This window comes from Athene noctua, chromosome 1, assembly GCF_965140245.1.
Source record: "Athene noctua chromosome 1, bAthNoc1.hap1.1, whole genome shotgun sequence".
Lineage (NCBI taxonomy): Eukaryota > Metazoa > Chordata > Aves > Strigiformes > Strigidae > Athene > Athene noctua.
Window position 1 is genome coordinate 16,076,468 of NC_134037.1, and position 72,089 is coordinate 16,148,556.

The window sequence follows — 72,089 nt, forward strand, 5'->3', positions numbered from 1 at the left end:
AGAGGTAGGAGTATTCTACATTAACAAAAGGTAAGAATAGAAATGTGAGTTGTTTTAATGGGTTGACACTCCCAGAACAAAGGTTTTATGCTCCTAAGACTCTATTGCCAGTTGTGGAAATAGTAGTTGAAAGCACTTCAAAAGTAAATTAATTTTATCAACGGGTGTGAAAAACATTTCATTCCTCCATCGTTAATAGTGAATAAATGTTCCTCTAATGGGTGACTGGTAACATAAATGGTGTAGTAATGACCCCTGAGTTTAGTCTTGGCTTGTTTTTTGGTTTTTTGGGGGTTTTTTCTTCCCAGATTTTATCCTAAATCAGTCTCTAGGAATCTTTTCTTGTAACACAGAAAAAGAAACAGCATTTTCATTTGACTCTTATGTAGATTCAAATATAATTAGACAAAGTAAAAAGACAAGGCTTATTTTGAAAAGCTGTATTTATACTTAGTTTCATAACATAAATAGTAAAGTATAAATGAAGTGTCTCTATAATATTGCATAGGGAAAGGTTGACATGAAGGAAAAATTGACTCAAAATGAAAATAATTTAAAAACTAAAAAACTGGATATAAAGAGAGTGATATCAACAACCTGTAGAGAACAAAGAAACAAAGCCAAGTTCATATTTTAGAAGAAAAGCAATCAGTTTCAAGTGAGTACTGAAAATCCTTTTAACTTGGCCAGAAAGTAAGAAGCCTTTAGGACTTTTAAGTTGGCTTCTTGCATACTGATGTATCTTAACAATATTTTATTTGCCAGAACTGATGCGCAGCTGCTATCCCACAATAACAAGATACATCATATAACCTTTGAAAGTAAGCCCATTTTTTTATAAATGAATTTCAGTAAAAGCTATGATTTTTGCCGTTAGACAATCGAATTTGAAAGTTTGGGCACATGCAAAGGTTTTTTTGCATGTGCGCAAACATGCAAACAATTCTTGCAATTCTAAAGATTTATGGAAGTAGGTAAATTCATTCATAAAGCCAAACCTTGAAGCACTGAGAAACTATCTGCATATATTCACAAAATATGCATGTTATTGTCTGAAGCCAGAACAACAAGATCCTTGGCAGTGCCTGCCAAGCTGTGCTTGTGTGCAAGCCAAGTGGAGACCACTGTGAACACCTGGGCATGTGCACATGGAAGATCACGGGGCGGCACGTATGACAATGAGCTCCATGGAAATGGGTGGATTCTTTGAAGGAATTGTGGGGACTGGGACAATAAAAGGACTGTGTATGCTTCTCTCAGGGCTCAGGGCTGGGATTTTGACATCATCTCTCTCTTGGGGGAGCTTGGAGCTTGTAGCAACCTTATCACCTGCACCAAGACTGAGACAACGGGATGTCACTGGATTCGTGGTGGGAGTAAGTGATCTTGATGCATCTCTTCCATTTGTTTGCTTAGGTAGTCTGACTTTTTCTTCTTCTCTCTGTCCTATTGCTATTATTGCTTGTTACGGGAAATAGAGCTTACAAGGTTGTATGGCATCTAAGATCATTTGTGTCTTAAGTTCACTCCTAGGATCATTTAAGAACCCTCTCTGATATTGGATCAGGACATGCCTGATGAGACATCATCAACTGATAAACGAAAACTGATGTCACTAACCATAGAAATGGTTTGAGAGTCATGATTCACCTATAGGTCAAAGGACCGAACAAAGTGCTAAGGCTTGGACAACCGGCCCAAGCCAGAGCTGACCTATAGATGAATCCTGTATATTTTATAACTGAAACCATTGTGCTAGTAGGTATAGTACTAAGTTATAACAACGCAATTATGCTGATGTAAAAAGTGCTAAAATGTTGAAGTACTGAAGCCTGAACCACAGGCCCCAAGCCGAAGCTGCTAACTTAGTCTGTAATCATTAACAAATTATGTAAACTCGCTAGTGAAAGATGCAGCTTAGACAGAATATAATCAGTAGTGAGGAGAGAATGTATCCAACTCCCCTTGTTTAGCTTTGTTCAAGGCTGAGAACTCAAGTACCTGGCCTTGTTAGAAACTCCCTTGGTTTTCCCCCCTGAGCCCTGGCCAGGCTTTGGGTGGAATCCAACAGGAGAATGAAACCAGAAATTTTTCACTCAAAACAAAGGTGCCAGCTATTCTGGCTTGTCGATCTCTGGTATATAAGGCTGGACCTGCTCACAGCAACTTTGGCAGCCTCACCTACAGGTGGACGCACCGCGTAGGATTTCCCCCTTGCCGGGACAGGCTCTGCAAACCCTCGCTGTAACTGGGGCTGCCCAGCCACTGCGGGGCTGGGTGATGGTAACGTGTGCAAGTGGTGATGTATTTCTCTTGATCCCTGTTTTCTCTCTCTTGTGTAGTAACGATTTGATGCATTACCCGGCATTTTCCTGTTTCTTGCTTTAAGTGCACTATTCTGCTTTTTCTTACTGCATGTTTTCTGTATTACACTGTTACATTGGTTATCACCAGTAAAATACACCTACTCTTTTCACTCTGGTGTCTGAGTTTATTTGGTATCCTTAATCAGCAAAACAGTTGAACACCATGAAGTTACCTTTACGTAAACAACAAAGAGTATATTTTAATCTCTTTAACCACATTGACTATGCTAATACAGTTTTGAATGCTCACATTTGGAAGAAGTGATACCGTTCAGATGGATACAATAGGGTTCTGTTTTGTGAAGTGACTGAGACAGACGTGTCTGCAAATTAAGGACTGAAGTTCTCACCATAATTATCAGAGGTATTTTGAAGTCTCCTATTTTGCAAGCTGAAAGCTTCACCTTTGTTTTCAACTTAAACTGAATACAAGAAGTTATGTTAAAAATTAAAATTTCTCCTATGTAGGTCTCATTGCTTAGATTGAAATAATAACATAATTATTTAGACTGTGGCCAAACTGTCTACAGTTTCAGAGTTGCTCCACCCAGTCATGATGAAACCATAATTATGACAGAACACAAAACTTTAGAGACAGGAGTAATGACATTCTAATTGACACAAAAAAGAGAAACACACAGGTTCAAAGTAAGAGCAGTAACTGAGAATTGGTTTTGTTATGTCTCTTCTCTGGTGGAACTTGAAAATATCGTGAACGTCAGATGTTCTCCTTTGGTAAAGAAACAGACATACATTTGCTTCCACATACTTACAGACTAATTTAAAACTCCTGGGGTCATTTAGGGGAAGCATTCATAAAACTTAGTTCAAACCTAGCCCAAGCTTCCTCCATAATCAATTTAAATCGGTGGAGAGGAGTCTAATTTAAAATAACTTTATTTCTGTCTAACTTTTAGATATGTAAAATATTTGATGGTGCATTTAATAGAGCTGTTAATAAAGACAGGTGTCTTCATAGGTTTACAAGACACATTATAAGCAAGCTGTCTAAAATGGGTGAGTTGGATTGCCCCAAGGCTATAATGAATGAGTGAATTGCTGTCCCAAAATACAATAAGCCTGTGGAAATCCTTGTCTTGCCCGAGACATTGGGGACAGCGAGCGTATTCTGGCTGCCCAACTCTTAAGTGCCTAAATTGAGCTGCTTTCACAGCCATCCATAACCATTCCAGTTGTTTCTGGAAGAAAATGTCTCTAATGAGCATAATGGGAAACCAGTCTCAATAGGCTGAATATATAAACATCTGTCAGAGACTCTTTCTACTAGCACCAATAGCTTTACCAGAGGGGTTCCATTAGTTTCTCTCTCTCTTTGCCTCGCTCCTCTTTTTATGCATAAAAAAGATATTACTAAGAAGGTAGTTTTCAAAAATTATCTGGAGCCCTGTGCAAACAGCTAAAACTGCAGAGAGACCTGGACAGGCTGGAGCCATGGGCTGAGGCCAACTGGAGGAGTTTCAATGAGGCCAAATACCGGGGGCTGCCCTTGGGCCACAACAACCCCCAGCAGCGCTACAGGCTTGGGGAGGAGTGGCTGGAGAGCTGCCAGTCAGAGAGGGACCTGAGGGGTGATTGACAGCCGGCTGAACAGGAGCCAGCAGTGTGCCCAGGGGGCCAAGAAGGCCAATGGCATCCTGGCTTGTGTCAGCAATAGCGTGGCCAGCAGGGACAGGGAAGGGATCTGACCCCTGTGCTTGGCACTGGTGAGGCCACCCCTCGATTCCTGTGTTCAGTTTTGGGCCCCTCACTCCAAAAAGGACATTGAATGACTCGAGCGTGTCCAGAGAAGGGCAACAGAGCTGGTGCAGGGTCTGGAGCACAGGTCGTACGGGGAGCGGCTGAGGGAACTGGGGGTGTTTAGTCTGGAGAAGAGGAGGCTGAGGGGAGACCTCATCGCCCTCTACAGCTCCCTGAAAGGAGGGTGCAGAGAGCTGGGGGTGAGTCTCTTTAACCAAGTAATAAGCAATAGGACAGAGGGAATGGCCTCAAGTTGCACCAGAGAAGGTTTAGACTGGATATTAGGAAGTATTTCTTTACAGAAGGGGTTGTTAGGTGTTGGAATGGGCTGCCCAGGGAGGTGGTGGAGTCCCCATCCCTGGAGGTGCTTAAGAGTTGGGTTGACATAGTGCTGAGGGATCTGGTGTAGTTGGGAACTGTCAGTGTTAGGTTAATGGTTGTACTGGATGATCTTCAAGGTCTTTCCCAACCTAGACGATTCTGTGATTCTGTAATAAGTGACAGTAAAAGTAAAAAACATAACAAGACAAATTTGGTATTATAACAGGTAATTTCAGGAAGGTTAAACTATTTCACAAGTTGACCTCTGCATACTAGTATAGTGCATCAGACATAAAGCTCATCCTACAATAGGGCAAAAATAATTACCTGTAAAACTGAGTAAATAGAGGAAAAAATCATTATTTCCTTATATATTTACTTGATGTTTATTAGTGAAGGTAAATAAATTTGATATATTATTATAAAAATGCATGATCATGGTTAATAGAAGTTGAACAATTATGAATCATAATTAGATGTCTTGGGGAGGCGAAGAAGCACAAATAAAGGCTGGAAGGGACACTGCCATCTAGTGATGTGATAAATAGTTAACCAGATAATACATCCAAAAATTTTTTGGTGATGTTATAGAGCAATAAACACAATTCTCAGAGAAGAGCTAATGCATTAAAGCTCAACAGCCCCTTAAATCGTGAGACTAATTTTCTGATCCATTTAAAAAATAATCCTCTCAATAATATTGTACTTCAGTATGAGATTGTTCTGCTTATAGAGAGACAGATATATATCTCTAAGACAGTGAAATATTCTCTTAGAAAAAGTGTAATACTGAGCATAATTATACTTACGTTTTCTATAATAAAATCTGGGAAATATAAAAGAAAATTTATCAGGCTAAACTAATATCAATTAAATGTAATTGCTTCACTGCTGGCTCTGAACTCCAGTATCTGCAGTGCTGTGCTTTGTTGTTATTACATTATTCTACAGAAACAATGCTGAAATTTTCATCAGGATGTACTGCATAATCTGAATCCACTTCAGGGTAATTTTTTTCTGCTATGCTGCAAAAAGAAAATAGGAATGAATTGTTAATTACAGTTCTCTTACTTTTCACAAAAATAAAATTTCAGGAATCTCAGGTTATGCTATATCTGGTGCTGACAAGTACTGCCTGTTTAAAAGCAAGCCCCGTACATCAGCTGATCTAGTACAACATTTCTAATGAGTTCTGTATCTAAATAATAATTATATTTTTTGAGTTTTAATTGCTTTACTAATGGCGAATACATATCTATTGTCTATAACCATTCTATTCACCATATATATCCATTGTATGTATCCATGATACTGACTCTTAGTGAAACAATTAAAATGTTATAGTTCTGACATCACTCTTTGATGTATTAAGATACAGAACTCATTAGAAAAGTTAGATCAATTGTGAACTATTATATGAAAGTAATTGCACTACTGAAAGGGTTAAATACAATTCACCTGAGAAGGGAAAGGATTTAAGATGAAAATTAATGGGGAAAAAGCAAGAATGTCTAAAGCAAAATGAAATATGCTGCAACAAGATAGTTTTTAGATATTATTCTACATGTAATAGAAAAAGAGGAACAAAAATAAAACGACACAAGGAGCAAGGGAATAAATATTGATATTGCAGGAGCAATTGACTTGACATCATAATCTCTTGTCAAGCTGTAGAGCATCTCTTACTCTTGCATTGACATACAGCAGCTCCAAATGTCATCCTAATTATACCAGTGGAGCAAAGTGTCCTTAGGGAAATACAAAGTGGAAACAAACAAACACAGTCTTCCCATGCTGCGGGAATGGCACTTACACTTCCATTTTAGTGTTGAGGAATACCATGTTTGATTTGGATCTAAAACATTAGCCATCATTTATTTATTTGGCTGCATTTGTCTTTATTGTATGTTATAGCTATTTACATCTGTAATGATGGTGTTTCTCAGCAAAAAAGCTTTGCTATTTTTTCAAATCTATGTTCTAAGTAAAATATATGTCCTATTAAGGGCCATTTGAATTACTAAAAATACAATTACACTTCATTGTAATTCTCACATTTTTATTTTCTTATTCTTTTTCTCTATATTTCCCAAGCCCAATTTTTAAATATATTTTTCTCACAAAATGCTTGTGAAGCAGCAACATATGATCAATCCCTTTAAACAGATGAAGAATAGAGGCACAGAAAGAAAAAGGCCAGATCTTCTGAAAACATAGTCATTGTAATTCTTAAAAACAGGAGAAAAATGCAACCCAATTCTTTGTTTTCTGCTTTGAATGAGGATATACAGAGATACATTTCCTTGCAGAAGTCTAAAAGAACACCTTTCCAGATGGGGCAATGCTACATTTCACCTTTAGAGAAAAGAAAATGCAGCAGCCAGATAAATAGAAACACAGTGGAGGAGGAGGAGGAGGAGGAGGAGGAGGAGGAGGAGGAGGAGGAGGAGGAGGAGGAGGAGGAGGAGGAGGAGGAGGAGGAGGTGGAGGAGGAGGAGGAGGAGGAGGAGGTGGTGGTAGTAGTAGTAGTAGTAGTAGTAACATCAACAGTAATAGTAGACACTTGTGACTTCAGGTGTCTCCTGGAGTGGCTCTTCCTTGGTTGGAAAAAGTTGCAGTGCTATAGCACAGCCCACAAATCAGAAATTTGTTGGAATGGACAGCAGTTCATGGCATTGACCAGCTTGCAGAGCAGATCTACACATTTCTTTTCCTAAATTCTTTCAGAGGCAGTTTCTACACCCGGGACTCGCAGATGTTCTTTTTTATATGTTCAGTCACCACAGAATTTTTTTGACTTTATTCTAGCAAAGCGTATATTTTTGATTGTGGGCAAAGTTTTCCACAGAAAATTAGTCTCTTCTCCATAATATGTACAACCTATCACAATTTATAGAGTAGTTCACATTCACTTTCATCATAAAGCTTTCAAAGGGCCACAATACATAGAAAGGAAGATTCTTCTCAGAAGTGAAACAAGATGGTTACCTCAAAAAGTACTATCTTTGTCAAAATTATTTCCTTAGTGGAAAAAGTTGAGAATGAATGGAAGTTTGGGCTGTAGGCAGGGATGCACATCATCCTCCTCACAGAAATTACATAGGATGGCTTGGATCAGCAATATATCTTCTACATAGTCTCCTCAATAAGAAATATTTATACATGGTTGCAGTAACTCCACAGATATGCAGACCTGGCTTTTTTGAATTTATTGTGTTGGTGGGATCTATTTCTCCCATATGAGTTACACCCTCACTCTCCTCTGAGGATTTATCAGAATAAGGGCATCATGCAAAGAATTTTCATTTTGCTTTAACTTCTCTGACATAGCCTCAAACCAAAGTTTGTGGTTTTTAGTTCTGCTGTTTACTTCCACAATTGTGCTTGTCTTAATACAATAACCTGAACCAGGAGAAACACTGTAGAATTAGGAGAGGTTGATGATTGCTGAACTGATCTATAACTTGTGTGTTGAAAGATATAAACCATATATGAACCTTAAAACCATTAGCATGTATCAAAGATTATTAGTTTAGAAGCCATTAAATAATTAACATAACTGTGATTTTACCCCAGTTAAAGTTTTAAACGAAATTTAAAAAAAAAAAAAAAAAAAAAAGTACAATATTATATTAGAAGAATAATATTGAAGGTAACAGATAACTTCTAATATTGCCTGGCATTCACTGCTAATAAACTACGACAGTGGTATATAGTGAATCGATTACATTACATGTTATTGTATATATACTGTCACATATACACATTATCATATGTATTTCATTATTCCAGAACTTGTAAGTCACAACATGTATTTTTCAGTATAAACTTATCGGCTTCTATAAAGTTTTTCTTTCATTCTGAACTCTATTTCCTTAATATAACTATAAATTAAAAGAAGAAAAATATAAATGCATCAAACATACCACAAACGGCAAAATATTTAGACACCACGTCTAATTAATATAAAGTGTCATTTAATAGGTAATATTTTTGTTTAAAATTTAGATTAAAAAAGAAAACACCTTTCTATCACAGTTTTTCTGGAAAAATAATTTTGTTGCTTCTTAGGCAGCTCTAAAACTCTGAACTTTTATGTGTCCTGTTTACAATCCTTGCCATTTCTTCTTTTATCTTTTTTTTTTTTTAATAAATCCCCACTGTAGTGTTAGAAAAGTAGAAGCACTGCTCCTCCAGCTCTGGCATGGCAAGTGAAAGTCACTTGGACACAGCAACTTTTCATGCAGTTTTAATTGCATCCCTGTCTTGGACAGCCATCTTCATTAGAATATAAGACTGAAAGATAAGACTGAATCTTTGATCATTTGATTTGCAGAGGGAAAAAAAAAAAAAAAAAAAGAAGAGTTAATATAAGAAAGAGACAGGGAGATCATAGGAAATTGTCTAGCAGGCCACACTCAGAGTGGTGATCAATTGTTATTACTCAGACTGGCAGCCTGACACAAGTTAGAATCCCCAGTGATTGATACTAGTCCCCTAGTCCCCACACTGTTCAACTTCTTCATAAATGATGTGGATCATGGGCCTGAAAGCACCCTCATCAAGTTTACTGATGACACCAGTCTGGGTGGTGAGGTGGGCATGTCAAAAGGGAGAGACATCTTACACAGAGACATGGACATGCTGGAAAAGTGAGCTAGGAAGAACAGCATGAAATTTAACAAAGATAAGTGCAAAGTCCTGCACCTGAGGCAACACTTTAGCACTTTTTACATCAGCATAAGTGAGTTGTTATAACTTAGTATAACACCTACTAGCACAATGGTTTTCAGTTATAAAATATACAGGATTCATCTGTAGGTCAACTCTGGCTTGGGCCAGTTGTCCGTCCAAGTTACTTCAACTTCCAACTGAGGCTGTTCTATAATTCTATGAAAAGGCAAGAACCCTAACTGGAATGATCAGATAGGTGATTTGCAGAGATTCCAGACAATGTTAATGAAGAGGACAGCACTACTGTGAAGCAGTGGTTTTATGGCTTCCTCGTGTAGTGGTGGTGGAATGTGAAAACATTTCAACTGAAAATTAAACTTGCAAAATTTAAATACCTTCTAAATATTACCTCCTATCACTCTAAGCAGTCGTTTGTAAGTCAGCCCTCATTTCTTGCTCCTCATTCCAGCTGGAACGTTTAATTTTTAATGGAAACCCTATCTCTACCATGGAAATCAAAAGTCTGAGAGGTCAGATTTTGCTGGGGAGAGCACAGCTGCTCAGCTACCCTGAGTCAAGACAGCTACTGGAAGAGAGAAAGCCACCAGGACACCATCTCAATAAGGCTGCTAAATGCTTCTTATGGCCTTATTGCTTCTTTAATGTCTCATTGAAAGGGACTCTCTTACAGAATGTACATAAGTAGGATAATCTGCATATTTAATATTGACAAAATTATGCCCCTCTAGAACTAATGATTTAAAATAATGATCACATTTATGACAGAGAAAAGGTATTCAAATAAAATACAGTAATCATTTATTTCACAGTTGATTTGAAACACATTGTTGAAATGAATGCTTTGGGCTTCCTGGAAAAGAACATTAAATGAATGAAAAATCAAACAAAACTCTTAACCTTTATAATGGTGTGTATTTGAGACAAAGGAAAGAGAGAGGTCCTGATTGAAATCTGTATTACCACAGTGATATCATGTTTTCCACTCTCATGTCTACCACACTACTGGAAACTCTTTAAAGAGTATAATGAAAATAATATTCCTTTAGGTAATTACAGCAGGAAATACTGCAGTCAACTGACTACACCTCATGTCATGTGGCAAAGAGGTAATCTTTCATCCTGCTTTCCTGTCAGATAACTGAGAACAAAAATAAGGAGCAGTTTTTGTCAGCATGCCTGTATGTCACAGTAACTGTTGCTCCCAGTAGAGCAGCTAAAGTCAGCAAATTGACATTAATTTTAAAACATTTTCAACAGTTACCTCTAAGTCCTGTACGTATATGTCTTATTTGAGTGGATCCCTTGAAGTCAGCTGGATTACTTGCAGAGTCAGCTAAAATCAATGGGAACAAAAGTAAAACTGAGCAAGATTTATTCTTATATTTGAAAATGTGAGACCACCTCTGTTGAATAAACAGCCCTGAAGTAATTTTATATGGGTTTTTTTTAAATAACTTTACCTGGAGAGTCATCACCTTCCTTTCATTGTAACCCTTATAACTTCATACACTTTGAACCTGGCACAAAATGGACTCTTTCAGAGAACCTGTGGGTTGCCAAGATTACAGATATTATATGCTTCTTAATCAAGGACATTATGATTCTTACAGGCATACACACTTTGAGAAAGAATAACTTTTCAAAAATCAGACTGGCTTGTATATATTCTTCGTAAACAGAAAACACGTAAGAAATATTTTCCAAGACAGAATTATAGAGAAATCTGTATTGCTTTAGCCTGAAAGCTTGGAGTGGAAAAGATTTGATTAAAAACAAAAACAAAAACAAAAACAAAAAACAAACAAACTTTTCTTGGAAAGTATAATGAATTTCTGCTTCTTGTGCTTGTGATTTCTGAAAACTCAGAAAATACCTGAGAAAGTCAGGGTGAAATGACAAGAGATATAAGGGGCTGAAATGGAGTCAAGAGTACCATAGATGAAAGACAACTGTTAAAATATCTTGAGAGATTAATTTTAGATAAGACAAGTTAGAGAGTCTTATGCTAAAGTATCTGATATACATAAATTATATATTCTAGCATTTGTCCTTTTGAAATTGCTTTTAAACTTGTAACTTGTTGCAGAAAAAGGAATGATTTTGAACACCCCATTGCTTCATGCACATACACAAAAAAAACAGGAAGAAAGAAAGAGTGAGAGAGAAAGTCAGCACTGACCAATAGAGAGCATGTTTCTGGACTGAATTCTTTTACTATGAACAAAATTGAAAAGCAGTCTTTCTGATGTCATCATATGCTGCCTTCTGATGAATAATCATTTTGAAATGCCTTTTCACTACCATCTTTAACAAATGTGTTCCCTGTACAAATTCAGATATATTACTTCCTTGGTAAAAAAACACATACTGGGAGGGAAGAAACATGGAATAACGCTATGTGGGTAACTCTGTTGAGTTTTAAATTATGTCTTACTCAAAGCAAGAGTGGCCCTGAACATGTTACTAAAAGATTGCCATAGTCCCTCTTCCAAAGCATTACGTAGCATTTGTTCTTTTCTTTTTGGTTATAACCTAAACACTGAGATGTTGCAAGCTCGTAAAAATATCCTGCTACTCAGAGTAGAGATACTAGCACTTTTTTCTTCTTTGTAATGTAAGATCAGGGCACTTGGACTGAGAAAGTTATTTTTACTTGTTTTGAACACTTCTCCCACTTGTTCAAAGAGATCCCTAGTGCCAAAACCAATTTAGGTACGGAGAAATAAAAGGTCAACATCTCCAATGCCACCATTAAGTTTCTGTTCACTAGTGGTTCAGGTCCTTTTAACCCCTTCTAAAAAGTGATATAGTTTTGACAGATTCCTTGCAGTCCTTTACTTTTCACAGCTAGCTGCCGTGAATATCCTTACAGCATTTCCATGTGGAAAATGGAATTGAATACCCTTAGGCAGAGAATAGTCATGAAAGTAAGTGAGTATTGTTGTTACATGACCACCATCAGCTTTAAAAAACCCTAAATTTTGTGATTATAATTTGCTCTTTAATGTCTGAAAACCTGTAGGTGAAAAGAATGAGGAAGCTGACTTATGTTAGGAGCAGGCAAGGCACACACTGCTTAGCCTGGCAAGGGCTGAAGCTCTGAATGAACTCAGAGGCAAAACTCTGTATCCCTTCACACTGGTAGTTTAAAAATACAATGCACATAGAGAGTTAGATGACAGATGGGTGTGTGTTTTAACAGTAATAGTTTTGGACCTACATTTTTTTAATTTCACTTAAATCCCATTTTTAAGAGCCTTCACAGCATGCTGTCCATCATAAGTGACATATAACTAGGACTAATGAGGTTAAAATGAGAAAAAGAAATGTCTTTTCCACAGTATAGTCCAAATAAATATTCTTTTCCACCACCCTACTAACAGTTGTCAAGGGATGACAACAAGTATTCCAGTGAAAACTATAGTTGGTTCTTGTTTTTTTAGGTATTCAATTATCCTTTCTCAGAAATAAAATGTTAACTATTAACAAAGTCATAGAAACAAAGCAACACAAAGAAAACAAAGCCCAAAATAACCATCAACTCAACAAAGGGAGCAAAGGAATTCAGGGTCAACTGAAAGATGAAAGTGATATGAAGTTAGAAGCAGAAAAATATTTTTTCAAACATAAAATCTGTGTCAGTTCTCTCACCTGTTTACTAGGACTCGTTATTCATGCATATTCACGTTAAAAAAGTTTATGGTAAGTCTTCTGTGATAAATCTCATCTGTTAAAAATGGTCATTATTTTCTCTTCACTACCTGAATGCAGAAAATTATGGAGGCATTTTACTCTGTTGGATTTCCTCTTGCACATGAGGCAGCTATTTGCCCTTGCAGCAAAGAAGGGTAATGGTGTCCCGGGCTGAATTAGGCATTGATGGCAGGTCAAGGGAGGTGATCCTTCATTTTGACTCAGCACTGGTGAGGCCACACCTGGAGCACTGCTTCCAGTTCTGAAAACATGTACAAGAGAGATATGGACATACTGGAAAGTCCAGCAAAGGGTGACAAAGAGAAGGCTCAGGGGGTTCTTATTCATATGTATAAATGCTTGAAGTGAGAGTGCAAAGACAGGGCCAGGCTCTTTTCAGTGGTGCCCAGAGGCAATAGGCACAAACTGAAACATGGGAAGTTCTGTCTGAACATGAGGAAACTCTTTTGCACTGTGAGGGTGAGGGAGCACTGGTACAGGTTGCACAGAGAAGTGGTGATATCTCCAGCCTTGACTGGAGATTGGAACTTTGAAGCCACTGGACACAGTCCTGGGCTACCAGGTCAGGGTTGCCCTGCTTAAGCAGGGGAGTTTGACTAGATAACCTCCAGGTATCCCTTCCAAGCTCAATCATTCTGTGATTCTCTGATTTTGGCTAGAAGTCCTAAAAATAACACTAAATCTATAGGTTTTATCCCATTAATTCTTAAGTTAAAATTTTGATCTATGGCCTAAACTTCATTGGATTTACAGATATAAATCTAGTCTATAAAGCCAGAATTATATCTCCAGACAATGGATTAAATATGATAAATTAGCTGCTTAGGGAAAGAAACATATCTTTTCTGTTCTTGTAACTTATTATAAGACAATTCTGTTCTACTTGATTTTTTTAGACACTACACTATATGCAACATTTTGGAAAATATGAAATATATATATGTGTATATATGTATATGTGTATGTGTTTGAACATTTACACAATACATGCATATCATCCATCAATGGGCCAGTTAATTCAAATAGCACATTTTATTGTACATTACTAGTATGCAGGTCTATAATGAGAAAAACATGGCATTTCAATTTCTTTTCTATACTTGTTCAGAAATTAAGTTCTGTAGATCCTTTGAAATGAAGAAGGATTGATTTATTTTTTTTTTTTAGAGGACACTGAATTTTCTTTTTTATGCTTCTAAGTGAATGGTGTAGATCATTGTGGTTTGAACTCAGCCGGTAGCAAACTGCCAAATGGCCAGTTGTTCTCTCCCCTCCACACCACCCCACCCCGCTTCCCTGGTGAAATAGGGAAGGGGCAGAAGAAGAAATTTATAGGTTGAATAAAAAAAATTAGTAATACTAACAAAAACAACAGCAACAATAGAACCCCAAAATGGGTAAAATGCAGCAGTGGCTCACCAAGCAGCGACCAGCACAGAGCCCGATCCCAGCAGTTATCCGACCACACCAGAAAATCCCGCCACGCTGACCTGAAAACCACAAAGACGCCTGTGAGAGAGCACATGTCTGCCTATATCCTGAGCGTGACATCACATGATAGGCAATGCTCCAACGATCAATCGGACCCGGCCATCCAGCTGTGCTCCATCTCAGCTCAAGGAAAGTTAACTCTATCCTGGCTGAAACTAGGACAATCATTTATATGATGAATCTCCTATCCCCTGTTTTTATAGAGAAACAAAGACAATTTCAACAAGTGCATCTCATTTTCAACTAAACCTGTGTCTGTAGAACAGTTAACAGCCGGGGTATTTTGGGACTGGAAACCCCACAGAATCTTTAAATAAACTACAATGTGCTAAAAGCATGAGAGAGATCATACAAAAGTAAAGATTTCATCTCAGGAGCTACCATATATACTTCTACTAGTCTGCTACTGTGTATCTTCGTTTTAAACATTTGCTGCATGTGTTAACTAGACTAAAATAGTATGTGCCTGTACCAGTAATGACTGAAACTCACCATATGTATGTCTTCACACTGCGTTCCAGACTGCAGTAGCCTACGAGGCCATGATGAGAGGCAGGCTCATAGCCTCATGCCCTTCTTACAAGGGTGCAACAGAGTAGCCCTTCCAGCTCCAGCAAAGGGGTTACGCATGTCTGGCACTGTGAAGCTGCACCATGTCCAACCTGGCATGCTTGAAAAAGGTTTTGCTAATATATCACTGGATTGTTGAGCTTCTATATCACTAATATTTCACTTGATGCTAAAAGCTATTTGAGACATAATCAAAAGTTATAAGCAGCTACAATACAGAGAACAAGACTGTGATCTATCAGTTTTTCTGGTATATATTTTTAGTACATTTTTTAAAGGAAGAGTGAAGAACAAAGAAAGAAAATAGATGGTTTTTCTTTGCAATTATTCCCTCTCAAATAATTACACTTAGCCCCTGGAGTGCTGCAAAGGCGCTAAGTTCTACCTCTGCAAATCTGCAGAGGAAATACATCTGTTAGGTGTTCAGACTTAAACCCTCTTTATGGAAAAGAAATACAACAGTTTGCTGTTATCAAAATGAGGAGGTCATACCCTCTTGTTCCATCTATTTCTCTCTTCTGCTCTTAGCTGCACCCATTCATTTTGCTAGACCGCTCAAATGAGCCAGTTAAATTTATATGGCCTAAGAAAATAAACCAGGAAAAATGTGAGCAGCTTTCTTTTTAGTTAGAATGAAACTGAAGTCTTCAGCAAAAGGGAGTCGCTAGGATTTCAAATTTGAGGTGCTGAAAGGAGGTGAGGTGCTGAAACAGTGAGCTGTTAGCTTGGGTCAGCTCCCTTAAGACTGACGCATATCAAGGCCTGTATTATTTCACATAATGTTAAGGACTTTATTAATTATCTTTATTAGTTCAAATTAATCACATTCATGAAAGGGTCAGATCCTCAAATTGTGCCTCACTCTCAGACCCAAATGTCTAATTTCAAGACCAAGAGACATGTCTCTTCCTATTCAGGAATCACAATCACAAATTAGCTCTCACTATGCCATTTGTATCAAAAATTAAAAGGTGTCAATCATTCTGACAAAGCATTCTATAAAGCATCACGTAAAATGTGGGTGCCAGAGTTTGAGTTTATTTTGCTACTTTTTGGGATATCGATCCCAATCTACTGGCAGCAAACCATTCCTATTAGGTTGTAGAGAAGTCTCATTCCATTCAACTGAAGTTCTGCTACATTGTGTAACATAATGTGTAGTCCTTTTAGGTTGGATTGCAGAACAGCATCTATGTCTGGTTTCTTGTATATATTTTATGAGGATTTTAGTATTTAGGAAGCCTTACAAATATGGAAACAAGTGCAGGTAGCCTGAGAGGAATATAGAGGAACTGTCTGAGCATCCATGGATCAGGTTATGAAAGCCAAAGCACTGATAGAATTAAATGTAGCCATGGACATCAATGGCAACAAGAAAAAATTCTACAGGAATGTCAGTGATAAAAGGAAGACTAAAGAAAAAGTGGGCCCTCTCTGGAAGGAAACAGGAGACCTGGTTACCTAAGATATGGAGACGGCTGAGATACCCAACAACATTTTCGCCCCAGTCTTCATGGGCAAGGACTCCAGCCTCATTGCACAAGCTGCAGAAGGCAAAAGAAAGAACTAGAAGAATGAAGAACCATTCACTCTAGGAGAAGATCAGGTTCAAGACCATCTAAGGAACCTGAAGGTGCACAAGGCCATGGGACCTGATGACATATATCTGCAGGTCCTGAGGAAACTGGTGAATAATATGGCTAAGCCACTATCTGTCACATTTGAGAAGTTGTGGCAGTCCAGTGAAGTTCCCACTGACTGGAAGAAGGGAAACATAATGCCCTTTTTTAAAAGAGAAAAAAGGAAGAGCTAGGGAACTACAGACCAGTCAGTCTCACTTCTGTGCCTGGTAGGATCAGGGAATGATTCTCCTGGAAACTATGCTAGGGCACATTGAAACTAAGGAGGTGACCGGTGACAGCCAACATGTCTTCACTAAAGGCAAATAGTACATAATGAGTTTGGTGGTCTTCTAAAACAGGGTTACAGCATTGGCGAATAAGGGAAGAGCTACTGATGTTATCTACCTGGCCTTGTGCAAAGCATTTGACCCCGTCCCGCACAAATCCTTGTCTCTAAATTGGTGAGACATGGATTTGATGAATGGACCCTTCAGTGGATAAGGCATTGGCTGGATGGTCGCACTCAGAGAGTTGCAGTCAATCGCTCTGTGTCCAAGTGGAGAGCAGTGACAAGCGTATTCCTCCGAGTGAGTATTGGGACCAGAGCTGTTTAACATATTTGTTGGCAACATGGACGGTGGGACTGACTGTGTCCTCAGCAAATTTGCAGATGACACCAAGCTGTGTGGTGCAGTCAACACACTGGAGAGAATGGATGCCCATCCAGAGAGACCTTGACAGGCTTGAAAGATGGGCCCATTCAAACCTCATGAAGATTAACAAGTCCAAGTGCAAGGTCCTGCACATGGGTCAAGGCAATCCCAAGCACAAACACAGGTTGAGTGAAGAGTAGATTGAGAGCAGCCCTGCGGAGAAGGACTTGGGGATATCAGTGGGTGGAAAACTGGCAACGTGCACTTGCATCCCAGAAAGCCAACTGTATCTTGGGCTACATCAAAAGAAGTGTGGCCAGCAGGTCAAGGGAGGTGATTCTCCTCCTCTACTCTGCTCTTGGAGTACTGTGTCCAGCTCTGTGGGCCCCAACATAATAAGGACATGGACCTGATCAAGAGTGTCCAGAGGAGGGTCACAAAGATGATCAGAGGGCTGGAGCACCTCTCCTATGAGTACAGGCTGAGAGACTTGGGGTTGTTCAGTCTAGAGAAGAGAAGGCTCTGGGGAGACCTTGTAGTGGTCTTCCAGTTCTTAAAGGGTTCCTACAGGAAAGATCGTGGGAACTCTTTATCAGGGAGTGTAGTGATATGATGAAGGGTAATTATTTTAAACTGAAAGAGGGTAGATTTAGATTAGATATGAGGAAGAAGTTCTTCACTGTGGTGTCTGGGAAGAGAGAGAAAGAAAAATATAACTTTTTTTTTAAAATGTTTAATACCAAAAATAAATTTGAGAGATTTCTCTTTGTACATAGTGGTTTCTTTGAAGTTTTTCAAGAATTAAAAAGATATATAATGTGAACAGAATTGGAATAGAGTAAAACTCATTATCTGACATATCTCAGGAAAGTCAAGGTGACTCTAAAGCAAGAAGTGAACTATTGTCCACCTTTTGTTTGATATTTTGCCATGGTTTGAGCCCAGAGGGCAACTAAGCACTATGCAGCCGCTCACTGGCACCTTCCTCCTCCGTAATGAGAAGAAAATAAAGAACAAGGTTCCAGATTCAAGATAAGGACAGAGTGGGAAGAGTCACCCTTTAAGGTCACAGGCAAAATACAGGCTCTTGGGGAAGAAAAAGAACATCAGGTTAATTCAAACACTAACAGCAACAGCACTTAACAGAGAGAGTAGGACAGTCAAAGGCATTAACACATCTTAAAAACTCCTTCCCCACACCTCTTTTCTTCCTGGGCTCAGCTTTGCTCCTGATTTCTTTACCTTCTCCTCCCCTGTGGTGCAAGGAGCAAGAAATGTGAGGGTGTGGTGAGTCCTACTGCTTCATCCTCCTCAGAGGTGGGACTCTTCACACTCTTCCCCTGCTGTAGCATGGGATCCCTCTGAGAGACTGTTCTTAATGATCTTTCTCTGATGTGAATCCTTCCCACAGGTCACATCACTTCCATGCTCTGCCATGGATCCCTCCCACCTGTTGCGATCCCCCCCAGTGCTGAACTACAACAGCAGGGGCTTCTGCCCAGAGTCCCAGCCTCCTTCAGGTACAGGCACCTGCTCTGGCATGGGGTTCTTCACCCCTGCTTCACCACTATCCTCCGTGGGCTGCAGGGGCACAGCCTGCCCTCTCACCACGGGCTGCAGGGGAGTCTCTGCTCAGATGCACCTCCCCATCTTCTCCTCCTTTCTTTCATTTGACCTCAGTGTTCACATAGGTGTCCTCCTCTTCATAACTATTTCTCACAACTGTCTCTCCTCCTCCCAGGTTCCCTTTCTTATATACGTTATCACAGAGGCGCAGCCAGCATCTTTAATTGGCTCAGCCTTGGCACAGAGGTGGGTCTAACTCAGAACCAGGGGAGCTTCAAGAAACTTCTCACAGGGGCCACACCTGTAGCCCCCTCCTCTGCTACCAACCCCACACACACACTCACTCAAACACAGCACATCCTTGTAAGCAACTATATTCTTGAACTGAAGAATTATTTGAAGGGAGAGCTAAATATGGGGGTTTTATGCCAAATGACAATAGAAAAAAAATCGACAAGCTTGCAGGGTTTCAAACCCTTCTTCAAGCTTTTGTATTCTCAGTGTCTTCTTGGAAAAGCCCTACACGTATTCACATTCTGAGTAGCCTTAAACACATGAATATTAGTGAAGAGTGTCAATCTTCCCATTCATAAGCATTTGCCCAACTGGAAGTTAAATTCAATATGACGAGGTTCAGATTTTTTTTTTTTTTTTTCAGATCCTGTCAACTGCAATTTAAAATCAGTGAAGATTAACATTTTTATTTCCTGAGGTAGCCGAATATATGTCTAGCATTTAGAAAGTCTTTAACCTTGAAGTCTTACAAGTGAATCTCTGCACTCTTGATGGCCTAATTAGCAACCCATTCAAAATGCCTAAAGTGACCCTTAAGGCAACAGGTTAACTTGGTGGTTTCTGTCTTTCACCTCTTCTGGTAAAATTTAGGAAATCTTTAGTTTATCAGTTCTGTTTGCATTACCAGTTAAACACATACTTTAGCACTGTGATTTAAAATGTCAGCCAAATGGTTTGAAAATTGTGCTTGGAAGTATTAAAGAGCAGCCAGTTATTGAATTAACTAAAAGGTCAGGAAGCATTACCTTAAGTTTTTTTATTAATGAAGTCCTAGACAGTGTTAGAAGGACAGACAGGTAGCAGGCAAAGTATTCTGCAGAAACCAAGAATATCCAGATTACAATCTGGAAAATAGGAATTTGGGTGCATGATTAAAAATTAAGCTATTTATTTACAATTATAACTATGAATAAGGGACATATTACATACTACATACAGTCGATAAGGTGATCTTTAGGAATTACTGTCTAAATATGTGACATTTAAGTACAGCTGTAATTTCTAGTGCATATATTGTACCTACTGTGAACAGTAGGAAAAGAAACTTGTAAATATAAGATGCAGAGAAGAGATGAAAGAAGATAGAAAAAATAAAAGGGTAGGAAAGACATTTCAAACAGAGCAGGAATAAGGTCCTATCAACGCCTGCCATTAAATATAATTTGCAAAACTACAGAGTTGCAGTTATATCTGTAATTCTAACTATCTGCACTCACTATTATTTTCCGTATAAAACATGTGAGGAGTTTAGTGGAGAAGATCAAAAAAGTATGAAGTGCATTTGCATTAGTATGAGCAGGAAAAACTTCCATTTCAGTCAGTAAAGTTACTCTGTTACTGGTGGAGTAATATGAATATAAAATTATACCCCCATAATTAATTCCATAAGCATGACAGGGAAAATAAATTTAGCTTTTGAGATTAGGTTGTGATATCACATGTGAGAATGATGCGCATGTATGTGAGGAGAATGTATGAGATGGACGGAAGTGTCAGATAGACAGAAATTTCAGATGAAGAAGAGGACAGTAATGCTGATAAAACTGAAGAACACACAGCAGCTATGAATACATATAAAATGTCAAGAAAACACTGAAAGTGAGTGGGAGAGACAAAGCTACATAGCTATAGTACAGGCAAATATTGTCCTGGGTTAGAGGCAGAGGGATAATGCTGTGTCTGATGCTATTCCTCTCCCCTTTCTATTCAGAAATAATGAAGATTAGTTTAGAACATAGGCAACTAGAGCTGTTCCAGCCGCAAGCTGTATAAGCATAAACTGTGAAGTTCCACTGATCTTAATGGGCCTATCTGAGGCTTTAATCTGGGCCAATGAATAGAAGTGTAAGATTTTCATGGCTGGATAGGGTGTTAGAATTATTATATTTTCTTTTAAATAGGAAAGTATTAGAAATTTTAATAAACTTGAACTCTGAAGACGTATCTGATACAAACAGATGTGACAATTTCTTGTTTGACAGTCTTCAAAAATAGACTGTAAGAACACAGCAAATTATGCATCTACATTGTAAAGTTTCTGGTTTAGTAAGTAGATACGAAAAATCTTTGAAAAATCTGAAAACAGTATCTGTCAATCCCTGCTCAAAGAGACACCCTAAAAAATTGTGTGTAAATTTAAAAATCTTAAAATAACAAAGGCAACAATAAAAATAACATTAATAACATAGGGGATATTTTTAATTTAATCAATATTAGATTGTCCAGTTACTGGGGTTTTTGACATCTCTTTTTTTTCTTCTATTTTCTTTTTTTTTTTTTCTGTATGCTAAAGAGTTTACCACTTCAGAAGTCAAGTATTATCAATAGAATAGCTTCCTTATCTCAGTAACAGGGACAATCCTGGAAACACCTTAGTGTGGTTTAATAAAAACCCACATCTAATCTGCATGGCCTAACATCTGCCCTTCCACCCATTCTCTTGGGAACTGCATGACCAGCTTCACCATAGTTATTTCTTCTTCCCTTCCTACAATCAATAATTGGATGCAGAAACTGACCTTTCCAAGAAGGTGGTAAAAAACATTTCTTCCTCTAAAGTGGTTTTGACCATAAGACTGTCTCAACCATGATGCCAAATTTTCCAAGTTTTCCTGCATCAATTGCAGTTCAAATGACAGCACGCCGGGAAAGACAAGAGGCTTCATTTTCACTTAACAGACCTATACAATACAAGCCCTCTTGAATTAAAGAAGAAATGCACAAGGTTACGATTTCAAGCTGAAACATTAAACTGTAGGTTACAACTTCAGTTCAAACATTAAACTGCATAAGAAACACCCATCCCTATAATAATTCCAATTAAAGTAGAGCTCAGTTCAGCTTCATATGTGGAGCTTCTAGGCCACACAAAATATGATAATCTTTAGTAATTCATTTCAGGTCAATACTGTCTACAGATTTTTAAGAGCTGAATTTTTATAGAAATAGTCTTTCAATCACAGTTTTCACTACCTATGTTTAGTGTAAACTCCACTGATTTTGCAGAATGGTAGTTAAAATTATATATCTTAGAAATAGGATATTCATTTTTTCACACTATCTTCACAGATCATGCACACAGAAGAAGCAGCAGGCAATGAGCTGGTTACTACATAAACAATTCACAAATAAATGTTACTGCTTTCATTCCTTTTACTTATACTTTACACTTGCTTCCAGCATGCTTGCTTTCAGCGTTGCAGTGAAAAATATGCAGGATATTGTTTGGAACAGATTATGTGTAGTTTCATCTGATTGTCTGGCTTTTTGTGTGCTGCATATACTCACAGTCTTTATAATTCATGTACAACACAATCTGTCATTAATCTTACATCACAAGATAAGAAGGAGATGCGTTAGGAGTACTGGATGAGTAAGATGCCTTAGAAGGAAACTCTAATAGATGTGATAACATGCATACAAAACCATTTGCAAGGCAAAATTTTATAAGATACGGCAGTGATGAAATGGCAAAATAAAAAAAGACAAGCATCTTTAGAACAGAATGATTAATGAAGCACTACTCCATAAGATTATGGCAGTAGTATAATGTCACAACGAAAAGTCAAATAAAATCTTTGAGGTAGGAAAGAAAAGGAACTTGATAGCATCATTGGATTGGCAGTATGGACACAGCATAAACATAATTATATGTAATATAAATATGTTAGGTAGATAATTAGTAGATATTAAGCAAACTAGAGAGATCTTTGTAGATCTAGATGCTTATCCTAATGAAAGACTAGATTTTTTTCCTACTTTCTAGAGAGACACTGAGTGGACTTTAATCATTCTAGAGTACAATTAACTGATTTTATTGTATGAGCTATTTTCTCCTGCAGTGGAATGGGGAAGATAAAGTTTTCAAAATGCAGGAGGAAGAACACTTCTCTTTATTCAGAATCAGATAAAGATAGCTGAACATTCACTCTGAATAATAATTACAATTCCATTCCTTCCATCAATTACTGAACTACTTTCAAGCAAATTCTGGATTCTAAATGGGAATCCCTACAAATTTTAAAAGTATGTGTGAGAGACCAAGCCTGTGAGAAACTAAGAGAAGTAGCCTGGGAAAGCAAAAGTTGAGGCTGATTGAAGAAATGCCTCAAACACTCGCAAGATCAAAGTCTGAGTCCCAGGGTGCATTCTGTGGAGGCCGAAGCTGATAACGCTGCCTGATGTAGCTGGGGGAGAGAGCCCTGTGGAGACAGGACGGCTCTCCTCTGGGGCACCTGGGCAAATTTCAAGGGGCATGTGTCTGGTGAATGAACTTTGCTTCATTATCTACAAACTGCATATTAAAGTTAACACCCTCAATATGCTAAGGAGGGCTGACATGATCATGCTAATTACATCCTCCCATGAAACACCTTACCCCTCCCCGTACATGGGATGCGTAGCTATGTGGGTCGGCCTAGGGAACGGACACAAGGAAAGTGGGTATAAATCAACGGGGGGAAGAAAGGGCTCTTCCCCTCTCTGCCCCCTGGCTACCTTGGAGAGTGCAGTGAAGCGAAGAAGACTGATGCCAGCAAAAAAGACAGCTGCCTCCTGGAACCCTCACCGGCGGGATCAGCTCAGGAACCCAGACCACTGATCTGTATTCCCCCATTCCCTCTATCTCCCTCTTTTTCCTTTTCCATTAAGAAATGTAATCCATATTGTATTGCTCACCACAGCTTGCTATATACTTAGCCAATTAGTGTGTGTGTGCTCAATTAGTACATTGTGGGTAGTTAATAAATGCTTGGACTTGGAGACTTGTTGTCCGCTCCACTGGGGATTTGTAAATCTGAGTCATTTATCCCCCTCATCCGAGCAGGACGTGACAGTATGCTGAATGGACTTATAGAAAAATGGGTGGATTTTTAGCAAAGTATTTAGACTGTCGTTATCCGGACCAAAGTAGTTTTGGATCAGACATTTCATAAAATCATATCATCAAATGCAAAAAACCCCATGATTCATTTAGTATGATGTCAGATTGTGTTGCTGCACTAGAATTGTGTCAGCATAAAAGTTAGCCTTTCTGATTATCCTCATGGTATTCTTATAAGTTACTACTTCCGTGTCAGGAATGGGATACAAAAGGCAGAAAGGGATTTTAAGGTACAGAAAATCTATTATGATTTAAATCAAAGTCAAAAATCCATATAATGTCAAGACACTCTTCTAAATTAGACGTCACAGATGGAAGCACTCATAATTGATTGTCTGTCAGAGTTGAAATGAAGATACAGTTTAATTATATCCTTACAGAATATATGAGGACAGGAAATGTTACAAAAATCTATAAACCTGAAGAAAAGGTTGCTATCCCAAAAGACACTAAAAAAATGGAAGTACTTATCATCTGTACTAGCAAGAATGATTTCACTTCAGCTGTGTAGGTAGCCATAAAGAAACACCATGTACACAGGCTGGCAATTTTGTGGTGTGCTAACTGCGTCTGATCAAGGGGTGCCAACAGATTAATATTTACCTTTTGGTAGGCACTAGGAATTTCTAGGGTTAATATGGACTAGATCTTACTGCAGTTTTAAAGAGAAAAGTTACATGACCAAAAATGAACAAATAACTCTTGATTACAATAACACTTTTTGTTTGGTTGGTTTTTTTTTTTTACAAATTTGAATAATCATAATTAATCCCTCATTGCTTTTAATGTCACTGATATCACTTCCATTATGGATAAGTGCCTATATTTCAAGTAAAGTAGCTGAACAGCTTGAGGTACATTAAATTCATGGGTTTTCAGTTTTTAACTCCAAGACAAACACATAGTTTTTAAACACTGAAATTAAAATAAATGCAGTGGCCTCTAGGAGCTTGTTTCAGTGTTTTTTTTCTTGTTTAAGAAACCTTTTCACCCCACTTTAACAGTGGTCCTGTAAGATTCTGAGAATTTAGGGGTCAAATAAATCTACTGAAGTTAAAAGAGGAACCCTTGACAATACTTCATCACCAAGTGAAGAGAAGATGACAGGCTGAGGGCCAGGGACCTACTCACATTCCCTGTCCACAGTGTTGATTGCATTCCAGAAATAACTGAGGCTTTGTGGGTGAAGTGAGTGCTCTAGCCCAGAAACATAATATTGATGATGTATGAGCGTTACTTGGCTAAATCCGTATCAGAAAACAACAGTACATGGTTTCCAAGTACAGGGTTTCTGATAATAGGGCTCATCTCCCCACTCTTCTGTAACACCATGTAGTCCTGTTAAAGCTGCCTGTTGGGAAAGGATGTTGACTAACACTCGTCATGATTGGGCACAGGGTGGGAAGGAGTTTGTTTGTCCATGCAAAACCCCAGCCTTTGTTTGATCAAAATATTCAGTGATAAGGAAAATCACATATCAGTCCTTAGCCCTGTGTCTGGCTTTTTTTTCTAGCGTAGATGCAGTCCAAGTGCCTGACCATCCTCTGGAATATAGTCTGAGGAAGCATTTTAATGTGAACTTAGATGTTTACAGTGTGGATATCAGGAGAATTTTGCTGTTGAGGGAAGACTTGGACTCCAGTTTAACAGATGGCATATCCCAGTGAATTCAGCAGGTGGTTGAACAAACCTGTAGAGAAGTAAAAAGGAAATGAATTCACATGAACTTGAATGTAGCTTGCACAGCAAAGGTTTGATGCAGCTATATGCAGAAGCTTCTAATGAGACATTTTAAAACTACCGAAATGTGCTATAACAGCAAATTTCAGTTTGTTTACCTATACAGATACACACACTTGGAAAAAAACCAAAAGTATTTAAAATATTCAGTAAGATCGATCAGTATTATTTGAAAGCATTCAATGTGTTGGTTTATATATTTGCAATTATAATATTTTTTTATAAATATAGAATTTGGCCTTTTACCAAAGAGAAAATCTTTTCTTATAGAGGTTCCCTGTCATAGCTTATAATGTGAGAAATTAACATAACTGTAAAGTTAATTACTACTGCTGCATCCAATCTTCTGGAATACTTGCTGTTTCCCTCTAGGCATCTGTTATTGCATCACAGTTATTTAATTTTTTGAAACAGCAGTGTTTTTAATTTAGGTATAAATCAATTAATGTGTACTCATTTGGAAAAGAAACCTACAGTCACCTTGAAAGACAGTCAATGGATTTTTTTCTTAGTTGAGAATGTAATAGCCATAACAACCTTCATGTACACTGAAACTATAAAACAACTGAAACAACAGTTATTAGGGCTAGTATCAAAATGTATCTAAGAACAGTCTATTTAGCAAGTTTGGATTCAAATATATACATAGATGGAATGAAATCTTGCAATTAAAAAACAAAAACAAACCCAAAACCCAAAACATTTTTGATGACTTATATCTTAAAGAATGCAGATTTTTAGTGACAAAAAAATGTAGTTAACCTGAGAGGAGAGACCCTGATGTTGTCTTGTTCGTTGATGAACAAAGAATATGTTGTAGCCATTGTATGTTAGCAGATATTTCCATATGTTCTTTGTGAAAATTCACAATTAAATTCTATAGAAACATCTGACAATGATGGGCAGATAAATAAAACAGTCCATCAACTGTGCACTTAGAATGCATTTACTCAAAGAAATAACCATTTTATAATCACCTGTTATGCAAATTGAAAGCAGATGTTCTATCAGTAGCTTATAGCCGTTACAGTTATAGTCCATATTTGACAACTAGTCCTACTAGTAAAAAATACATGAAAGTCACTTGAATAGCTAGCTAAATTATTGGTATAAGATGGAATGACACAGTCAAAATTTGACGTTTCTATTTAAGGTGTGTTGCTTATCATGCAGGAGTAATAATGAATCATTTTGGTACCAGAGATACAATTCTTCTTTTCCTTCAGTCCCTTTTGAGCTCTTTTGCCAGCATGCTGCAATTGCAGACTTGCAATCCCTCTTACAAGGCAGTATTAATAACAGAACTTGGACAACTGGCTTTATGAAGCAACTCTTACCAAGTGTCAGTTTTGCCTGGCCCAAGCTATGACCATAATAAACAGGATAAGCTGATCTCTTAACTAGGTTATCAACACTTTGGAGAGGGATGACTTTTTTCACCCAAATGAGTTATGAACATGTGAACTGCCTGCAAGGTTGTTAAAACTGACAGTAAACATTACGTGCAATGAACATTGGTCTTCTGATAAAATGGATTTAGAAAAGATCACCAGTGAAGAGCTCGGAAAAGAATTTAAGAATACAATTATAATCTTCAAAGATATGAAAATTATTCTTTCAAAACAGATACTAAAAATAGTTCTTTATCTGTATCAAAGGCAGACATACATATTAATAAAACATGCATATTAATAAAATATTTAATAAAATATGCATAAATTAATTCAAAATACACTTGGTATAGACCTGGTTTAGACCCATTTGGTTATGCCTCTGAGCAATCATCTGGACCAAATTACCTCCTAAGGACACTTTCAAGCCTATGTTTTTATGACTGCATTATGCAGCTCATTGTTTCTATTCTGAAAAATGGCAGCTTGTGTATAAACTGTGAAGAGTACTGGAACATCTATTAATATTTTCTAAAGGAATCTCTTGGAGATAGAAGTATTATCTAAAGCTCTATCTGCTACTTTTATAAGACTAAAACAGAAGGTATGTTCAGTGAAGGTAATTCTAAGCACTGTTAATTATCTGTGTTGGTGGCTTTCACTTCAGTAACATTCAGTATTGCACTGAGACTATTTTTTTTCCCCTTCAGAATTGGTTCTTCTCATGCTTACAGGGTGTTGGCCATTTTACTTGTTTTTTTTTTTCTTCTTGGTTCTAGTGAACTTCAAATTAGTTTTTCCTTAGCATTGCTATTCATTATTACTGATGGCATTTTTAGATGAAATAAAGAATTCTAAACCTTTTCATATACCCCCATAATATGATGTATTGAATGTACAAAAGGTAATGATAGAACTAGTCATGTTATTGGCAATATAAAAGAAAAAAAAATAATCATTCTAGAAAGGAAGGTGATTTTCTTTTGATCTGAGTAACACTAATTATTTCTGTCTGAGATACATTTAAAGCAGCTGTGTAAGAGTTGAATTGTTTAGACTCTACTTTTGTCTTTTTTTCTCTTCTACTTCTTATGGGGTATTTGGGTTGGGTTTTTTTTGTTTTTTTTTTTTTTTTGTTTGTTTTTTTTTTTTGTTTTTAAATTAGTTGCATACAGTGTAGCCACAAGCATATGGCTATCATTTAAAGATACACAAACAGATACGATGAAATGAAAATATGCACAACCTACTTTAGCATAGTGGAAGAAATACCATGTGTAGAATTAGCTCATGAATAAGTTTAATAGATGTAGATGGATCTCTGAGATACAACAGAATTGGTTTTAAAAATTTCATCAATGAGGAAAAGTAAAAAACTCTGTATTTCTCTGGTTATTTATTAGGAAAAAAAAAAACAAACAAACAAACAGAACTACTGTCTCTTCATAACCATAGTCCAACTTTTTCAAGTAGTATCGTTAGTATCTGTATGAGTAATGGCTTGACTGATCTAAGGAAACATGATTTTTTTTCAAGATATGTCAGTGTACTGTAGCATTATGAGTCCTTAGCTCAGCAAAAGGAATGCTAATATGCTTTGCATCATTATGGCTTCATCTAATATTTCTGTCAGCCCACTGCTGTATTTTAGTAATGCACTGCTATGCAGAGATAACTGGCCGTAAGTAAGTGAGCTTTATACTGAAAACAGTGATGGTGAATCGAGTTTCATTTTCCCCTTCTTGATAGTCCTTTAAGTTATATCAACAGAGCATATACATCAGGAAGACACATCTGACCCTCAGGTCAACCGTCAGAGTGATAAAAAGTTAAGGGAGTCCCTCCAGTCCAAAATAAAGTGTACAAAGAAGTAGATGTCCATTTAAGTCACTTCTTATGAAGTTGAAGGTATCAAAGCTATAATGTATACTGTGAGAATGTGCAAAGGCATTTGAAGATGCAGAGCCTGTTAAGGCAGGGTAGGAAGGTGTTACAAAGTACAGAAAGAAGTGGAGCTGGTGCAGTCTTGTCTGTGATGTCTATTGGTACATGTTCCCTCCCCTCAGCGTGAGCCAAACAAGTAGTCAGGAAATCAGGAACTGGGATTGATCTCTGAATTTAACCAACAAGTGTAGAGGGGATCTATGATAATGAATATATCAGCTCTGCCTACTGCTTCTGTGATTAGCTCAAGAATTTCTACATGTCTCTGAATTATGTAAAAAAATTCAATCACTTATTTTGTCACTGAGGAATTCTGCCTTTCCAAACCTGGAGTGTTAGGCTTGTGTATAGATTTGAAGGATGTATGTGGATTTTCAAGAAAATAAGAATTGTTCAAATTCTCATATCTGTTTTTCCCTATCCTTAGGGAATCAAGATGGATCATTCCGGAAACTTTAAGAGAAACACACCTGCACACTCAAATTCAAAGTTCAGTGGTAGAATCACAGAATATCTCAAGTTGGAAGGGACCCTTAAGGATGATTGAGCCCAACTCCCTGATCCTTGCAGGGATTACCTAAAACCAAACCATATGACTAAAAGCATCATTCAGATGCTCCTTGAACTCTGACAGGGTTGGTGCCGTGACCGCTTCCCTGGGGACCCTGTTCCAGTGACCGACCACCCCTCTCAGTGGGGAACCTTTTCCTCATGTCCAATCTGAACTTCCCCTGGTGCAGCTTCATTCCATCTCATGTCCTGTCGCTGGTCACCAGAGAGAGGAGATCGGCACCTCCCCCTCTGCTGCCCCCCTTGAGGAAGATGTAGACTGAGATGAGGTCACCCCTCAGCCTGCTCTTCTCCAAGCTGAACAAGCCAAATGACCTCAGCTGCTGCTCCTAAGTCTTGCCCTTGAATGATATGGGAGGTCCTGCTTCAAATCCTTCCTCTTTTTCATAGACTATTTAATGGCAAAAACTTCTGATCTGCTGTAAACACAGACCCACAGTTTTCCTTAAGCAAAGTAGTTATACTTCATCCATTAATAAAGTTTGAACTTCAATAGGGTCAGTAATATAATTTAATTTTAAAATCTCACATTTTCCTTTATTTCATATTGTAATATTCCTGAATATGAGACTGTATGTTTTTAATGGGGAAAAAAAAAAATAAAAGGAATTTCTTCTTAGATTTGATTGAAAATAAGTCCATCTCTAGGGATATAAAAAGTAAGTGACAATGATAAATTTGAACTGATAGCTCTAACAGAAAAATATTCAAAACTATATACACAATGAGTAAACTTCATAATGTCTATTTTTTTAAGAAAATTAATTATTTATTCCTAAAATTATTGTCCTGAAATTGTTGCTTCCGGCCATAGTTTTTCTTGTTTATTATTAAATTATCTTTAATGAAAAAAATATATGTAGTTTTAGAATCATCAGTCTCAATTTTTAAATTTAATTTATGATACTCTGTTTAAATTAGGGACTGTATATTTTTTTGAACTTACTCATTCCTCACATCCTTAATTCTTTGGACTATTTTAATGTATTTTTTAAAAATGTTTTTGTTTTGATTGCAGTATTGAAGATAATGTTGTCTGTTTTCCTCAGAAACCTCTGAATTCCAGAACAAACTTGTACCCCAACCTATCTGTGTTTACATAACTCCCTTGATCATGGTGTCTAAGCAACTCCCAATTTTGACTGCAATTATCCTCCTAACATATTGTCTTGTATAAGGAAGAGACTGTATCTCCTTAAGTATTTTGTAATAATTTGTTATGGTTAGTGGTTTAGGAATAATTATTTTAAAAATTTAAATAGCATATTTACCCAGAAAAGTATTAATCTATGGCTTATCTAATATAGATACCCAGCACAGTTGTTTAAAACACACAAGTCGGTTTCGGGTTCCGTATAAATGAAATAAATGTAATCACCCCTGTGAAACACTGCTGTCCACATTTTACTGATTGGGAAGAGCTATAAACAGAAGCTAAGAAAATAGGAATAGATCACAGAACAATCCTGCTATGAAGCAAAGTCACTTGTCTTAACCTTAGGCTATGGATTTAAGCATGGGATTTTCTTGTCTCTAACCACTATCTCTATGCTGCTGTCTGTTTTTTTCTGAAACTGATTGCAATCTATGTTCACAGGAACTTATATGCATAATTTATATCTTCAGAAATACTTCTTACTCAAAAAAAAAAAGCAAGATAAGTGTTGTCATAATATAAGGTTTAATAACCTATGGAAATAAGCAAGGGATGACTAATTTTTTTTTTTTGAGCATCTGTAAGATGATAATGAAACATTCATTAGAAAATAAGTTTTCTATAAAACAATATATACAGCAACCTTCACTTCTAACAAATTGCATATTTTTTCATTTCCCCATTTTTGTAATCTTTAATTTTATCCATCTTTCTAGATTAAATAGTTAAGTCACATCTCAGAGGACAGTCAAACCTCTATTTCACACTGATTTTGAAGAATCACTTACAACTGCATCATTAGGTCCCAGATATAACACAGGATCTATTCACAGATGCACATATAGAAATTTGATAGCAGAAGTGGATTCGTGACACCACAATGGTTAGGCAATATGAGTCAGTGGCAGGTTACATTGCCCTAGTAACTCCAATAGTATTAGGATTCAAGTTAAAAAGGATTCAAAGAGCTATTTTTTGCAAGTATTTTCTACAGATAATTCTATAATATTTGGACATCCCTGAGGTATGGTAAACAACTGATCAGCTCTAAAATTTATATTTTATATATTTTTAACATAGCACTTTAAAACATGAGATTCTTACCAGCTTTTTTGCTTTCTTACCTTCATTTTTAGTTCCCTCTCTCCTCTACTGACATTTTTGTATTTTGGTCATGATGAACAATATTCTATGTATATCTTATGTCATTTGTCTTAAATGCTATGGAATCGGTGCATATACAGAGAAACCTGACTGACACTGTAATGCCAAAAATCAGTCTGGTTGCAGTAGTAGAGAGGTTTCAGCTACATTTCTAGAAATGTAGCCATACATCTCACAATTTCAAATATATTTTAAGCTTTTTACTATTCCACCATAACTGGATTTCCTATCTTAACTTTTTTTTTTGTTGCATTTTATTTCTTCTTTTTTTTTTTTTTTTGTTTTTTTCTCATCTCATTTGTTTCTTAACTAAAATGTAGAATAGCAATGTCACACTGCACATTTCAGGTCTCAGGTGAAAAATAACAAAAGGCGTAACTACATGTCATGGTTTAATCCCAGCTGGCAACAAGAACCACACAGCCACTTACTCCCTCCCTTCTTGGTGGGATGGAGAAGAGAATCAGAAGTGTAAAAGTGAGAAAATTTATAGGTTGAGATAAAAACAGTTTAAAAAATGAAAAATAAAACAAAGTTGAAAAAATAAAGCAAAAAACTAAACCAAATGAAAATAAAGTAATAATAATAATTTGTAAGGAAAAGGAAAATAACAAAGAGGAAGAAATAAAACCCAACAAAGACAAACGATGCAAATGAAAACAATCACTCACCCCCAACCAACTGACATCCAGCCAGTCCCTGAGCAGTGGTGCCCCTGCCAACGAACCTCCTAGTTTTACATTACTGAGCATAACGTCATATGGTAAGGAATATCTCTTTGGTCGCTGGGGCCAGCTGTCCCAACTGTGTCCCCTCCCAACTTTTTGTTCACTCCCAGCCTACTCGCAGGAAGGGCAGTGTGAGAAGTAGAAAAGCTCCTGACTCTGTGTAAGCACTGCTCAGCAATAATTAAAATATCCCTGTATTATCAACACTATTTTCAGCACAAATCCAAAACATAACCCCATACTAGCTATTATGCAGAAAATTATCTCAGCCAAAACCATCACACTACAAAAGAACAAATGAATTTGCAAATAACAACTCAAAAAAATTTTAAGACATTGAACTGAATTGTTATCACATATGTTAGATTTTAAAACCTTTGTATACAGTATAGATCTTGGGTATGAGATAAATAAATAAAACCTTCTAGAAACAATCTTTGTGTCCAGTCTGAGAATCTATTTAAACAGGGACTCTGATGTTGTACCTTATACACTTTACCTGAGTTGTACAAAATCATAGAATCGGAATCATTTAGGTTGGAAAAGGCCTTAAAAATCGAGTCCAACCATTAACCTAACACTGCCAAGTCCACCACTAAATCATGTCCCTAAGCACCATATCTACACATCTTTTAAATACCTCTAGGGATGGTGACTCATGGTGACCCTGGGCAGCCTGTTCCAGTGCTTAACAACCTTCTTAGTTAATAATATCCAATCTAATATCCAATCTAAACCTCCCTTGGCACAACTTGAGGCCTGTTCCTCTCATCCTATTGCTTCTTTAAAAAGACACCAACACCCACATGGCTACAACCTTCTGTCAGGTAGTTGAAGGTCTTCCCTGAGTCTCCTTCCTCCAGGTTAAACAAACCCAATTCCCTCAGCTGCTCTTCATAAGACTTGTGCTCTAGACTCTTCATGTCTAAATTCCTTCAACAGCCAGTGAAATCATACAGTATTTTCAGAGAATAATGGTTTTCATACTAAAAAATAACTATCCAAAATAGGTTGGATGTATCATCCATTAGTATAAGCAGAGATCTTTCTTCAGGGACTAGAACAACTTTCATAAAATGATTACCTTTCAGAGGGCTCAATATAGATCTGAATGACTCAGTACCATGAAGTTCTTCTACAGCTGTTTACTAACAGCACCACTGATGCATATTCAGATTTATTTTACATCACACAGACCTTTTATCACCTCCCTGTTATCCTAGATTATTTCTGAACATTTTGCCCATCTTAGATTATAGAAAAAGTCATCCTTACAGAATCTTTGAAATCAAGTTACCTCCATTGGGAGAACCTATAATTTTCTACTCCCTGACTCCTGTATTTTCACTATTTCTTAATTAATTTGTGATTTCTTATTCCCTAAGCACTTTCTTTTTCTTTATGTATCTTGTACAATGCTGTTTTCTGAATCAAAGTATTTTGTACTAGATATAGTTCTTTAGTTCAAATATTCAGTCATTATTTCAAATTACTTTAATCCTCTGCAAGATATAATATCTTACTGGAAAAGATGTATTGATTTATCCCGTATTTATCTGTGTGTTGACTAACAGATTTCCATTTACCACTTCCACAAATTTGCATGATTTATGTGTCAGAACTATCACCTGGTAATTTCTGGACCATTGGTGGAGCTCTTTTTAAAAACTGGTGCTACGGTAGCAAAAAAAATGGTCTAATCCTGGGCAGATTGGATGAATGAATTACATACTAATTAATTTTTTATCAGTTTCACATCTGAGTTCCTTTAGAACTTGTGGATGATTACCATCTAGTCCTGATGTTTTATTATTCCTACCTTTAGAGGCTTTTTTAAAGAACATTTAGCACTGATGTGAAATTTCCTCAGATTTTTCCTAGGAATCCACTCTAACAGAGAGTAAATCTGGAGAAGGAACCTTCCTGAAGACATCTGTCATAGCAACACTGGTAAAAAAAGAAAAAAAAAAGTCTTAAATAATTTGTCTTTTCTACAATATATTTATAGATCTTTTATGCTGATTTTAAACTTTGTTGCAGTCATGTTATTTTGCATCCATTTTCTGACCAAGATTTTCCATTCCTCTACTTTTTGCTTCTAATAAGGCCTTTTGTTGCATGTTATCAAAAATATATGTGCCATATCCTGTTGAACCTTTTGATTTCTACCCATTAAATTACTTGGAATATCAATAATAAATTTTCTGGTATGTCTAGGAAGAAACCTTTCCTAGATTTATAATTAATTCAGCAGAATAAGGTCTTGTCCAGCACAGCTGACTTCACATATTGGAAAGTAACCAAGGTAGAGTCTGATATTAGCATTACACCTTGAAAACTTATTTTAGTTTCTGCATCTTATCCTTTCTGATCTTAGGGAAACTGCATAAATACTGCAGTAAAGACACAAGAAAATAAGCCAAAGCCACTTGTCTAAAAGGTGAACCACAGACTTTCTTCAGACTGTGATCTGATCTTTCCTATTCTGTGGATTGTACATATTTCTGCTGTGCACTTATGTTTGCAAGAGAAAAATAAGTCAAATCTGCAACTACTACTCATTACAAAATTACAAAAAACAAATTACAGAATGTAGGCTTTAATTATAAATGGAATTGGGAGTTATGTTAAAGTTATCTAGTTGTATTTCTTATTTTGATGTCATAGTTCTTTCACAAGATTGTATAGGAAGCTGTGTTCTGACAACAGTGGATAGAAAAATTTTCAAGTTACTTGCCAGTTTTTGAATACAGAATTTTTAGCATTTGTAGTATTAAGTTAGTAGATTTAGTAAACTCTTCGAAAACAATTTTTTATCACTACCTAGATGTCAGTTTGGTATATTTCTTGATAGAACCTTGAGAATTAAATTTACAAAATGAAATAGTATTACTAATTCCTTGAAATATTAAAATATCAATAACACATAGGGTAGGCAAGATTTTTCCTGTTCTTCCAGTGTGCACCATTTTGGGCGTGTTATATATATATTAAAAGAACAGAAGCTACTACAAATTCATACAGATGTTTAGAGAGCTAAGCACAATGCAAAAGGGGTTGGAATCTTATATTTTGAAGTTTATCAGTACTGTTACTGGTATATAGATTTTTATATAATCTAATTACATCATAGAGTCATAGAATCATAGAATCGTTTAGGTTGGAAAAGACCTTAAAATCATTAAGTAACCAACTGTTAAACTGACACTGACAAGTCCACCACTAAACCCTGTCCCTAAGGGCCACATCTACATGTCTTTTAAATATCTTCAGGGAATGTGCCTCAATCACTTCCCTGGGCAGCCTGTTCCAGTGCTTGACAATGCTTTCCATGGAAGAAATTTTCCTAATATCTAATCTAAACCTTCCCCCAGCACAACTTGTGGCCTTTTCCTCTCATCCTATCGCTTGTTACTTTGGAAAAGAGACCAGCATGCACCTTGTTACAACCTCCTTTCAGGCAGTTGTAGAGAGCAAGAACATCTCCCCTGAGCCTCCTTCCTTCAGGCTAAACAATTGCAGTTCTCACTGATTCTCCTCATAAAACTCATGCTCTAGACCCTTTACTAGTTTTGTTGCCCTTCTTTGGACATGCTCCAGCAGCTCAATGTCTTTCTTGTATTGAGGGGCCCAAAACTGAACACAGTACTGGAGGTGTGGCCTCACCAGTGCAGAGTAGAGGTGGACAATCACTTCCTTAGTCCTGCTGGACACACTATTTCTGATACAAGCCAGGATGGTATTGGCTTTTTTGGCCACCTGGGCACACTGACAGCTCATATTCAGCCAGCATATATTCACCACACACAGATCTTTTGCTGCCAGGAAGACTTCTAGCCACTTTTCTCCAAGCCAGTAGCATTGCATGAGGTTGTTGTGACCCAAGTGCAGGACCTGGCACATGGTCTTGTTAAATATCATACAATTGGCCTTGGCCCATTGATCCAGCCTGTCCAGATCCCTCTGTAGACCCTCCCTACCCTCAAGCAGATCAACACTCCCACCCATCTTGTTGTCATCTGCAAACTTACTCAGGGTGCACCTGATCCCCTTGTCCAGATGATTGATGAAGATGTTAAACAGAACTGGCCCCAGTGCTGAGCCCTGGGGAACACCACTTGTGACCGGCTACCAACAGGACTTAACTCCATTCACTAGAACCTTTTGGGCCTGGCCATCCAGCCATTTTCTTACCCAGTGAAAGTGTATGCCTGTCCACACCATGAGCAGCCAGTTTCTCCAGAAAACTGTGGGAAATAGTGTCAATGGTTTTCCTAAAGTCTAAGTAGGCAACTTCCACAGGCTTTCCATTGTCCACTAAGTGTGTTACCTTGTCATAGGAGATCGGGTTTGTCAAGCAAGACCTACCTTTCATAAATCCTTGCTGACTGGGCTGATCACCTGGCTGTCCTGTACATGACATGTGATGTGGCACTCAAGATGATCTGCTCCATAACCTTACCCAGTGAAGTCAGGCTGACATACCCATAGTTCCCCTGATCCTCCTACTGGCCCTTATTGTAGACGGGCGTCATGTTTGCTAACTTCCATTCAACTGGGACCTCCCTAGTTACCACTGCGATCTGTATTGATATATAAATTCATTTCCATGTATGTCTTTGTGCATGTATAAACACACAGAGCTGAGAATTCATATGCAAATTATATACTCCACTAGAATTCTGTATTATATCAGAGATGGCAGGGATTCTGCTTTTAATAGAAAAAATCCCCAAAATCTGTGTGAGTTTCCGAGGGATATCATATTTTAAACAATTATTAAGTGCTAACACTAGAATGATGGCTTTTTTTTATGTTTCACTGGGTATGCAGAGATGGGGGAAAAAATGTAGAAGTTGCCTCAGGACAGTACAAAAAAGAAGGCTCACTAATGAATGTTATTTTTTATCTTTAAAGCATTCTTTTGTAAATTGTATGATATGCTTGCCTGTGCATGAAAGATTTGTATCTGTTGGGCAACATAATATCCACTAAACCACTGAAATAAAATACTTCATATTAGATCACTATTTTGTTCACTTCCCAACAGCACAGAATCACTGAATTTTGCTTTCTACACCCAATTCAATATCAATACAAAATATCTGCAAAATTCACAGGATTACCAAGTGTTCAGTTGCTCAGAAGTTAGTATGATTTCTAACCTGGTTTTCTTTCACTACTTGTACAACAACCACCTTGTACAGCCTCACAAATTTGCAGTAGGGCCAAATTTGACCTGGTTGTTCATAGAGAGGATTTACTGCACATATTTGACACGTTTTGGGAATATTTTAAGTGCCACAATTAAGCTATATCTGATATATATCTGTCCTTATTAGTATTCATCAATGTACATGAACTTTAACAAGTATCAGTTTCACCAGAATATGTATCCAGAATATGTATCCAGATGGGTCATTTTTTGTATCAAACCATAGGAAAATTATGTTCTTTGCATGTTGAATATTCTCTATAAACTTCTCTGTTTAAAAAAAATATTTTTAAAAAATATTAAACATAATTTCATCCACCATTAAAAAATATGCATATTAATAAAGTTGCAGTAGTGCTGAAATTTCAAAATAGGTTTAACTTCTTTAGTAGGAAATATAATAAATAACAAAACACCATCAGAAGCAGTTTGTAGTTTCAGTACAGATCGTAGGTACAGATCATAGAAATACAGAAAACCATTATAGTTTTAAAGATCAGAGATCAAGTAACAATATTAACATGAATATTTATCTATTTATTAAAAAATATTTAAAAGAGCACAGTGTTCATGAACTAAGTGATGTATATGCAATCCCATAATTAACCTATGGAAGTTTGTGTTCTATCCATTTTTCTGCAGCTTGTAACTTTTTCACTGCCTGAATCTTCCACTCTCCTCTTCCAGGGGAATTTAAGGAAGACTTAAATTTCTAACAACTGCCTCACCACAATAAATGCAAACACTTCAGAATACAGAAAAAAAAAAATATCCTGAAACAAATAATACATAACTAAGAAGACAAACGCAATAATTTTCTATTTCTTATGCACTGATTACATGAGGTTCAATAATTAAAAGATAAAAAACTTATCAATAAGCTCTACTACCTGACATCATATACATAATAAACAGATTTTCTCATCAATGAAGTGCCACTCTTTCAAAATTGATACTTGACCTCACTGACTACTTATCAAGCTCTGGAGCTATGCTGGTAACTTTCCCCATCTACGGAATATTTTGCTTTGTTTCCTCACTTTCAATTTTGCAGTTTGGTGTTAATAGACTAACTGCATTTCAGTCATATTGTACCTTAAATAACACAGACTGCATTGTTTCTTTGTCAGTGGCTACTTTTTTTGTTTGTTTGTTTGTTTTGATTTGTGTTTTTTGAGAGTAAAATGACCTTAGAGAGAAAGAATAATTACTTCAGCATTTATCACTTCATATCCTGCATTTTATACATGTTCTGTAAAGCAGTTGTCCTCTGCATCAGAACTGGTATGCAGCACATTGCTTATGAATCTCCCACTGCATGCAATCATTAGAAGAAAGCTAAAACTCAGTTAAAACTGAAAGAACACAGGGCCGCCCACACGCTGGGACTGAAATCATGGTCAACAGACCATGGATCAGCAAAAGCAACTGCTTCTCTTTCCTGTAGACTTGTGAGAATATGCAGAAAATACACGTATGCACTAGAATGGGAAGGGGAAGGGGAAGGGGAAGGGGAAGGGGAAGGGGAAGGGGAAGGGGAAGGAAAGTTGTCCATCAAGACTGTGACAAAGGTTCAATATTTCTTTTCCCTATTTATATTCCATAACAAATTGAATAGAACTTACAATGGGGGTGGCTAGTGTTAAAGAAAATGCCTCTTTGAAAGGAGAAAACAAACACTGGCAAGGTCATGAGGAACACACACAGCTCTGTGAAAAAGGGTCACAAAAGATTGGTTGTGAAACTTCTGAAAGGGACCATAAATCATCATTAAGAATCTTGTATCTTCAATGAGATATTTTTAAGGGAAAGAGGTGAGTCTGAAAAACCCTTGCAAGTGTAGGTAACTGAAAAAAAATGAATGCGGAACACAAATGAATGTCTTAGATCTACAGGGGTGTACCTACACATGAAAAAGTAATATTCTGAAAGCAGTATAGTAAAACTGTATGAGACTTACTGACTAGGGAATCAGGACAGATGCAGCATAATTAGTAGTGAGAGAAGATTGCTTTTGGGAAAGGAAAGCTACCTACTGTCATTTTTCCCTGAGAAAAGGGGAAATTTTACTGTTTGCAGAATAGTAAATATGTATAAATAAAAAAAATACTGTCTATGTTTAACTCCACAGTTTTCTCCAACCTCTTAAAAAGTGTGGTGTTGACTAGCATAAGTGTTTAGGTGACTTTGCTACAGAGGAGAAAAAAACCCAGCTGTACCCGCTTATGGGAAATAAAGACTGTAGACTTGTGCCTCCCTTTTGTTCTGTTCAAGTGGCACAGAGGAAAAAAAAAAAGGGTCTATCTTAACATGCTGTATTGTGGAGTACTTGAAGTAGATGAGCAAAAGGAATGAAGGTGAAGCACCTCTCAGGAGACAACAATAAATTACATTGGTCATTTATTGTTGGTTAAAATTAGATTGATCTCTGCCAATGTGAAAGTGAAGAAAAATCCAATGATCAGGGCCAAAGAACTATTTTATAGAGGCAAAACTGCCAAGTGACTTGATATTTAAAAATTTAATTTTTTCAACTGCAGCTAGAGGAAAGCACTTACCTCTAAATAACAGAAAAAAACAGTTGTTTAACCAATGCCTCATTATTAAGCAAATAATAACAAAAACTGGACATCTTTTTCCTTCATTTTCATTTGTTGCAGTTTAACACAAGGAAGATCCAAGCATAAGCATATCTGAGTGATTTCAAAAAAGACAATGCTTTTTAAATTGTACTACTTCATTGGACAGAAAAAAATACCATTTAAATTAAAATAACATTGGGAACTGCATGTGGATCATTCACCTTTCCTGTTGTGTGCTTTTTAAGGTTATCTCTTTTCACGCTCTCTTCTGACCACAGAACTCAGCAGTATAAAATGTACTTACAGGTTAATTGTTTCAAAATGCATTGAAGTTTGGTTTCCATGGCTCTCCTGCTCACAGTCCAGAAACTACTAAATCTGACAGTAACTGGATTATTGTAAAAAAAAAAAAATTCAGTTGGCTTGGCATATTGGAAAACATAGACAGAAACTCACTGTTGACTAGCTTCTGTAGCTTTGAGGAAAAAAAAAAAAAAAAAAGCTTCATCTTTAAATCATTCTCTCATGATTGTTCACATTTTCTTTTTGAATCATAAAATCAGAGAATAATTTGGGTCAGAAAGGACCTCAGGAGGTCTCTAGCCCAACCTTCTGCTCAAAGCAGGGTCTATGAGGTTAGACTAGGTTGCTCAATGATTAATTTAATTGGGTCTTGAAATTGTCAAGGCTGGAGACCGCACGACTATCTGGCAAGTTCATACTACTGTAGACCATTTAATAGTAGATCTCAGTAGACTTAAGTAGATCATTTAGTAGGTAAACCTCTTTCTATAGAAACAATTTGTAGCTAGAACTAGCACAATCCAAAAAGCTACTGTAGACACTGGGATTTTAGTATTAGTCTACCTCTTCATGAAGTTACCACATGACTGAAGATATCAGAAGGTTTTATTTCTCTTTGCTGAAAGGATCAGAAACCCTAGAATTAGCTGTAGAGTAAAACCTTGCACATGAACAGCTCCTGTGTGGGAATGCTCTTGCGTGAAGCTGAAGCTCCTTCTGTGTGGTATGCTTGCTTCTGTGCCTGGTCTACTCTGGGATCTGGGCTTAAAGGCCTGGGAAAGTGTGGTTAGGAGGAGAATAAAACACTGTTGAAAGGCAGGTCTATAGTAGAGGAATGTGAAGAAGACAGTCTGGATTGAGAGACTGTATGGTGTCATGAACATTCACATGGAAGGCAGCTTTGCTTTTAAGCCAGATTTGCTTTTATTAACTGGCTTGGGACACTGCTATAAAATCTTCCTTGACTCTCATGGTGCTGAAGGTTAACTCTTAATTTTGTTTAACCATGTCTAACGTTGTTTGACCAGCCATGGAGCTGCTAAAGATATTAGTTTTATGGGGTTTTTTCCACAGGAAAGGTCTTAAAGATGTATTTCCAATTATTTTTTCCATGTATTTAACTGGGCTAGAAAGTTTGTCAGCCCAAAATTGAATCCATTCAGCCTACAAAGCATGCATAGAATTATGTAAGCATAGCAGGAAGGCACTGGGAAGCAGTAAGAAGAAGAAAAACCTCCATTATTTCTATTGTAGCTGATTGAGATTTTAGCGCATTTTAGTCTCCTTTTTGGGTACATAGTTTAGGAATCAGTGGTCTAATAGATAGACACACTAAACATTCACAATTTCTATGAAAGTGTGTAGATATGTAGATGTGTACATTGATGTGTAGATGTGGCACTTAGGGACATGGTTTAGTGATAGACTTGGTAATGTTAGGTTACCAGATGATTTTAAAGGTCTTTTCCAACCTAAATAATGCTGTGATTCTATGTAGTGCTAGGTGCTTTAAAAAGTCAGGTTGTAATTATTTTGTACTGAACACCCAGAGATAACATTCTTGTTAAAAGTTTTAACTGATCATCTTCATGTGAAGGAAAACCTTCCCAAGGCCTTCTTAAGGCTTTATCTTCCTACCCCATTGATAGGAAGTTATCTTCATTCATAATAGTGGCATGCAAGTATACATGTTTACATGCACAAGTAAGGAAAGTGTTATACTGGTATTTCTGAGGATGGGCTTTATAATTCTATATTGCAAGTATGATTTGAATAGATGTCTCAGATAAGGCATACTGGCTATGCATAAAAGAGCGGATATAAAAAGAGGTGTTGAAATGACCTTCATTTAAAGGAAGCAGCAAGAGCAGGAATGGTCCATGAAGGAGATGAGCCAGGAGCTAAGGGTACTAGACACAGTGACCTGGGCACAGTCTGCAGGATCTCAGTAGGACCATGTTGCTGACAGTGACAAGTTCTACCTACGGTCCCAGAGAAGTCAAGGAAAAGAGTCATGTCTTGGGTCTATCCAGTCAGGAACAGCAGAAGACAAGCCCAGGCACTGGAGAAAATGTGATCTTATAACATGGGTCCAGGGTCCATCTAGGACGATGCTTCCAGCAGGAAGGACAGCAGGAAGCGGGGCTGGGTACAGCCCAGATTACTCTACATTTTATGCCTGTTGATTTTAGAGTTCCCTGTCCTTTCATTAAAGAAAAATAAAAGCTCCAAGGAGTTAGAGTTATGTGTGGCCAACTTCTAGCTCACAAGTGACAGTACTATTTGGCTAGATGTGAAAACAGTCTTACTGAAATATGTCCATGTTACTAAAGATTCTTTCAAAACTTATGAAATTACTGAGTGGAAGATGAATAGTGATGTTAATTCTGAATACCAAACCTGCACCGGCAATATTTATTTCCTGACATTGATTTCTTAAGATAATATCTAAATGAAGTCAAGTTTCTTTTCCTTCTTTTTATCTTTTTTTTTTTACACCTCATTCCTCAGTTGCTCCCCCCCCCCCCCTTGAGTTCTGTATGAAGTTAAGTTTTGAAATAGAAATAAAAAACAAAAAAACAAAAAACACAAGAGAAAGAAAATTACAGCCTCTAGAGATCAGGTGTGACCAGGTGTGATCTTCACATAATCTGAAAAAAAAAAGCATGAGAAATGTGTCCAGGAAGGAGACATTTGATTTTGTAAAACCTATGATTCTTGTCTTTAAAGAAATAGCTAAAAATACAAAGACAACAATTCACACCTTTATTTTGTTTTATGTGTCCCTTTACATGGGACTGAGGAGTGTCAGATGAGAGGAAAAGAACAACTTTAATCTTCAATATAGAAAAGAAGATGCAGAGAAAGAGTGTGTGAGTTGACCTTTGCTGGCTGCCCAGTGCCCACCAAGCCACTCTATCACTCCCCCTCCTCAACAGAAGGGGCAGAAAAGTATGATGAAAAGCTTGTGGGTCAAGATAAGGACAGAGAGATCATTTAGCAATTAGCGTTACTGGCAAAACAAACTCAGCTTGGGTAAATTAACTTAATTTATTACCTATCAGACAGAACAAGTTCATGACAAACAAGAACAAATATAAAAAGCACCTTCCCCCCTAGTCCCTGCGCTCTTCCTGGGCTCAACTTCCCTCTTGTCTTCTTTATGGCTTCACCCCAAGCAGCACAGTGGGATGCAGAATGGAGCTATGGTCAGTTCACACATGTTGTCTCTGCTGCTCCTTCCTCCTGATGTTCTTCCCTTTCTCCAGCGTGGGGCCCCTCCCATAGGAGGTTTTCTTCAATGTGGTCCCTTCCCATGGGCTACATTTCGTCAGGGACTGCTCCAGAGTGGCTCCATGGGGCCACAGGTCCTGCCAGGAGCCTGCTCCCTGTGGGCTTCCCACACAGACACAGCTTCCTTCAGAGTACATCCACCTGCTCCAGCATGGGGTCCTCCATTGCCTGCAGGGGGAGAGCCTGCCTCGCCATGGGCTTCAACACGGGCTGCAGGGGAACCTCTGCTCCAGTGCTTGGACCACCTCCTCCCCCTCCTTCTTCACTGAACTTGGTGTCTGCAGAGTTGTTTGTCTCACATGTTCTCACTCCTCTTTCTTGGCTGCTGTTGCACAGCTATTTAACCCTTTCTTAAATAAGTTATCACATACCTACCAGTATGTGCATTATCACAGCACTACCAGTGTCACTGACTGGCTCAGCTTCGGCCATCAGCAGGTCCACCTTGTAGCCAGCTGGAACTGGCTCTGTCCAGTACAGAGACAGCTTTTGGCATCTTCTCACAGAAGCCCCCCACTACCAAAACCTTGCCATAAAAGCCTAAAGAGATATTGTTCCAAGAAAAAATATTAATTCTGGATGACTCATACTATTTCTGGAGAACTTTCATACCTATAAAAACTTGCAATTAACAAATATTTCACCTTCTTAAAATTAATGTTAACACTTATTTTTCCCTGTATTTTTTATTCTCCTGAAGAATCTAGTTTGACAATGGGACTAATCTATGAACCTTGCTTCCCTGTTCTTTTTTTCATCTTTTTCCTTTTTCAGCCTTTTCTCATATAGAGCATTCTAGGTGGCTCTTCAAAATATGTTAGACCAAGAGCAGTACCATTGATTACTATCTACACAGAGCCTAAATTGATAAAAATCTAGAACTCTACCCTTGCAAGCATTCATACTTGGTCAAATTGTGAATGGAGGAGGCTTATTTGGGCATATACAAACTATATCACTTTAGTATAATGTATAATAATTTATTTTGTCTGATATTTTGTGTATGGATAAAATAAGCAGCTGACATTTTCTAGAGGAAAAGATCAAGATGCCAAGAGAACGGTAGAAAAAGAACATGATGCTGAATGAACAATACAAGGAACTTTAAAAGAGTAACAAAAAGACAAATCTCAGTATTTGTTTACATGATAGTTGGAAAAATGCATCAGGAAAGCACATCGGTGTTCACTGTTCTGGTTAAACTTTCGTCAGTACCCAGAATAACATTAAAACTAGATTAGATTTGTTTTCAAAGTTTTCCTTAGCCATTGAGCTAAGTGCCATCTGTTACAAGACAGAGTCCCATTGCTGTCTCAGCTCATGACAAAGAAGGAAGACATATCTTTGTCACATCCCGTTCAGATGAGGGAGACAAGACTTAGATTTGTAAATCCCCAACAGAGTGGAAAACGCTGAGACAAGTCTCCAAGTCAACATATATTAACTTCCCACAATGTACAAATTGGGTACGTGGTAACTGGTTAACTATATAATGAGTTATGGCAAGCAATACAGTATGTCTTGCATTACATAATGGTAGTGAAGGAAAAGAGGAAAAAAGAAAGGAGGGAGATAGAGAGAATTAAAAAAATAGAGATCACCAGTCTGGGTTCCTGTGACAATCCCGCCAGTGAGGGTTCAAGGAGACATCTGTCTTCGCTTCACTTCACTCTCCGAACCCCCTCGCTTCTTGCCACCTCCTCACACGTTCCTTGGGTCTGTCCCTTGGGTCAACCCACATATCTACATATCCCGTGTACAGGGAAGGGTAAGGTTTTTCATGAGATGATGTAATTAGCATGATCTTGCTAATCTTCGTTAGCATATTTGGGGTGTTAACTTTAATACGCATTTTGTGGATAATGAAGCAAAGGTCATTCACTGGACAGATGGCCCCTGAAACTTTACCATCTGCCCCAGAGCAGAGTCTCCACAGGGCTCCCCCCTCCAGCTGCATCCTGTGTTGTTCAGGCAGCCTATCCACCTATGACTATAGTTTCATTACTTGTGAGTGTTTGAGGCATTCCTTATCTCAGAGGACCTCCACTCCCCCCACTATCATTTATCTTTTTCTCAGGCTGTTTTTTTCAGTCTTTGTTTTTTGCAGACCTGGTTCCTTCAGGACCTGTTTTTACAAGTCATGTCTCAAATCTTGCAGGGTTAGAGTGCATTCATATTGTCTTTCATTAGAAATGCATTCTAGTTTGGCCAACTTCAAAATAGTGGATTTCCTGACCTTGACATTCCACACAAATATGTACATTTACAGAAACCTATCACATTAAAATAAAAGTCTGCATATGCCTCCTCAAACTTCTCAGGATAAAGACTGCTTGTGCTCATTCCTCTTTTGTGGGTTTTCTTGGCTGTGGCTACAATTTTATAGACATACTTCAAGACTGATAGATTTAATTATGTTTTTACATTTCTTAAATGCTTTTGGCACTGATTGACGTTCCTATAGAGTATAACAATATATAAATGAATCTTCCTCTTCTCCCTGTGAATTATGGTACATAGTTTATCACCAAATGTTATTTTTTTCCACATGATTGGCATACCAGATAGACCTACTTGGAAACAGATCAATTTTTTTTCCTAAATATATAATTCTAAGGCAAGCATAAAGAATATCAACCCAGAGAGTTAAATTACTGGAAAAGCTATAAGCAACTGACAATGGAACCTTTTATTGTTAAATACCAAAGAAGCCTCATAGGCAGAATATGATAAACATGAATCCTTGAGGATATACAAAGCAAGGCTGAGAGACAGATTGACAAGAGTGAGTTTGATAAAGACTAAGTGATAAAACTGAAATAGAGTGAGTCAACCTAAAGGAATTTTATACCATCCTTCTAACTACCTTCAAATCATAACTAAGTATCAAAAAATGGAATAGAAATGAGGACATTTTTAGCATAATACTTTATGGAAAACACAGTAATCCTCTGCAAAAAGAACTGAAATAAAATAACTATACTGAAAAGTAATTATATGTATATATTTGATAAAAGATTATAAGGATTCAAGACAGATTGTGGGTTTAAGCACTTAAAAGAATGTTAGGATTACTTTCAAGAAAGTATGGAAAGATGACATAGAAATACAGGTTATAGAAAATAATTTCAGTTCTAAAATGGCTTTCTTAGAAATTAAAGAGATTTTTAAATTACTTTAAAAAAATATTAAATTCTCAGTGGAAAATGTAATAAGATCACTGCTTTTACTACAAAGTTATAAAGCATCTGACATCCAGATACTTGCAGAGCTGAAAGCCCTTAGCATTTGCTTGGCTGTTTTTCATGAGTTCTGTGGTACTAGGACATATGATTGCAAAGTTTATGTAACAAGAGTAGGTGGCAGTGCATCAGCCTCTGAACTATACTTTAGAGTATTACTGCTCAGGGAAAAAAAAAAAAAAAAAAAAAAAAAAAGTATGTCCTCATTTTTTGGTTACTCTAAAATCTCAAGGCTTTTTACAGCTCATCAGTAGATTAAATGGAGTCTTTGTCAAAGCATCAGTTCTATGGACAATTGGATTCATAAATCTTCAGGACCACATGGCAGTTGAAGAAAACTGTGCGTGTTTCAGCTTGTTTTCCCTAGTTCAAACAAACCTTCTTTACCCCATATCAATCTCTTGCTATGTTGATAGTCCCAACCTGGAGGTCTGGGATTTCTGTCTTGAAACTTGGAGCCTTTGCCATTTCTTTAGCAAGCTTTCTGCTCCTGATAGCACATCCTTTCTCTCTCCTCCATTGATAGTGAGGGACCCTTTCACAAAAAAATTAATCGTCTGCTTTATCAGTCAGGCATTGCTATTATACATTAAAGGATAGTATTTAAAATGTGTGAAAGAATTGTCATCTCTTTGTAGAAGGGTGTTCTATTTGAATTAAACGAGGGCTCTCAAATTTGGTTAAGCACTAGGTACAAGAATTTTACCAGTGTGCCGATAGACTCTACTTCAATGTAGAGGTAAAAAGCAGGTAATTGTGCCCACATTTAAAATTCAGTGTATTGTCTAAAGTATAAAAAGAGAATTCCCAGTCTGAAATACACTTATGCATCTGAAACTGTTCCCAAAATCATGCCAAAGGAGACTGATTCCTTTTTTTTTTTTTTTTCTATAAAACAGATTAAATTTTAATATTAAACCCCCTGTAGATCTTTCTGGTTCATAAACTTCTGTTTCATCAGCTGGCTAAAGGTGAAAAATATTACATTCCTCCTATTCAACATGGATCTACAGGTGAAACATATTAAAGAAATTCTATATTTTCAAAATGTCATTAAGGATGGCAGAAATTAAATGCATTCGGAAGAAAGACTATCTCAGAATGTTTAATGTTATCTCACCACATTTTGAATAAAATTATTATGGTCTTTCTGTCCTCACTAATAAAATAGAGAAACATTTATTCTAGCAGGTTCACCTAACCATCCAATTTTTGTTTATTTTATCTCAGCTGAGTATCTGTTCTTTTCTACAACTACTGAACTAAATAGGTTGCTCTGAAATAACCCTCTTTCTCTTTGAAGTTATGTTTTATTATTTTAATGTTTTATTTTGATGACCTTAAAAAATGTCCTTTCCTGCTTTTGAGGCCAATAATGAGTTTGTCCATGTTTTAATGATTTAATTTAAATGTAAATTAAAAGTTTGAGTATAAATATGTTTTCCTAGACCTGATCAGGTTCATATATAAGAAAAGGTGAAAGGAAGGACATTTATCTTTGGGAGAAGAACATTTGCAAAACTAAAAAGTAAAGGTCCTAACAGTTTTTACACCTTTTTAAAAGCAATTAAGAAAATAAATTATAATAGCTCAGTAAATATTTCATAAGGACAGACCACTTACTCTTTCTGGCAGCTTTAGAAACATTTCCAGTTCAAACTATTTAAGTCTTTTTGCAGTATGGCTTTAATTCCATAAATGTATTTTAGACTTCTGGTGAGCCATTCAAAACACATAGAAAAGTGTTGGGTGCGATGGAATAAGGCTTAATGACAGTACTAAAGGCTTACTTTTGTTATTGTGAATTGGTACCTGAGTTTGGACTGCTGTTTTGTACTGCTAAGCATTCAGGCATTACACCGATGTCAGATCTCACTATGCTTTGTCCCAAAAAGCCACTGAATTTGGGATAAATACTAGATTAAAAAAAAAAAAAAAAAGTGTAATCAAAATCACATAAATACTTTGATCATTCTAATCAAAGCTGTTAGTTAGATAATGTGAAAAAGACAGAAAAGCAAAATGCACACTTTACAAATATTTAAAATTATACTGATAAAAGCAAATATATTGTTATGTAAACTATTAAAGCAGAAACAAGTCATCTGAGGGAACATTGTCATAGATAACAGTATAGCTAGAAGGAGATTTTTTTTGCTTTGAATATCTGTTCTTACCAGATGACTAAATGGTGATTAAAATGAATTCGTTTTTATAATCCTTTTCATATCTGAAATAGTTTTTCCTGGAGGTTTCGGTTTCAGTACAATCTCCTTGGGAAATCAGTCTTGTGATACTGGTGAGAGTGACATTGTAATCTGGGAAGTGACTGTCACCTTCTTAATCAATAAATCTACTCTTCAACTCTTATCTGCTTAGTGACAAGAATGAATTTTTAAAACTTTTTTAGCCCTGCTGTGCTAACAGGCTTTATGTGTGCTGGATTTGATTTTTGTCTCCTGGTACCCATCAGCTAAATTACTTCCTAAATTTTAGGTCCAAAAGCAAGCTCTAGTTTATTATGTCTGTACATGCTTAACTACTTCAATTACTAGATTTGTAGATGGACTCTGACACAATTATTAAAAATCCATTTTTCATAGGGTAGCCCACATTTCCAAATGGGAAACTTGGGGCTGGGTGTAGACCACTAGAGGATGTATTATATATCCATAATAATTTCTCTTTGCATTTATCTGTGTCATGATCATAGGAACATGAGCATTCCTGTCTATCAGAAAAAGGCATGTTAGGATCCAGAGGCAAAAAAAAATTAATCATAATTTCTAATTTAAATGTAAGTTTCAACTGAAAGTAAGCAACCACTTAAATAATAAGCCAGAATGGTTACTCCAACACTGGTATTATTTATTAATCCTCTGCCTTTTTTAGCAAGACTTTTTTAACAAAAAGACACAATTCAATTCAGTTAAGAATTAATGCATGGAAACTCTATAATGTCTGTCATAAAATCATAGAGTAATAGAATGGTCCCTCGGGCATGTCAAAAGGAAAACTCAGCTTTGTGCCATCTGCAAATTTACTGAGCGTGCACTCAATCCCACTGTCTATGTCACTGATGAAAATACTGCTTGATGGTCACACTCAAAGAGTTGCGGTCAACGGCTCGATGTCCAAGTGGAGACCAGTAATGAGTGGTCTTCCTCAGGGAACAGTATTGGGACCGGTGCTCTTTAACATAGTTGGCAGCATGGACAGTGAGACTGTGTGAACCCTCAGCAAGTTTAGTGACAACACCAAGCTTTGTGGTGCAGTTGACACACTGGAAGGAAAGGATGTGCCATCCAGAGGGACCTTGACAAGCTTGAGGGGTGGGCCCATGCAAGCTTCATGAAGATCAACAAGGCCAAGTACAAGGTCCTGCACATGGGTCGAGGCATTCCCAAGCACAAATACAGGCTGGGTGATGAGTGGACTGAGAGTAGCCCTGCAGGGAAGGATCTGTGGGTGTTACTTGACCTGGCAATGCTCGGCATGACCTGGCAATGTGTGCATGCAGCCCAGAAAGACAACTGTATCCTGAGCTATTGACCACTACCCTCTGGATGTGACCAGGCCACCAATTCCTCATCCACTGAACAATCCACCCATCAAACCCTTATCTCTCCAATTTAAATAGAAAGATTTTGTGGAGGACTGTGTCAAAGACCTTACAGAAGTCCAGATAGATGACATCCTTAGCTCTTCACTTGTCCAGTCATGTAGTCATTGCATCATAGAAGTCCACTAGTTTGGTCAGGCAGGACCTGCCCTTAATGAAGCCATACTAGCTGTCTTGAATCACCTCCCTGTTTTTCATGTGCCTTAGCATAGCTTCTAGGAGTATCTTTCCCATGATCTTCTGAGGCACAGATGTCAGGTTGTCAGGTCAGTTGTTCCCAGGGTCCTCCTTTCTATCCTTTTTTAAAATAGGTGCAATGTTTCCTTTTTTCCAGTCACCAGAGACTTCACCTATCTATCATGACTTTTCAAATATCATGGATAGTGGCTTGGCACCTACATCAAAAAATGCCTCAGGACTCTAGTATGCATCTTGTCACATCCCAGAGACTCATGGGGACAGGTTCCTCAGGTGGTCACAAACCTGGTCTTCTCTTATAGTGGGAGGGACTTTGCTCCCCCAGGCTCCATCTTGCTGTCCATCCACTCAAGAGGGGTGGGAAGAGACATTCCCAGTGAAGACTGAGGAAAAAATGTTGAGTACTTCAGCCTTCTCCTCACTGTTGTTACCAGTTTGCCCGTCGTGCTCATCGGGGGGTGTGTCTGTGTGTGTATGTTTTCTTTGACTTTCCTTTTCTGGCTGACATACATGTAGAAACCCTTATTATTATTCTTTTTACCCCTTGTCAAGTTCAGCTGCAGCTGTGCCTTAGCCTTCCTGACCCTATCCCTATACAACCGGACTCCTTATACTCTTCCCAGGATACCTGCCCTTGCTTCCACTGCCTGCGTCTTTCCTTCTTGACCTTTAGTTTGACCAGCAGATCTCAACTTATCCATGCTGGTCTCTTGCCTTCCTTTAAATGATTTCTTACACCTGGGAATTGCGAGCTCTGGTGCTTTATGAAAAGCATCCTTAAAAATGTACCAGCTCTGTTGTTCTCATTTATCCCTGTGGGCAGTTTCCCAGGGGGTTCTAATTATTATTTAGTATTAAAAGAAGCCAGCTTGGATGATAACAATATTAGTTTTGACTTTATAATTTACAAATATAACAGAATGTATGAACTCTAAGAACAGAAATGTATTTATTATTGGAAAAGAGGTTTATAATACTCTGATTTGCACTACACAGTACAACAAATTTCTTTTAGGTCACATAAGAGAAAAGTAATTGTAGAGGTCTCTTGCTTCTTTCATAGCTACATCTAGTTCTGACTGAGAAAACTCCTTCTCTTACAAGAAATATCAGTGGCAAAATATGAAGCTTTGAAAGAATTTGGATGCATACACAGGATGTATGAGTGCATTTTTTTTAAATTTAGCATTCTGCAATAGTGAAATATGGGAAATAAGATCTTTAAAATGTCCAGATTCTTGTGCTAAAATTTAACTAAGGGTTTTTGTTCATTTCTTTTATTGATTACTGCTTTTTTTTATTTAAAGCTAGATGTTAGAGAACCAACAGTTATGCTTCAGTTTTCATCCACTGGCTTTGGTGAATTACTCCTAATCCTATTTATTGTGAACTCAGTATAAGACTGTCATTCATTTCAGGATTTTAATATTTTGTGGGTTTTTTTTTCCTTTCTTTGTTTTTTTTTTTTTTTTGTATGTGTGTTTATTTGCTTGTTTTGTTTTTAAGTAAAAACTCATTAAAAGGTATTATAGCATTTTAATTTCTTTGCTGTTACTTGCCTCTATGTTTAATATTTACATCCTTTCCCTTACATTCCTTCCTCTTCCTCAGACAGTGTTCTTTCCTGTTCTGCTGTCACAAGTGAGTCTTGGGCAAAAAAAACACCTAGAAATAAATTTTATTTGGAATAAAACTGATGCTCTGACCATTATCCTTACTATAAATCCTCAGCTGTGTCAAAACGTGTCCAAGATTCACTAGTTGCCTAGTTTGACCAGTAGTTATTGTACAACTAAGAAGAATATGACACCATCTGTTCATAAAATTTCCTAGCTAAGGGCTATTCAATATAAAATAAATAACCAATAACAAGGAAGGTGATAAATTAAACACAGAAAATCAAACGTTAAGGGGTAGGTGATAGTGAGAGAGTAGGTAAGACTAGAGCTCTTCAACCCCTGACTGAGGAACCATGAGAAGAATCACTCAGGAACAGCCTTCAAGGAGATCAACCTGAACTTTGTCTTGGATAAGAATAGAGAAATATGATAACCATAAGAATTATGGGATAGTTGAGAGATCTGAGGGGAAAGACCAAAGAGAGGGAAGGGGAGGGAAGGATCAGAGTTCACCAGGGAGGAATAAGCTTAGGGAAAAAAAGAAAAGAAGAGGAATAAAGGGGCTATTGCATGTAAGCAGATTGCAGATCAGTACCCTTCTCTGGCCATGCCTTGTGCCTGATCACTGTGGTCTATGCTATCTGCTTATGAAATCCTTAAGTGTTTTGTTCCGTGTAATCTCACTCTATATCTTATCTGAGTGCTACAAGTTCTAAGTACTAGCACCTGGGAAAGATGGTGCAAGAAACAAGGCTCATAGATCTACATGCCAGCAACTGGAGGGACTCGGGTGTGTTTACACTTCCTCGGTGAATTTAATACTCTGTGACCGTACATGTAATTCATAAGCTAATATCAAAGAGTGAGTAGAAAGGCTGCATACTGGGTAAGGGCCTGAACATTAGACAGGCTGAGAAGCTGTGCAGTTATTGAAGTGATCCATGAACATGGATATGCTTTTGAATCTAGACAGTGTAGGCATGTGTTTTCACTAGTGAACCTCAATCCTGACCACTTGGAGAGGAGGAAGTTGGATTGGCTATCTGCACATGTGTTTTATGTGACTTGTGGTAGTGTCTGTGTGTGTCTATCTGTCTGTCCATCTGGAATGCACACTCAGCCTTGCTACTGGCTGAATGTGCAAACAGGAACATCAGTCGGGACAACAAGCAGGCCCAGACAGGCTCCAGCACCCAGTCAGGAAGAATTCCCATGTCCAGGGGCTTGGGGAATTTGGCAGCTACCCATAACATCCTTCAGAGTGTAAGGTTCTCTCTGGCATAATCATATAAATTTGGGAGGAGAGTTTAAATTGAGCTCTCTAATTGTCAGAAGTACAGAGAAGTCAGGAATACCAGGTGAGCACGAGAACAATGAAGGCCTTTGCTTGTGTGCACAAACATGTCAAATATCAAGTAGAAATAAACCACATCATTTTTTGTTGCAGTCACATTACTTTTGAGAAGTGTGTGATATCTGACTCACACTCAGAAGCTGTTACATATAACTTATAGCTGAAAAAATAACTTCCAAAATCTGTTTTTATTTTCAGTTGTTTTGCAAGGTTTTAAAAATGATCTGTTGCTATATGGTTACAGTACTGTTTGATGCTTTTTATTGCATGTTGTCAAGAGTGTAAGAGGTCTGCTTTAAAACTACCAATTTCAGTGTTGAGAGTGACTTACGGTAGCCTTTTGTTTCTAGGATAAAACTGTAGTTTCTAAATGAAGGGGTTTAAATTCTCTGGTTCACAGTCAGTGCCCTTTTTTTTTTTTTTTTTTTTTTTGGTGATCGAAATAACATTATCTTCCTCTCTAATTCAAGTTTTACTTTATGAAGTATTTTAAAGTTCCTTTAAGAATTGTCTATAAATATTCATATCAAAAGAGAGGAAAAGGAAAACAAAACATACAGGCACAAAGAGATATGGTAATATCAGGGGAGTGATCTAAAAATAATTGAAGCTGTCTATCCATTTTTAGCTTGCAGCTTGCCTGTATGCATTGTCTTCACCTAGAAAAGGACATGGACCTGGGACATATCGAGCAGAACATTAAAACTGAGTCCAGTGTTTGTCAGGGACTTGAACAGAAAAAAAAATAAAATAATCCTGATTTGAATAGAATATAGATCATAATAAAAAAGAGATTATGGAGTCTTTCAGACTAATGAGATCACATCTACGTGCTGGTTCTCTGCTACAAGGCCACTGGAGAGCAAGAAATGTTCCACATGGAACAGTACTGGATGGATGAGAAAACATTCACATTGAAAACAGTTTCAACCTGAGAATTATAAAATTATAAAGTTTCCACAGATGAAAAACTGTCATCCAAGGTTGGTATGGAATGTGGACTGCTTTGAGGGAAACAGAATCTAATAGAGCCAATAAATTTTTCTGTCTTCATCAGATAAAAGTTTTAAAATTTAATTTTCTTATTTAATTAGCAATAGTTTTAGAGTAAATTTCTGCTTTTCTGTCACTATAACAATGCTAGTTTCAAAATCTGACACAAAACACAGAGGCAAATTTGGGGATTATTGCAAATTTACCTTTGAAATATAGCTAATGCAAGACCTTTGCAGTCATAGTGATAATGTAGATACGACAGATTTTCTTGGTATGATATTATTTGGAAAAAAATGCATCTAAGACACATTTCTCTTGCAGTTGAAGACGCATCTTTATATGCGTCTAAGAGGACTGTTGCCACCTTTGATATATAAACAATGTATTCTGGGTTACTTTAGAGAGACATTGGCTGAAATAGGGCTGAGGACAGGATAATTGCATATAAATGTGAAGGTCTAAGAAATACTGACATGCCATCCTGTTTCCAACAAAATGCATGTATATGTATGAGCACAAGCACATGTTGGTTCGATGTCTGGTAGTATCCTAAATGAAAGCAGGAGGTGTTAAGCTTATAAATACTTATGACAGCTTTAATAAAATTCTGACATATCCTTTAGTCTCTCCAATAAAAACCAAACTGATAGTCAGTACCGTATTTGTAAGGATTTCTGCACCCATACGATCATCTCCTAATTCCCCTTGACAGTGCCTTTTCATTGCATTAGCTGATACAGACGTGTTTTTGCAAAAGAACAATTTTTATTATATGAAATATCAATACCTCTCAGAAACTAGAATAATAAAGTCAACCTATTATTTCCTGCTCTACTGGGAATGCCTTCAAATCCAGCCTAGACTAGCACAACCAAGACTAATTTTCAATAGATTTTTTTTAGCCGTTATAATTTGGATTCTACTTAATCTAAGACTGCTTTTTTTGACACAGTCCTTGGCTCTGAAGAACAGCAGCAGGTTTTGTAGTAGGAAGAATTCCTTTTTTCCAAAATTGAAATAATGAGATTTTAGAATTTAAAGGTCAGAGGAGACATGGATACATTCACTCTTTTTCTCTGGCCAATACATCCTACAAAGACAGTTATCACAACCAGTTATCAAGTTATTGCTTATCTATAGGTTATTTGGAGATCTAGAGAATGAAGAGAACTATTTCATTCCTTCTTGTCAGAATCCATGAAGAGTAGGCTGCAATACTGATAGTAACCATGTTTACTACAGCAGACTCATGTAATGCATATTTAGCTTGTTTCCTTATGCCCAAGACTATATGAGTTACTGTCCAGAATACAGGTCTCTCTCCTTGGACTAGAAAGGGAGTCTGTGTTAGACATCAAAATATTTAGATCTGAATTTAGGTATGATGGATCCTAATTTAAGACTTTTGACAAAATCCATATAGCAAAATTGTTTTAGAAACCAAACAGAGCCCAAAATATCCTGCCCTACAACCACTCTGCTGACATTAAGTATTATAGCTGCACACTCCTTCCATAAAACCTAATAATTATTTCAAAAACATCATTGCAATGCACTCTTTTATAAAGCCTTTTTATCCTCAGGAAAGTAAAGAAAATGGATACACAATTTTGTGAGTAGTATCCAAGACTGAAAATAATGAAGTTTTGTCTTAAGAGTTTATTATAATTTAGACAGCAAGGTACAGTAGTGTTGGAAAATTTTAAGCGTTGCTGTAGCATGTTATTACCTTTGTCTAAACAATGGTACCATCAGAGAGAAAAATAAAATCCATTTCTTTCATAGAGGCAACCCATCTTGAATCTGCAAATGCTTGTGCAGGCAGCTGTCCTACTGTTTTACAGCTGGAATTAGAGAATAAATCAATATATCATCCTTCAACTGTCAAGTGTATTGTAGACATTCATAATGAGCATCTACATAAAAGAAAAATACTATCCTACTTCATTTCTATTAATGACATTTACTTTGACAATAAAATAAGAATTGCAGATCTTTTGACAAAGACAAAATTGAAGGACTGCAGTATACAATGAAAACATACTAGACAAAGACCAGATCACATACCTTTGACCTTCTGAATTATCATGCCTGTAACCCTCAATGTCCAAAAAACTGTTGAAATCAATCTTTATCAGACTTACTGCCAAGACCAAAAATCAATTCACCCAAGGGATGAACATTTCTTTTTGCTAGTGATGCTTTGATACTTTAAGCCACAGTATGTCATAAAGGTCTCACGACTTAGAGAAAATAGGTCAGATCAGAATCACAGACAGGGCGAACCTGGAAGAAAATAGTATTCTTTTAATAAATAAATAAATTAATAAATCCAGTCATAGAGTTTTACCAATGCATTTTGCACAGTTTTGACTTTTTTTTTTGAGGGTGGATGTGTGGGGGTGAGGGTGTGTGTGGGGGTGTGTGTGTGGGGGGGTGTGTGTGTGTGATATAATACCTGGGGTCGCAGGAGGTTAGGTAATTTAAAGGTGATTAACTTGTCTGGGAATGTTTTATTAAAAGTACCATACATTTTATGTACACATGACAGGGTATATCATATACAAACATATTGCTGGGGAAAGTGGGGTTTTGGTGGGGTTTTTTGGAGGGTTGAAGTTGAACTAGCTGCATCCACGGTGCACTTTCATCTGTATACTTCCAATTTTCCTATAGAATGAAGTAGCCTTCAAAGTCCCTCTCAAGCACAGATTTGTCAGATTCTTAGGGACCTTGAAAGAAAGGAAGGAGAGATTGTGTAAGCAGTTATACAGAATATCTCTGAAGAAAGAAGAAACTGTTGTGGATTTTGTTTTGTTTGTTGTTTTTTTGTTTTGTTGTTTTTGTCTTTTTTTTAATTGAGTGCTTCTTTATTCTTGCTGTCATTAAAAGCATTACTATCCTACAAGAATCACCTGGTGGAGGATCTCAGAAAACCTTCTATGCTAAAGATATATGAGAATTTCCTCTGCAAATAGTGTAACTAGAAACACAGAAAAAAAATCTGTGTTCCTTGGACTCTGACAAACTACACCTTGTTCTGATGGAGGATTACCTCTTCACCATTTTGTAATTGAGGCAAATACAGCCAAGTCAGTATCCTCACTAGACTATTTCTTTGCTGAAATATCCAAACCCTTAGAAATCTGTTATGGATGAAGAATTGTGGTGTCTAAAACTGCCTAAATCTGTCAATATAAAAAGAAAAAATATGTACAATACTCAAGAGGGCTTTTTCTCTATTCAAGTGTCAGTGTGATGTCTTCACATGTGAAACAATCTCCTTGGGCATGTGGGTTAAACACAAAGTTGAGTGGTAAAAAGGTTCTCTAACAGGCAGCTGAATGTGACTCTGAAGTGCTAAGGCTTGGACAACAGGTCCAAAGCCAGAGCTGACCTGTAGATGAATCCTGTGAATACCTGCTAGTAGGCATTGTGCTCGGTTATAAAAAACCACCTATGTTGATGTAAAAAGTGCTAAAGTGTTGAAGTACTGAAGCCTGAACAACAGGCCCCAAGCCGAAGCTGCTAACTTAGTCTGTAATCATTAGCAAAGTATGTAAACTCGCTAGTGAAAGATGCAGCTTAGACAGAATATAATCAGTAGTGAGAATGAAATGCTGAGAGAATGTATCCAACTTTCCTTGCTCAGCCTTGTTCAAGGCTGAGAACCTCAGTATTCACCCTTGTTAGAAACTCCCTTGTTTTTTCCCCCTGAGCCCTGGCCAGGCTTCGGGTGGAATCCAACAGGAGAATGAAACCAGAAATTTTCCACTCAAAACAAAGGTGCCAGCTATTCTGGCCTGTCGATCTCTGGTATATAAGGCTGGACCCACTCGCAGCAACTTTGGCAGCCTCACCTACGGGTGGACGCACCGCGTAGGATTTCCCACTTGCTGGGACAGGGTCTCCAAACCCTCACTGCAACCGGATGATGGTAACATATGCAAGTGGTGATGGATCTTTCTTAACCGTTATTCTCTCTCTCATGTAGTAATTATTTGATGCATTACCCTCTATTTTCTATTTGTTTGCTTTGTGTATTATTCTGTCTTTTCTTACTGCATGTTTCTGTGTTACATTAGTTAGTTATCGCCAGTAAAATACACCTACTCTTTTCACTCTGGTGTCTGAGTTCAATTGGTATCCTTAATCAGCAAAACAGCCTCTGCTTTAAAGAAACCTGCAACCACTGGTGACAAGCATAGTGCTTGAAATCCATGAGCTAGTTCAAAGACATACAACAAACAACAAAAGAAAAAAATACTGGGAATGAATAGATAACCTTTCAAGATGAAAAAAACCCGGGTGTAAATAAAAAAAAATAGCCTACACTACTCTCCCCTGAGGTGGCTGTGAAGAACTCAGATTGGCACGATCTGTCTGCAGGCAGACAGTAGGCGTTAAAGTACATAACTACTAGTAACTCTACTGATACACTACTGACCTATTCTCCACCTCTGGAACTTGTATAGCCATGCATTCATACATGTAGTGAGAGAAAGATGAAGATAAACAAACACAATGAATTTGGCTTATGGTTCCTGCATGGTAAGTGAAGCCAGTATGTTTGTATTAAAACCTATTTGTCATTTTGCCATAACTTTTTTTCTTTTTGTCATGAGGAGCATATTCTTTTCTATTTTTAAATATGTTTAGGTGGTGAGCTTCTTAAGACTGGCAGAATATTTTTTTCCACAAACATTAGAGAATGCAAATATTTTCTCAAATGACACCAGTAAGTAATCTGAAAGCAAAAAAGAAACTGTTTGACTCGGACTGTAAGTAGAAGTTATTTTGTCAGATTTGTTTAATAATAATAAAGTTCTTATTATCAGTTAGTGTTTTATTTAATATAAAACAATCTGCTTCATCTTCCAGACACATTGGTGAGGAGTTCTGATGGGCTGCCATTTTGCTGAGGGTCCAAAAATATATTTTGACAAACCTTTGTTTAACTCCCATTTGTTTTTCTAGAATACATAAAACAGAAGATAAGCTTTGGGTGCATTCAAAAGAATAGGAGAAAACAGAAGTTGACAGAGACAAAAACAAATTAAAAAAAAAAAAAAATGAAGGCACAGAGCTAAGCATCCAGCACCAGAAGCCTCAGGGAATTAAATAGGGTAAGAAATGGGAAGAAATAGAAGGCAACTCAAAAGACTACATTTAGAGTGCTCACTTGTATAATTTAATGGCTACTAAAGTTTGAGAGTCAAGGATATCGGTGCAAAATTTCACAAATATCAAAGCCATCCATTTGGTAATATACATGCCTGCTACAAAAAATATTTCCTGTAGTTAAGTAAAGGACAAAGGGAAATAAAATGACAAAGAAATTACAAAGCTAAAACCCACATTTTTTTTTCTGTGGTTGACAAACAACCCAAGTTATCACTAGGTCTTCAAATCTGGAATTCACTTAATATTTTGTTGTTAAAATTTTAAATATCTCAGGCTTTATTTCTATCTCAAAAAGAAAAATAATACCAGTTTTCATTAGGTATTTTAAAAAAATATATCTTTAAAATCTTGATATATAAATTCATCCATTTACCTTCCCTCTTCAGGCATGTGTTTAACATTACATGAAATGTTTAGACTATCACTTGAAAAAAACAACCCTGTACTGCAATACATTTATATACTTCATTGTGCAAACAACACGTGATAAGCAAAGAGCTAATACTGATGATTATGATAAAGTGCTAAAATTTCTCAATTAAATTGATAGTTTCACAGTCTGAAGTAGTTCCTTTGTACCTTTGAAGAAAGTCATAATTTTCCAGCTGGCAGAAGAAATGTTAGGAAACCATATCTTGTGAGTTTTCTTCTACAAGTTGCATCAGTTCACGGTGGGATTTTTTTTCAAGAAAACAAATATATCACATGTTGCAAAGCAAACTTTCTTCCAGTTAAAGCCACAATTCCACCTTTCAAGGCTTGCATTCACCTTTCCTCTGGCAGAATTTTTTTTGTCACTATGCTATTAATCTTTATCTGTGTTAGTTTAATTGTAAAGAGGTGTCCTTTAGATGTTCTTATGAATTTGTTGTATTATTTAAATAATCTAATTTGCCAGTATTCAGAAATTTCTTCAGCAGAAAGGCTTTCCTTAATTTGATTCAGTACCACTATGTCAGCTTTCATTCTGCTTCTCAAATTTGATAAGAAGAAAACTCTTGAATAACCCCAGGTACTTAGCTCATCTTAATAAAACCTCTCCTTCTTCCCCGTAGAGACAGTTTTAATATTTATTACTTTACTGACACTAACATGTGCAGTAAGTATAATGTCCACTTTTTCTGAGCCATGACAGAGTTCAACAGCAGTTCAGAGAATTCCCAGTGTCACATTACTAGTCATCACACATTTTATTTGCATTAGAAATATTTTCTCCATACAAACTATGGAAATTAATGCAGGCTGAACATAAATGATTAAACCTGATGTAATACCTCTGTTTAAATTGTACATTGTAAATTCACAATATTCGTTCTCCCCAGACAATTGCAATTTAAGAGATTACTAAAAAGTTTCCCAAAAAATTAAGTATTATGTAATGAACTTACAAGTATAACACCTGACAGCACCTCATGCTATTACATTATCCATTACTTTCAATCAAAAATATTTTTTCTGAGTTTTTATTAAATTTTCCTAACTAAACCACCTGGTTGAAATTTTCCATTCCTAGTACGTTTTTCAGGATAAGATCTTTGAGGGTTTCCAGTGTTCTGCATGTGTGCATGTATGTGCTTTCAGAAATAAAATGGTTTCCCCCCCCAAGCCCTGGCCAGGCTTTGGGTGTAATCCAACGGGAGAGTGAAACCAGAAATTTTCCGCTCAAAACAAAGGTGCCAGCTATTCTGGCTTGTCGATCTCTGGTATATAAGGCTGGACCCACTCACAGCGACTTTGGCAGCCTCACCTACGGGTGGACGCACCGCGTAGGATTTCCCCCTTGCCGGGACAGGCTCTGCAAACCCTCGCTGTAACCGGGGCTGCCCAGCCACTGCGGGGCTGGGTGATGGTAACCTGTGCAAGTGGTGAGGGATCTGTCTTAATCACTATTGTCTCTCTCAGGTAGTAATGATTTGATGCATTACCCGGCATTTTCCTGTTGTTGCTTTAAGTGCACTATTCTGCTTTTTTTTTACTGCATGTTTTCTGTATTGCACTGGTTACACTGGTTTTCACCAGTAAAATACGCCTTCTCTTTTCACTCTGGTGTCTGACTTTAATTGGCATCCTTAGTCAGCAAAACAGAGTACAATTATCTTTGAAGATAGTTAGCCAACTATATAGATTTACATTTTCTGTTAGGATTCTTCCATCAATTTTTATTTTCAATAAACAGATTTTTAGTGACATACAGTTTTTTATAATTGTAATTCACATCACATAATTTAAATTAAAAACAAAGAGGAATGGAAATAGTTTGAATTCCAAAGACAACTGAGATGAGATGCAAAGAAATATTTATCAATCCATCATCAATACATGTGCTCTTTTAAACGAAAGATCAGAGGTGAAATCAGGAAATCATCTCTAAGCATTTCTGAAGACCACAAAAGCAATGAAGTGAAACAAATTCCAGAGCTTTATTCTGAACCACAGATTAGGGTATAAGAGTCTTGATGTTTCAATACTATCCTACAAGTTTGACCCTTATGTTATGAGCTTAAACTTCTCACAAATTCAATAGAATTCTTGCACTTCCTCCAAAGCCAAAAAGAAAAAACTACCTCATCAAAATACCAAGAGTTCTACTGCTCACTGCTGTGAGTCCACATAAACAGAATTACTGATGCCAGCTAGCTCTATCAGTTCTGCTACACTGTTTGCTGAGATCCTGTTGTGGACATTTCTGTCCCCTGGTGTGTGGGGAGAAGACACTGAAGTTAATCTTTTGTGATCAGCTTCTTGCCTTCTGTCCACTGGGGAGGAGCACTGAGGGAAGTAGTAGGATTGCTTAAAGATATTCTCCAGTTTGACTTATGCTACTCAGCTGATCTAAGAGGTGTTTTGCAGAGGAAGAGACTAGAACAGGCCTGAGGAAAGGGCTTTCTCTGTAAACATCCCATAATATTGCCTGTTGACATCTTATACTACTATATGTAGCTTTCATACACTTTTCTTTGCATCTATGCTATACCAAAAAAGTCCATTCTACAGATTGTGACACAGACGGACCACACTGTACAGTCCTTGTACTCAGACTCTATGCAGTGTCACCGTGGCCCCAAGACATAACTGTTGCCATGTTTAAATTCTTTAAATCGAATTTTAAATTCTGAAATACTGTCTGAAATAATGAAAAGAGTGTTTGCAGCCCATCAGTAAAGTATTTCCATAATTTAAAATGGTATGTGTGTTATGTTTTAAATGCTCTGAGATATGGCATGAAGGTAGAAAAAGAAGCCTGCTAGGGCAGCACTGGAGGAACATAAAATACACTGATCTGTGAGTGATCTTGTTCTACTGGGAATAAACCATGTCCTTTGCCATTTCCAGACTGCTGGAGAGCCAAAACCATGCAAACACATTGCCAACAATATGATACAGAGGTCCAGTGCTCCAGTGCTTAAATATTAGCCATGTTTCATCTGGCAGTATGACAAGGTCTTTATGTTTTAAGGGTGCAAGAGGTTTCTGCTTCTGGCCAGAATAAAGCATGTTCATGTAATAAAGGTCTGACCTCAATAAGTTCATCTGTGTTCATCCTCCTTTTATATACCTTCTATTTCATCATACTTTTCACCAGCTCTCTGAGACTCCTTTGCATTCTTTACAAAGGAAGGGGAAGAATAATGACTCCTGAAATTGGAGCAGGTGGGAACAAAAACAAAGGAGAAGGTGCAGGTGCAGGTGCAGTGATCATAAATAGGTGGAGGTGAAAGTACTAAAATCCCATTTAACAGGCAGAGGGAATGAAACAATAACTCGTTATGTGTGTCTCTGTGTTACAGACATGGAGTTAGCTGCCATCTATTTGCAAGTGCACTGTATGATACCCAATTCGGTGCAATGGAGATCTGATCTGCATAAGAAAACAAGAAACTCTTTGGAAGCAGCTTGGACAAGTGTTTTCCTCCCTTTTATACAGAAGATGAAGCAAGTCCTGGAAGGAATTTTCTTCTCAAATTTTTCAACAGCATGTGTAAAAGGCTTTGCTTTAAAAGGACATCATATGAAGCATACCTAAGGAGTTCCACTCTGTAAGTTAAAAAGAATGAGTTTTTCAACATTTTTCCATTTTTGTCTCCACCTCACTTTGGATTGCATATCTGTTTTAGTCATGCTGGAAGAACACTCTTAAATCTATTTCCAATGCTTAAACCCAAAGCTGTTATTTATGTTAAAATATACAGAAACCCTAGTGTCCCACAGTGCTTAGTTGTCATACACTCAGATGAAGGTCACACATTGGCAGTTTGAAGCCTAGGAAGTGTGTTAGCAATTCCTATAGTATTTATCCCACTATGGAGTGCCTGCCAGTTAATATAACCACAGTCCTGACCTTGTCCCATAGCTTGTCAATGGCTTTTTCAGTTTTTTGCTTTCCATAATGCATAAAAAATCCTTCTCAGTGTTGACTGACACTCATCAGGTCAAGGTGAGATGTATTATCTGCAAAAGTCCAAAAAGGATTTTATCATTGACAATGGGCATCTATGAAAAGTTATATCTTGCATCTAGAAAATCATCCTCCCCTTAGTCCTAATTCACCAGAAAGATTCTTGAATAAGAATAGTATTATTAAAGCAGAAGTATTTGAACATTGTATTTGCTCGTAGAATAGAAGCAGTGTACCCTGAGAGTCAGAACTGGGTCCAATACTGTTTAACATCTTCATTGATGATCTGGGTAATAGGGCAGAACATACCCTTATCAAGTTTGCAAATGGCATATAACTGGGAGAAGTGGCTGATACGTCAGGGGGTCGTGCTGACATCCAGAGGGGCCTCAACAGGCTGAGAAATGGACTGACGAGAGCTTCTTGAAATTCAGAAACAGAAAGAGCAAAGTCTTGCATCTAGGGAAAAACAACCCCATGCACCAGTTCATACTGGTTGCCACCTTGCTGGAAACTCCACTCAGCTCTCCAGAAAAAGGCTGAGGGTCTTGGTGGACACCAAATAGGACAGGAGCTAGCAACGTGGCCTTGCAAAAAAGGCTAATGGAATCCTGTGCTGCATTAGGAAGAGTGTTGTCAGCAGGTTGAGGGAGGTGATCCTTCCTCTCTGCCCAGGGCTGGTGAGGCCACACCTGGAGTACTGTGTCCAGTTCTGGGCTCCTCAGTACAAGAGATCCTGGAGAGTGTTCAGTGAAGGGCTACAGAATGATTAAGGGACTGGAGCACGTCCCATATGAGGAAAGGCTGAGAGAGTTGGGACTGTTCAGCCTGGAGAAGAGAAAGTACATGGGGGATCTCATCAATGTCTATAAATACCTGAAGGGAGGGAGTGAAGAAGGCAAATCCAGGCTGTTTTCAGTAATGTCCAGTGACAGTACCAGAGGTAATGAGCACAAACTGAAAGCAGGACATTCCATCTGAACATCAGAAAAAACTTCTTTACTGTGAGAGTGACTAAGTACTGGCACAGGTGGCCAGAGTCATGGTGGAGTCTCCCAGCTTGGAGATATTGAAAAGCAATCTGAACAAAGTCCTGGGCAATCAGCTCTAACTGGTTAAGCTTGAGCAGGATGGTTGAACCAGATCATCTCCAGACATTCCTTCCCACCTCAATTATTCTGTGATTCGGTGAAGCATCAGAAAGTAAAAAAAACCCAAAAATAAATTCTTGTGGAAGAGTCAGGGGCTTTTGTGGAAGCAGAGGTGAAAGTGTCAACATTTAGCATTAATGAAACTAAAGTTCTGAGGTCTTATGTGGGAAGCTTGCTAGCTGAAGAAATTGCTCTGCAGCTCTGTAGATAGAATAACCCCCTTTTTTTTTTTCTTCTTGAAATAAAAAAAAAAATAAAAAGAAAAAAGAAAAAAAGAAAAAGCACTAAGCAGTAATTATAAAATACAGAAGTAAGCATTGTTCTTTTGGAAACAGCATTTCCAATTCTGTGTCTTGAACTGTGCTAGGTAGCAATATTTACCCAGTAAAACTATCCTGGAGAAGAGAATATTCATATCCAAACCCGGTACACCATCAGACACAATTTACTTCAGAACAGCAAAGTGTTTTCACTTATGAAACTCTTTGACAGCATAACATCTTTATTTCCAGTTCAAGAAAAATGAAGAGGAAAGGAAGAGACAAGTTTTCTACAGTGGAAGAGAAATAGTTTGGTGAAAGAAATCGGCCAGGTGACTTAACCCATGCACATACCAAATACAAGTACTATTCCTAATAGTATTTTTTTCTTATAACAACACAGGCTGCATAGTTTGGATCTTTGAAGGAACATATGACCTTACTGTTGGTCAAAAGGCATTAGTTATGATGATGATGGAGTAAAATGCATAATTATATAGTCTTCTTCATCCTTATGATTTAGAGTGAAGAGATGTCCCTATACAAGAATCAGATTCTTAATCATGATCAAGCACTTAACAGTATTGATATGTCTGTAGTGAAATAATTTAGACCATGAAAAGCTAACACTTTTGCAACAGCTCAACCAGACAAAAGGTTGGGGTTTTTTTAATTATGAGATTATCATCTTATAATTACCTTTGTTTCAAACCTTAGGTTTCAAACCAAATCACTATCAGAGCTCAAGTTTTGCAGATGATGTGGGAGGACAGAACACTTACAAATCATGACACATGTGGTTAATAAATATTCAGAGACTTCTGGTTTTAATCTGTTAAGAAGGAAAATAACAAGAGTAAAATTTTTTTTGTATGTAAATAGACTTCTTTAAAAAGAATTGATGTAAAATTCCAGAAGAAACAATCTGGAAGAAACAGAGATCCAGAGTCAATTTCACAATTCAAATCCTGTTTCAAGGTTTCTCCTAACACAAAATCTGCTGCTTCTTGCAGATAGAATCTGCTTTATTCTATTTTTTCTTTGCTTTAAGTCATATCTGATATTAGCTTACCTATTGTGTTTATTAGTTTAACTTTTTATAAGCAGCTCCAAGAATTAGTCAAGAAGAATCTAAAATGTTTTTTTCTATTCACAAATTTGGGTGAATTGCATTTACTGGAGGAGTTTCTTAGTTTTCTTGAGGCATATCTATTCTGAGTAGGCTTTGTTATGAAGGAACTGGGTAGCAAAACTGTAGCAGCAGACACAGGAAAACACAAGAAAACCATGATATTCTTAGGAATTTTCAGTGAGTTGAAGGAGAGAGAAAATAAAAAGAGGATAAACTAACAGTTGTGAATTATTCGAATCTCAGCACTGCTGAAAATGAAAAATACAATATAAGGTTACCATCCTCAAATGGGACTCTGCAGAATACGGTATTAAACTAGAAATGTGTCCTGTTGTTAACAATGATATATTCCAAGCATTTGTTTGTTCTTCTCTATTTACTTTGTCGAGTTATTTAATCCATTCATCTATAGAGATTCAGCATTTGTTCTTCTGCAAGTTATTAATTCAAAACTAGTTTATCAGATTGTAAAATGGAATAGTTTCACAGCTGCTGCAAAAGTACAGAGTGGAAATATTAATAAAATAGTGATGGATTTAAGAGCATGCACGATAGTTTCGATAGTAAGACCTAAACTTAGGAGTAGAGGGGCTTACTGAGCAGAGGGGCTCCAAAGCAGAGGATAGCAGTGGTGGACCCTTCTAAAAGTGTCAAAAACCCTATGGCAAAACCACAAGCCAAGAAGGCTGATGCCCAGGGAAGAAAGAGTGCCTCAAGCCACCTCTCCCCCGAGCAGGAAGAGTGAGTTGCGAATAAGGGCAGTGGTGACTCAGCATGTGCAGAGATTGGAGTGATAATGCCCAAAACCCCTCATGTACAAGAGCATCCCCCAAGGAGCATGGTGAACCAGACAGGCAAATAGGGTGTGGTAGTTTGCAGATGACACCCGGTTGGGTGGGAGTGTTGATCTGCGCGAGGGCAGGGAGGCTCTGCAGAGAGACCTGGACAGGCTGGAGCCATGGGCTGAGGCCAACTGGAGGAGTTTCAATGAGGCCAAATGCCAGGGGCTGCCCTTGGACCACAACAACCCCCAGCAGCGCTACAGGCTTGGAGAGGAGTGGCTGGAGAGCTGCCAGTCAGAGAGGGACCTGGGGGTGTTGATTGACAGCCGGCTGAACAGGAGCCAGCAGTGTGCCCAGGTGGCCAAGAAGGCCAATGGCATTCTGGCTTGTGTCAGCAATAGCGTGGCCAGCAGGGACAGGGAAGGGATCTTACCCCTGTACTCGGCACTGGTGAGGCCGCCCCTCGATTCCTGTGTTCAGTTTTGGGTCCCTCACTCCAAAAAGGACATTGAATGACTCGAGCGTGTCCAGAGAAGGGCAACGGAGCTGGTGCAGGGTCTGGAGCACAGGTCGTACGAGGAGCGGCTGAGGGAACTGGGGGTGTTTAGTCTGGAGAAGAGGAGGCTGAGGGGAGACCTCATCGCCCTCTACAGCTCCCTGAAAGGAGGGTGCAGAGCGCTGTGGATGAGTCTCTTTAACCAAGTAACAAGTGATAGGATAAGAGGTAATGGCTTCAAGTTGCACCAGGGAAGGTTTAGACTGGATATTGGGAAGCATTTCTTTACAGAACAGGTTGTTAGGCGTTGGAATGGGCTGCCCAGGGAGGTGGTGGAGTCCCCATCCCTGGAAGTGTTTACGAGCTGTGTTGACATAGTTCTTAGGGATATGATGTAGTTGGGAACAGTCAGTATTAGGTTAATGGTTGGACTGTATGATCTTCAGGGTCCTTTCCAACCTAGACAATTCTGTGATTCTGTAACCCGATCTCCTTCTATGACAAGGTGACCTGCTTAGTTGACAATGGAAAGGCTGTGTATACTGTCTACCTAGATTTTAGAAAAGCCTTTGACTACATTTCCCACTGCATTCTCCTAGGACAACTGCCTGCTTATGGCTTGGATCGGCTGGATGTCCAGGCCCAAAGATTTGTGGTGAATGGAGGTAAATCCAGTTGGCAACCGGTCACAAGTGGTGTTCCCCAGGGCTCAGCACTGTGGCCAGTTCTGTTTAAGATCCTTATCAGTGGTCTGGACAAAGAGATAAAGTGCACCCTGAGTAAGTTTGCAGATGACAACAAGATGGGTGGGAGTTGGACAGGATCTGCCTGAAAGTAGGAAGGCTCTACAGAGGGATCTGAACAGGCTGGATCAATGGGCCAAGGTAGTTTGTATGATATTTGACAAGACCAGTTGCCAGGTCCTGTGCTTGGATCACATCAACCCCATGCCATGATACAGGCTTGGAGAAAATTGCCTGGGAGGTTGCCTGGCAGAAAAGGACCTGGGCATTTTGAATATGAGCTGGCAGAATATAAGCTGTCAGTGTGCCCAGGTGCCCAAGAAGGCCAATGGCATCCTGGCTTGTATCAGAAATATCGTGGCCAGCAGGGACAGGGAAGGAATCTTACCCCTGGTCATGGAACTGGTGAGGCCGCACCTCAATTCCTGTGTTCAGTTTTGGGCCCCTCACTACAGGAAAGACACTGAGATCCTGGAGCATGTCCAGAGAAGAGTAATGAAACTAATGAAGGGCCTAGATCACAAGTCTTAGGAGGAACGGCTGAGGGAACTGGGGTTATTTAGCCTGGAGTAAAGGAGGCTAAGGACAGACCTTGTTTCTTTCTACAACTACCTGAAAGGAGGTTGTAAAAAGTTTGTTGTCAGTCTCTTTAGCCAAGTAATGAATGACAAGAGGAAATGTCCTCAAGTTGTACCAGTGGAGGTTATTAGGAAAAATTTCTTTACCGAAAAGTCTGTCAAGCAATGCTGCTCATGGAAGTAAGTGGTTGAGTCACCATCCTTGAATTTATTTAAAAGGTGTGTGGACGTGGTGCTTAGGGATATGGTTTTATGGTGTACTTGATAGTGTTAGGTTTATGATTGGACCCAGTGATCTTAAAGGTCTTTTCCAACCTAAATTATTCTATGATCCTTCTATTCTATGATTATATAAATTCCTAAATCTTTACTTCCTTGGGAATTTTTATTGATTACAAGGAGTGTCTAAAAAAATAAAAATTTCAGATTTATACCATTAAATGTCTAGAAGGAGAACAAAATCTTCTTTTGCATTCCTGAAACTTTTCTAATGAGTGCAAAGTTCAAAGTCAGAAATATGAGTGGAGATCCAGTTTAAAAAAAAAAAAAAAAATTTCAAAGCACTCTGCAGCCATTCTCTTTTTAATCATCTGAGTTACATTCCACAAGGACTCTTATACACAGTTCCTCTGATCCAACAAGGCTCTGCAAACATTCACTCTTCTAATATAGGACAATTTAACATGGAAAGTGCAGTACAGATTTGCATGGTATACAGCCTCATCAAGATTTTCTACTGTATAACACTTCCGTAATCATTTTCATCAGAAAGGACTAAGGCTTCAGGCTGCATAGATTACTTCAGATACATCAGACTATGAAAGGAGCCTTAGTGAAATAAAAAAAATAAATGCCCCAAACTCTTCAAATTTAGCTCCAGAGTAATGACTGAGTTTGTAATATCCTTAATCACTTCATGCATGTAATCAACAATAAGCAAATGGAAAAGAGAGTCTCTCATGTTCAGTAACATTATTGGCTTCACTTACTAAACATACTTGATCACTGAACTTTGGAAGAGATGAGATTGTCTTTGTCATTACTTGAATTATGGGCACTCATACACACTACTTATAGCAAATCTACTTTGTAGTTATTTTCTTTTAGTCATCTTTTCTTCCCTCTTACCGCTTCCCTTTTATTACACAAGCTGCCAAGCAATAAAATAATTTTTAATCTCATTTTTATGACTTTTATATAATTCTCTTACCAACCTCAGTGGAATTTTTGTCTAAGACATGAATCAAATCAAAAGAATGACTTTCATTTGCCCTGCTCTTTAGGCTTCTGAACTGAAGGTGTACATATCAAGTGTAAATCAATTTGAGATTTTTAGACCAGCTGAAACCAAAGATTTTATAAAGTCAGAGAGATGGGCATAACTGATTTTTAACAATTTTATTTTTTCTAGAAAATATAGTCTCTGAAGTTCAGATGGATACTCATTCAAGATTTGCTTATCACATCCTTAATTTGCTGCTAAATTACAGCACTGCATTCAAACAGCAATTAAATTTCTGCAATAACTGATAGTAAACAAAGCTTCCTGTGAAGTATAAAATTTAATTATTTTTAAAAGAAAGTGTTTCTCTTTTGTATTATCTAAAGTCTAGAAAATATTGATCTTTACTGTCTTTAGTATATTATATCAACCATTTTGACTTGTTTGTCAAAAATCTGTTGTCCATTAGGCTATGCCAGTTACTGATGGTGTAGTACAATGAAGAGACAGTCTCTGTTACGTAATTCTATTGCTTGGAAGAACAGAAGTTATTTTTCCTTATCATAGGATTAATCATGTGAAAATTAATTTTCTATGCATAGCTTCCTGTCTTTTTCTGTCAACCTTATTGTAAAAGTTAAACTTCTGTTCTAGTCTTCTCACAAGTTCCTATATTGGTGCTAGCTCACACTGGGATAATCTGAAGTGTTTTCATTTTACTCAGCTTTCCGCTCATCTCTCTCTGTTCAAGTTGTCCTCAGAGACAAATAAGCCCTTTCAGACAGCCATTCATCTGAACTGTGTTTTAGAGTCTCTTTTCAGATAGGATGAATCTCTAGTGTGCCTTTTTTTTTTCCCCACTGCATGTTAAGGAATTGTTGGGTGAATAACTCAAATGTCAATCTTAGCAGTAGAGACTGACATTATCAGATGAAACCAACTCCTTGCCTCCCTGTTACTCCTGATGATCTCCCTTCCCCAGTCATTCTTGTTGTCAATTTGAAGACATCTGTCTAAAACTGGAACTGAATTTCAACCCCAGAACTGGAGTTATTATCAGATGTAGCTGGGAGTCCATGGCCATGGGTGAATGAA